Source organism: Mus caroli, unplaced genomic scaffold, assembly GCF_978045245.1.
Source record: "Mus caroli unplaced genomic scaffold, Mus_caroli_1 scaffold_10, whole genome shotgun sequence".
Lineage (NCBI taxonomy): Eukaryota > Metazoa > Chordata > Mammalia > Rodentia > Muridae > Mus > Mus caroli.
In genome coordinates, this window is record NW_028227265.1 from 79,860,093 (window position 1) to 79,932,181 (window position 72,089).

The window sequence follows — 72,089 nt, forward strand, 5'->3', positions numbered from 1 at the left end:
GGTTATTTTGTTTGTTTTGGTGCCATTAGCTATTAGCTGTCATTAGGAATTAATTTTTGCCTTAGTTTTTTTCTCTTTCTGCTAATGAATTAGACATTTTATTGACAAAGCACACAACAGAATGAAGTTTAACTTAAAATTATAAGAAGAAGGGTATGAATGAACCCATTCATTATATCTTCACTCTTGCAAATAAATACTTGTTGGGTCTGGAAGCATTTCATGATGGTAGATGGCCACCAAGTTTCAAACTATAGTATGAATGAGATCCAATCTTGACAAATGTAAGGCTTCTGTGACTTTGGATGACTTATTTAAATCCCAACTACTTAGTTAATGCATTTATGAAATGAGGCTAATAGCATCAACCAGAAAAGACAATGTGCATCTTAAGTGCATATAGGACTGCAGGAAGATCACAGTAATATTCCATCAAGATCATTGTCATTACTGTTGCTGTGGCACCAACACATGTTTTTAGTATGTTTGAGAAAGAAATACCATTGAAATACGTTTAAAACTGTTCTTATTTGGATGCATGAGTCAGATGTTTTCAGCTTTAGAGACTTTGAGGCTATCATTTTGTAAATTGAAAAAAAATTAAGTATAATTTATATGCACAGTTTAAAAATTAAAAGATCTATCGAAAAACATAATTCTTTGGAAAATAATTGCAAACTGAGCAAATTCATCATAATATTGGAGATCAGTTATTAATTATTTAAAGTTATTTAAAATTATTTAAAACCAATATATTTGTTTTTTAAAAAGCAGTGCTCTATTGGGATTACATCATTGTTTTTGATTGAATTAATTCTTTGACAATTTTAGTCTTCTTGACAATGAATTCTGCTTACCCTACCACAGATTTTTTCTTATCTCCTTTCCACCCCTATCAACTCTACTTCCTACATTTCTCTTACCTCCCAGCTTCTCTTACCTCTCTTTTAGTCTCATAATCTCCCTTCCCTAAATGTTTCTTTCCTGGAGTCAGGACTTTAGTTTTGTTGTGTGACATATTTAGTTTAAGTAGGGCTGTATGTGTGACCATCAGGTGGGCACTATTCACTGGGGCCAGGCGTGGTCATCACTGACTACACAGCTGTAGGCCATGCTTTCCCTTTCCTGAATCTATGGTGGGGAGTAGTTTACGAGTGAGGATTTGGGGCTTCCTGATATATGTCTGCCCCACATATGCTTCTATCTTTTTTTAGTTGTTGATGTGCAGAATAAATGATGTCGAGAGCTCATGGTTGCAAATGGGTATTTATTGCCCATGAGATGTCACTTTAAGCTCATCTCCCTATCTTTTGACCCCTATAGTATATTGTTTCCCTCATGAACAATATGCCCCTCAGAATAGATGCTATAAATGTCTTCTTTAAGGTTAAGTATTTAACTGTCAGAACCATGTACAAGTATAAGTCTTTGCTTTATCAAGTTCACTATAAAGAGTGTCCTCTCTGAATATAGCTGAGAGGGAAAAAAGCTTATGTGGGGCAGACATATATGGGGACTAGACACTATGTCAGTTTTGGTAAGCAACAGGAATACCACCTTAAGGGCCTATGATTTCCTCCATGAATTTCTGAGAAGAATCAGAAAATCAACTAAAGGCTTTTTCCTGTTAGATGGCTCTCAAATTACATTATAAAGTAGTTGGTTACCTCCAGAATAGTTATGACACTGATTTACAAGTATGCTTGTATTGTATGGTGGTAGTCAGTTATCTTAGTTTGAAGGACTCATATCTGACTAAGAATGTTGTATTAATCAAGGCTCTGTAGATCAGCAGCACATATCAAATGAATCATATACATATAAATACACACACACATATATGCGCATATATATATTAGAATAATTTATTGGCTATGATCCAACAAATTCATCAATGGCAGGCTATGAACAGAATGTCCAAGAACCCAGAAGTTGCTTGGTTCAGAAGATTGGTTGTCTCAGATGGACTTCAATAGAAACTGGAATTCCAAAGAAGTAGGCTCTAATACGAGTGTAAGAATGGACTTGATAGCAGACAAATACTTTCTTCTTCTGTGTCCTTATATAGGGTTCCAGCAGTAGGTGTGGCTCAGATTAAAGAAGTGTCCTTCTACCTCAAAGGTTGAGACTTGAAGTAGATTCACCCACTTCAAACCAAACAAAGAAAAATCTTTGTGCTGTCACAGGTGTGCCTTCTATTTCTAGGCTATAATTCATTCCAGATGTAGTCAAGTCAACAAGGATAGCAAGCACAATTGTCATTTTCTTTTATCTCTTAGAAGCTTTTGTCAGTATCTCTCAGAACTGAGAAAGGGAACTAGCAAGGGGGAAAGTTCTAGATTTGTTCCAGCTTAATTCTCTTTATTATGCAATGAAGTTGTATGCTATCTTCAGCAAATGGTCTTATGATGCAAAGAAGAGGAATAGCCAAAACATGTATTATTGCAGGTTGCCTACCTCTTTCCTTTCCATTAAGTCAAAAGTAGTTGTACCATACCTGGAACTAGGTTATCAAGGCTAGACGATGGTTATCAAGGCTAGACGATGATTATCAAAACTTCAAACGTATCCGAGATACTTTTACAATATATAAATAATAATTTTTCTTTAGAATTTTTCTGTAATTTTAAGAGGGATAGCATGAGTTTGTATTTTCTAAGACTGTTTCCTAGAAAACTTGGTAAACTGAAATCTGATTTTCTTACATATAGCTGCTACCTGCATGCTTCCAATGTAGCTCTATGAACACCTGTCATGTCAAGTAGAAGAACACTTCAAAAATGCCGCAGTATCTACTTAGAATTAGAGGCCACTTACTTTAGCATTTTCTTTTCCCAATGGCCATTAAGCTGTATGTGTTCTTTATACAATAATCATTATTATATAATCAAGCCAGTTGGTAAATGTACCAGTGGCATGAATCTGATATCAAGTTAGAAGTAACCATTTTGCTTCAGAGACTCAACTAATGTGTGAGACTTTCTTTAAAGCAGTAGTTCTGCATGTATATTCTAGATAACCTGTGGTCCTTCTACATCCATTCAGGGAAGCCTGAAGCTCAAAACTAAATTCACTGAAAATGCAACAGTATATGATGAGTTTGCCTGAAGCTATGATCTAACACCATAATGTAGACGCTGACTTGAGAAATTATAAACTAACTCTGTTCTCTTTCCTTTTGTTTTAAAAATGTATTTTCACAAACATTTATGAGCACATAAATTACCACATAACATTTAGGAAGGAATGTTAACTATATTTATAAATTATTCTTAAATGATATCATTTCAAATTTCCAATTTAATGTATAAAATGATGCACATAACCAGGAATAATTGATATATTCTCTTCCGAAATCTGTGCAAACATTTTATTCTTACAGTGAAGAAACTAAGCTGTGAAATAACTGTCACAATTATTGCAACATCACCCAGCTAGTAAAATCAGCCAAACCCTAGAGATTGTCCTTCAACTTCTGCCTCTCTGACAACATGTGGAGTTCATCTCTTACAAAAATGCTATTTTTAATATCCTGTGATAATCACACTTGAATTCGATTTTATACATCATTAATATATAATTCATTTAGCCAATCCTATTGTACAAGTGTAATATTATATGTTTACTAAAAACAAGTATTCAGTACTGAAGACAATATGCTTTCTTCATTTCAATAGAATGTACTAGTTGTTTATATAGAGGCACTAAGACTACATATTAATAAGAAAAAGCCTTTCTTTGAGAAATTGATATGTTCAGGGAATGGGAAATAGAATGTGTTGTGAGAAACTAAATAAATGTGTACTATGGTCATCACAGGATAGTAGTTCAGGAAGGCTACATGCACATGGGGTATAGAAGACAGAGAAAATTCCATTTCTCATTTCCAAATTTTCACAAGTGTTTTGTCAACCCACTTACCTTTATTTTAGCCACACTTTCCTACAAAACACTGTATGATTTCATGAGGATAGATAAAACACAGAATACAGTATCTGTAAATTATATGCTCAATTTAGATAAATCATAATTCCTAGTTGATGATATATTTTACATGACAGAAGCCACAATTGTTATATAGAAAAATATATCTAGATGATGTTTACATTTTCAGATTCTGATTAAAAATAAAGTTAGTGTGTTGACTAGGCTCCTCATGTAGACCTTTTAAACATGTTAATTGGAAACAAGATTTAAATTAAAAGCAAAGTGCTTTTTCAATACCAGCTTTAGAAGAATTTAGGTTGAGAGAACGGAAAAGGGCAAAGCAAATGATGTTATCATTTAAGACAATATTTTACTTATTATAAAAATGTAGGGGAATTCCACAGGGAGCCTCCCATCCTAGATCAGGCTGAAATGAGACACAGAATAGGACTTTGGTGTGGCTTTGAAGGCTAATGCTCTCTGTAAGTTTTAGCTCTCTAACTACACTGAATGCTTATTATAATTTCTAAAACATCCTAAAAATTGTCTTGCTAATTCTGAGGGTTAAAAGCCACTGTATTAGGCATTTAAGACTTATAGCCTAATAGTGTGGGGTTAACTGATGTAGCCTTTGTTCTATCTCTACAGGAATTGCACTGGGGCTGTAACATTTAGCCTGCAAGTTCAAGGGAAGAAAAGGGGACACTTTGAAAAGTGAATTTAGTGTTTATTTCTAAGTTATTTCTAAGTAAACACTAAGTATTTAGTGTTTGTTAAAAGGTTACCTATAAAAGCCCTCTAAGAAATAGGGGGAAACCAGAATGATCCTAAATGGAACAAGGAGTGCTTAAAAGAGGGGGATAATGAGAATAATGCTAAGAAGAGCTTGGACAAGGAGAATGAGTAAGAGAGAAGGAAGGTGTTCTTCTTTTTGTCCTCAGCACTTATACATCCTTCAGAATGCATGATGACATGGTAAAAAGTTCATCACAAGTTCACACATAAATTCAAATTTAAACGGAATAAGAAGTTTACAATGGAGAATGTTTATATGCATATCCATTAGGAGGAATTATCTTGCTAAACATTCATCACCTGTCACAGCTTCAGTGGTACATAGAGAGTTAAAAACATAACTAGTATTCTCTAATTTCAGGAGATATAATAGATACATACATTTCTATATGAAGGTCTTCTGACTTCACATGAATAAGACATAAATCATCTCTTATAGTAATTTTAACTCAACATAATTTTTGTTCATCAGATTTTATATTTTTACTTATTACAGTACCCTCCATTCATTTCTTTTAGATTCTATGAATAGGATGAAATTTTTCTTTTGTTTAATTGAAAATAAATTCCTTTCTCATACAATACAACCCAACCACATTTTCCCCTCTCTTTCCTCCTCTCAGGTTTTCCTGGTCTCCCCTCCCTGTCCCAGATCTAGTCAACTACTAAATCTCCTCAAATTAGAGAATATTGGATGAAATTATAATCACTGTCAATAATTTCACTAACATTTATCAATTCAAATTATATATGCATTGGCATGTTTTTTTTTTTATTTCTTTGGGAATGTTACAGCCTCAGACATAGGAATGATCAATATTGTATGCTCTCTTTGGTTAGGATACATGATTTTTTTCAAATATATTCATAAAATAAAGATATTTCACTAAAATCATAAAAAACTAAGTTATCAGTGAGATCTCATATAGATAAACCTAGTCAATATTTTATCTTCTGTCCTACAGCTTATAAGAAATTGTTAATTCTATAATATGATCTTTGGTTGATGGTTTACACCCTCTTGGAATGTTTTCTGAGTAGCAGAATGTCTGCTTACTCTCTAAGAGGCAATTATTTCTAGATACATGGGAGTTTGACAGAGTTCTCATTGTAGTTCTGACTATCAGAAAGGACCTAATAGCAGTATCACTATAAAAGAGCTTAATAAGTACTGGTATAATTTTAGGAATTCTAATAGGATCATCATTAAGAATTTAAAAGTCATCTATTTGTCTATATAGCATCACTACAAGACAGTACACCTTTGTTATTCTGCAGAGATTTGCTCAAAAGGGTTGGCTAATACTTAGTGACAGTAATACATGTTTAATAATGACCAGAAAAATATTACTATCAGGAATCTCTCCTAAAATGATTTTCTTCTGGGCCTGGCCTATGAGAACTTCACATAGATTTTTTTTTTTTGTGTGTTTTTTTTTGAGACAGGGTTTCTCTGTGTAGCTCTGGCTGTCCTGGAACTCACTTTGTAGACCAAGCTGGCCTCGAACTCAGAAATCCGCCTGCCTCTGCCTCCCGAGTGCTGGGATTAAAGGCGTGCGCCACCACGCCCGGCTTTAATTTTTTTTTTTTTTTTTTTTTTGTTTCACATAGATTTTTAATCCAAGGTGACATCATCTCATGAAGATCACCTACTACTTATTGGCTTGTCTTATGATTGATCCTGATGGAATTCATATTCTTGTTAGCCATTTTCAAGTAGCATAGTGTATTGTATAAATGTGTTTATGAAAATATTAAAAGGAAAGGGAAACTACCCAATAAGTTCCAAAAGTTCACTTTTATAAAGGAAAACTAACTAAAATTGACTTTTTTTTTAATTTAGACATTTCAAATAACATGTTAACCATAAATGATATGATCTAATATTCTTACCATGGCTTTATATCTATCCAAGTTTAGATAAGAAGATACTTTATAATGTCATGGAAAATTGCAGTTATAAGCAGCACTAACTGGAAAAGTTTATGGTCAGTTATGCAGTCTAGTGTTACCTGGGAAGAGGAATATTCAACTGAAGAATTGCTATAGTCAGGCTAGCAATTGTGGATTTCTTGACTGATGTGTGATGTGGGAGAATCCAGCCCACTATGGGTAGCACTCTCTAGGCAGGTGTGTCTATGCTGCATAAGAAAATGAGCAGGACATGACTCAGTGAGCAAGTCAATAAGTAACAGCCTCCCCTAGTTTTTAATTAGGTCATTCTTGAGTCCCTGCCCTAATTTCACTCAATGATGTACTGTGACATGGATGTATCATCTGAAAAATACAATTTACTTATCTAAGTTTCTTTTACTGATGGTGTTACTCATCCAGCAAAGAAGTAAAATTAGAATAAGCAACTATGTCAGAAAGATTTTCTGTCTCTCTGTCTTTCTCTCTGTCTTTCTCTCTGTCTCTGTCTCTGTCTCTGTCTCTCTGTCTCTCTCTGTCTCTCTCTGTCTCTCTCTCTCTCTCTCTCTCTCTCTCTCTCTCTCTCTCTGTGTCTCTCTCTGTCTCTCTCTGTCTCTCTCTCTCTCTGAGCCAGAACAGAGGGGAGATAGTTCATACAAGGTTTCTTTGTGTAACATTGGCTGTCATGAGACTAGCTCTGTAGGCTGGTCTTGAACTCATATATATCTCTGCCTCCCAAATGTTTGGATTAAAATATGTATGCCAACACCATCAAACTATGTTAGATTCTATGTTAGTGCAGAAGTCAGAATAAATACCTATCTTATATGTTAGCAAGCTTGTACAAAAACACAAGCACTGGAGATTAAGAAAACAGATGAAAGGCTCACTGAGTTGGTTATAGCAATGAATATTACAAAACTCCACTGTAATAACGGAGAAGAAATTAAAAGTTAATCCGCAAAAAAAAAGTTTATAGGAGGTTTCAGAGTAAGGAAAGGAAGAAATGATATAATTATATTTTAATATGAAAAATATAATAAAAATATTACTTGCCATTCTGGGCTTGAGCAGTACCAAACAGTAACACAGATGTATTCACTGTTACTAAAATGTACCAGTTAGTCTACTGTCTACTGAGCTGTGATGCAGAAGTACCAGTGAGTTGTGTGGGCTGGGAGACGAAGAGTAAGGGTTTTCATTCAAAGCAGTATCAGGAAATTAAAAGCTTTTCACTAGGTTGTGAATGGGGTCCTTGTGTAGAAGACTTAAATGTGGTCTCCTGTATATGGTAGCAAAGATTAAAGTCAGCTAGAGGAGTGACTGCCCTGACATGAATGAGTCAATTAGGAGGATGCCTGGAAGATTATCAGCTACCCATTTTCTGCCCATTAAGCATGTATCAGCTGCCCATGAGATTTCAGTCCATTCCTGTACTGCACAACTGTGTGCTGCAATCTAAACTGAGGATATGTCCCCCTGTCATATATGGGGAATAAAATATATACTGATTTGTTGAACATTTACAGCCTCACTCTCAAGCAAGAAGCATATATCTGAAATAAACTAAATGTAATCATTCGTTTCCTTAGCATATAAAGTATTAAATCACTTTTAGGGTCATTAAAGTATGTTTGGAGGGTATACGATGTAGCCATGTCTTACAGAAATAACCAACAGCACTTTTGTTTGTTTGGAGAGGGGAAAGAATGGCAGTTTCTGGCAGTGGGGCTGTAAATAATGGGCTTCACTCTGCTTATCACAGTTGTCTAAGAAAAAAAGTATGGCAAGTAGACCTGTAATAACCTTGGCTTCAGCACATCAAAACACCAGGGTTTACTTTGTGTGGCCAATGTTTAATGATGCTACATATTTATGAGACCTTTTAACCACGGTTATTTTTAACTGTGAAAAAACCTTGAGCAGTTTATGGATAAGAAATATTGATTGGGAATCAAATTTATAGAGAGAAGTATCACCTTTTGGGTTAAAAAATTGACCACTACTAAAATATAATTCCTGGAAATACAGCCTGAAGGCTCTTCACTGGAGGACAATTTTTCAGGATAGTAAGCAAGTTTTCACAAGATTTTGACTCTCTCTCTCTCTCTCTCTGTCTCTCTCTCTCTCTGTCTGTCTCTCTCTCTCTCTCTCGCTTTCTGACACATTTTGTTCTATGTTTGCTTCAACTCCATTAATTCTTAAGATATTTTCTTTAATTCATATAGTCTTGCCATGTGTATGATAAAATGACAATTATTTGTCATAATTTCATAGTAATTAACTTTCAAAACAATATAAATACGTCACATTTAATTTTAAACAGCCATGCTAGTGCCTGCATTCTGCTTTCTGCACAACTTAATGGGTTTCCTAAGTCATCTCAGCTTCTCCTTTTTCTCCTCTCTAAAAGATCCAGCACAGCTGTCAGGTTTGTCTTTCGAACACTGACATTGGCTATGTCAGCCAGCTCAAAAACCTGCAGTGGATTTCTACTGCCTTTTAATAAAGTAGAAGTTTCTTAGGCTGAGATTCAAGGATATGCTTGCATTATCTCAGGATGTAATTGCAAAATAAATTCTCCTTACCTGATACACTAACCTCCCTTTCAGGACAGTATTGGTTATTGGGATTACTTTAATATAGCTGCCCAAAGCATAGTGGACTTGGGTGAAACACAATTATATTCCATATGAAGAACTTATTACAGAGCATTTAAGGTTTTTAATGATCAAGTATTCTTTTTAGAACAGGTCTTTTTTTTTTTTCTTCAGTAAGGGATATGTAACAACTAGAGAGAATTAGATAACAAAGAAAGAGAGGGAAATAAAGGGTTGGAGGGAGATTAGAATAGAGTCAGAGAGAGAGAGAGAGAGAGAGAGAGAGAGAGAGAAGAATGATCACCCCTTTATTTTCTTGATAAGTACTTATGCAGCAAATAAAATTATATATGATGCTTTGGGCGCCATAAACTTAACTCATAATTGTATTGTATATATCTTTTTTCTTTTGTTCCACTTTGGCATACCACCCTATCTGAGTGCTAAATATTAATAATTTTACATATTAATGATGTTACTAAATCTACTATAATGGCCAAAATCCATATACTATGAGGTAATGTAGGTCATATTATCCAATACCTCAAACTCAGTAAAACAAAATAACATGAAAATAATTTTAGCCTCAAGGCAAGCAGGCTCCACACTGCCCTTCCACTATCATCTTGAACATGCTGAACCCTTCACTGTGAGCTAGAGAGTATGACCCGTACATGACTGTGAGTTCAGCCTAAGATGACTTGCAGTGATGTCTTATATTTTGATAATCTCTTACTATTAAGACTGATTTCATGCTCTCATTAACATCTGCCTTACATTTCTTTACCAATGGCATGGTTAAATATCTTTAGTGTTATCTCTAATGCTTGTATTATTCAATTTGACTTTGGTCCACAGGCCAGTGTATTATTGAACTTTGCTTTAGCTTACCTATCTGTATCAATGCCATCATGATATAAACTGTCTTAAACATGGCATAGGGATAAATATGATATAGTTGTTTATTATTATTATTAATCATCTATACCTACGTGGTTAAACATTTGATCCAATATATCTAGATTTCACATTGTATTTCTTTATTTACTTGGCATTTACAACATCCAAAAGTAATAGTTCAAGTCTGGAGATGGAGGTCAGAGAAAGACTGCTTGCTTGGCAAGCACAAAATTTCAATGTCCAGTACTGCAAAAATACATTGATAAGATGTGATATATTTTAAGTGATAAGATTTCAGATTTTAACATCTGAAAACAAAACAGCAATGTCTAGCACTGAAAAAAATGCTAATATATGGTATATGTTGCACAAATCAAGACATTTTCGATTGTTGTAAATTAGGATAAATAGATAGATAGATAGATAGATAGATAGATAGATAGATAGATAGATTGATAGATGATAGATAGATAGGATAGATTTTCTACAACCTGTGTCCATGCTTATTTAAGAATTAAACTCAAACTTCAATAACTTCATTGTTAACCTCCTGGTTCTCATTTATTAGTGTCTTTCCTACCCACCTACTAGCTTAAGTATCTTTGCAGTAAGATCTTAGAGCATGAAAATCATCTCCACCATTGAAGAAATTCTCATTTGTTTTGAGGCTAGATTCTGAATTCCCTAAGGCAATCTTTCAAAAAACTTACTTATGGACCACACAAAAAATTACAATGACAGTGTCATTATAGTTTTGAATCCTCTATTTAAGAACTTTCATGAATATAGACAGTTTGTGCTGTTATTAAACATACATGGGTGTAATGAGGACATATAATCACTGTGTGACAAAACTTTTCCTGGGAGATACAACACACACACACACACACACACACCTATGATACCAGAGAAAAAGGTCACATACCTGTCCAAAATATAGATACCACAAAAGTTAAAATTGGGGAGCCAATGAATATAATTGGAGTTATTTTTTTTAAAGCATACATGAGGTAATAACTGCTGGATCACTGAAATCCACCACAGCATCTTGTGAGCGTCCTACTCGCCAGCAAGAATGATCCTGCAACAGGATCCTTCTGCACACGTTTATTGGGAGAGCTTGATTGCAGAAGCGAAGAGACCCCAAGTCCAGAACTGGTGCCGCTTATATAGGCCTAGGAGAGGCTTTTCTCACACCTGGATTGGTTATGCATGGGTTATGCTTACCACCTCATTTGCATGTCTCACATCTGATTGGTTAACTTGTCTCTCATCTGATTGGTTAATATGTCTCTCATCTGGTTAATTCTCAGAACCTCATCTTGGCAAAAAAAAAAAAAAAAAAAAAAAAAAAAAAAAATTACTGCCTATGTATGCGGTAGCCCGCGCCACCCTGCATTGGCACAGGTGACTTCCCACAACAGCACACATATGTGTCAATATATTTCAGAGCCTGCAGGGCACTCAACAAGTTAGAGAGTGAACTTCTCAAGTGATTCAATAGCTCTAAACCACTTCCATGTGCCTGGCTGTTTTCTGCTTCTTTAAGGCAACTGGTGTGGGCTCAGACCATGCAGCTTGACTTTTCTAAAAGTATTCTTTGTAGCTTGGCTTTTCTGAGAGTGACTCTCAGAAGTCCTTACTTTATATATGCAATTGCACAATGAGGTATCTAGTGAAGCTATTTTGGGTTGTCAAAGGAGGTTCCTTCCAAGATAGAATCTTTCCATCTCAGAGGAAAAAGCTACACAATGATGATAATTAGGAATTAATATAGACAGACACAATATGTTTTATGTGAAAAAATAATGAAAATTTGGATGTAATTTGATTAAGTATGTTTCAACATAAAGCTTTGAGCTCAGTGTATTGACTGCATTCATCATAGCAAAACCTCCAGAGGCCACCATCTCTAGAATTTCTCTATCCTTGTTCTATCTCTTCACAAGCTAAAAAAACATGAGGGGATTGTACAAGCAACTAAATATGACCCCTTTTCCTATACATGTAATCAAAGTAATTTCTTTCATACCCCACATAACTTATTTGATAATAAAATCGTCTAACTCTATTTATTGGCAACTACACTGGTACCTGTCTTCACATATTTTTGCAAAAAAAATTTGCAAATTCAGAAAAAAAATACATTGTTAAATTCTCATTATTTTGTATCTCTCATTTTTTGTTTTTGTTTTTGTTTTTGGAGACAGGGTTTCTCTATGCAGCCCTGGCTGTCCTGGAACTCACTTTGTAGACCAGGCTGGCCTCGATCTCAGAAATCCGCCTGCCTCTGCCTCCCAAGTGCTGGGATTAAAGGCATGCGCCACCACCGCCCAGCTTGTATCTCTTTAAATTTGACTTCTAGTACATCCGTTTTTAATTCTTCTTCTTCTGTTTAGCTCAGAAGCACTAAGTGTTTTTCTGTAGCTGCTCCAAAAAATTTTTTCCTTTTCCCCATCAATGTGATTATTAATTTGGGAAAAGTAATTGATTTTCCAAATACATAGCTTCCTATCTGTAAAATAAGGAAACCAGGATCGTATTGAAGTGAAATTATAAATTAAACAGAACTTGGTGGGTTTTAGCAGGTAGAAAACACTCAGTGTGAGTAATAGCATGTTTATTTAAAATAGAGCATATAGATGCATGTATCAGTGACCATCATGCTGTGGCGATCACACAGATATATGCCTCTCAGGATTCATATCGGCTGAGAAGTGACACCATGTTATGAAAAACAAGTTGTTATTGGTGTTTTTTTTTTCTCATAGAATCACTATGAATGAGTCGAACTATAACTAAGTACAATTCATTCACCTTTGAAATTGTTTCCGAAGTAACTACTTATTTACCCCTTTATGACATTCCTAATTTGTGTTAAATAAAATAAGTAGATATTTTAAACATTTATTTAAAAATATCCAAAGTGAAAATCATCTTAGTTACCTTATATAATGAAGCATATATAATAGTTTATAATTCTTTTATTCTTTCTTGTGTATGTGTGTGTGCACATATTCATGTATGCACAAGTTTTAGTGTGTATATGAATACACTATATAATGGTGCATTTTTACATGTATCCACATGCATGTGGAGGCCCTGGTTTGCTGTAAAAGATAACACCCTCCTCAATTGTTCTACAAGTTTATTCTTTGAGTTGAAGTCCCTCAATCAAACCTAGAGCTCAACAACATGGCTAGTCTAGTTAGTCAGACTTGTTATAGGGATATAAAGTCTTTGATTTCTGAGGCTGGAATTACAGATGAGATGCCACACCCTCATGTCATTCATACAGTTGACAGTTAAGACACCATATCCACTTGGACTCCTATAGGTTGTCTGTTCTGGACTCACTCCTCGTAATGCTCCTTATTGCTAGACAAGGCATTAATCACGTAACCATGTCCACAAGCACTGGTAGTTTATATTTCATGAATTACTACATCTGCACAGCTAAGCTCGTAAAATGTTTAGAATCATCCTCAAATTTTGAGTTTACATCAATTCATGTAGGATTCATTAACTGATTTTCCAAATCTTCTTAATTATCTAAGTGACTAGTATTGCTCATGTTTCTTGAAAGACAGTAGCAAACAAGCAAGACTCTTTCCCAGAGACAGCTTGGCATCTGCAAACAACTTTGAAAAATTTATTTATAGCTTGCCATCAAAAAGTGACAAGGATATTTTGAAGATAACTAGAAAATGACTTATGTTAAAATTTACTTCATGTCTGAACTAGGTAATTTGCAAAATTACTTTCCAAAATTCCTCACAATTCTGTTTATATTCATTCAAAGAAAAGGTTTTAAAAAATCAGAAATCTATATGATTTTCATCCAAAACTTGTGCCATTGTGGTTAAAGTTTGTAGGGTACATTCAAGTAAAGACATTACATTTTTTGCATTAGAAAAAAACATTGATATATTTGCTTTTATTTACGTGCTTGATTTTGATCACTATATTTAGAATTGGAGTTTGATATGGAAATACCCTTAATTTTTTTCCGTCATCCTAGCAATATTGTTCCAATATTGACCTACAGTATGTTATGTCTAATAAAACCTTTTCCTGGATTTAACATAAAAAGATTGAGCTTTAAGTATAAATTTGGGCCATAAATGGGTTCTCATGAATAAAACTGACAATCAAGCTTGGCAGAATTCAGAATGTACGAGTCAAATATTCATAGATGTATGTATAGAAGTAGTAATGACAATCTTGTATAATCTGTGATTCTATTATTTCTGAGTTCTGCAATGCAAACCTGAGAAGTGCTTTGTATGAATGTATGGTAGCTGTTTCTATGATGCATGTTCACAATCTATTTTTTTCAAAATCTATTTTTTTTCTGTCCCCTAGATGCGTAACAATAACCCCTAATCTATGAAGCATATGTGCATTTGAAATAAGTTTCCAAATATTGTGTTTAAAAAAAAACAAGAAACAAGCTGTTATTTGACTTGTTATTGCATTGCTTATAGGATTGCAGGCTTGGTGAAGGAATTTCAAAAGGCATTCATAATTTCTATTTATTTTTCTTAGTTCTAGCCCACTGTGTGTTGAACGTAACAAAAGGCGTTCTCCAAGGCTGAGGCATAGGCCTTTCAAGCAAGAATCTCTCAAATCAGCTTAAGATGTTACTGCACAACCCAGGGTTTTTTTTTTTTTTTCATCCATTTGCATTCCTTGCTGAGCTGCTCACCCGACCAGGTTATTAGGGTCGGCGGCTGCATGGTATAGATAGTGAACCTGCTGTATGTAGGTGTCCTCGTGGAAATCACCTGGGGCTTCGAGTTCTGCTGTCCTCACCTTATCACATCTGGAACACAGATTTGCTCTGCTCGTCATATTTTGGCATCTGTGAATCACCGTCATGTTGTCATATTCACAGTTACAAAGTAGCCGATGGGAAAGTTGCCAACTACTTGAGGCACTTGGAATGAAAAAAAAAAAAGTCTGATTTCAGCATTATTCATTGGAAATGCTATTTGTGAAAGCATTTACTTCAGTTTTTGAGAGGCTGGCAATAACTTTAATAGGCGATGCACAATCCTGCTCTTTATAAGGAATGTTCCTACATATTGAACAGGGAAGGAACCAGTAATTATTGAAAACCATGGGTAAAGTGGACAGCTAGGAACCCAGAAGGGAGTAATTATACATCTTACACTTAGACATTATCAATAGTAACTGCTAATTAAATGGACAATGGGCAAATATGTCAATATAGGTGATTTAGGATAATTATCTCAACCACATTTGGTCGCTTTTAATTTTACTTCATATTTGCTTATATAAGAATATGGATGAGCAGAAATACAAAATTGATTTGAGAGCATATAAAAATAGAAGCTGAGGGACTATCCTAAAATATTAAGGTAGTAATTTCATAAAAATAAAAGACAGAAATTCAAAATAAGTTTAAAGTCTATCATAACTATGCACAGATACTGCTAACAAAATTTTACAATATATTGTGTTTTATTCTTAGTAATTGCTTGTCAGAACACGCTAAATTCTCAACTCTCTGTTAATGCAATTTCAAATAGTCTTGAGTTGAAAGAGTGACTCCTTTTTATAAATTTCAAGGAAATCTGGCAAGTCCTCAACCACACACTAAGGATCTTTCACGTCACTCTACTGATTCTAACTTCATTTAGCTTATGCCATCTCAGCTCAAACCTTTTATTGAATTTATGAATCTCTTCAAGAATAGTCCACTTGTAATTTAATACAAGATTGCTGCCATCACTGAAGGATTGGCTATGGGAAATAAAAAAAAAAGCCATTCCTTTGCAAAGAGTTATGAAGATATTTCCATAGCTTGGATTGTGTTACACATATGAAATATTTGTGAAATATTTCAGTATACAAAATAATTTTCAAATACACTGGACCACAAGCATTTTTAACAAGCAGTACAAGGACAGACAGTTAATTTTGTTTGGGGAATCCACATTCAATGAAGAACATCATTATGGCCCTATAGAGAGGTGAAAGTTGTTTTCTGTAAAAAAGAATGATGTTTTAGGCTTTTATCTAAGTGCCACTGCAATACTTTTCTCCTAATCATGTTTTGAAAACCATCACTTATACCTTTATAATTTAAAACTCCTACCTGTCTTGTTGACATTAATGAACTCTTGTTTTAGAGTTAATTCTCAAATTATTATCAAGCAAGTTTTTGATATTCAGGTTCCTAGGAAGTAGCCCCAGGTTTAAAAAAAATGTATGGGGTTTTAAAGTGTTTAACAAAAATACAAACATAGTATGTAGCATGAACTTTTGTAATATGTTAAAGAGTAATGTTCCTCGTGTAAAGTATTTTGAAAATAAAGCTTTTCTTTCTTTCTCTCTTCTACACACACACATACACACACACACACACACACACACACAACTCACCCCTACAAATGTTTAGAAAATTAGGATATTCCACTACAAAGTTTCCAGTATCCGCAGTGATCAGGGCATGAGGAGCTACTTGTCTACTGTGGATTGGATTCCAGTGTGTAAACATTGCAGTCAACATGTTTTCAATCCAGGCTCACTATTGGCAATGCAGACAGCAGCCGTGCTCCTGTAAGTGTAAGGAGATGAGCATATTGGAATAGTGACCAACCTCAAGGAGACTCTACCACTTTAGAATAATCATATGTGGACAATGGCATCTAGCCTTCTGTAGACTAGCATATAAAGCCAAACCTCAAACACAGCACAACATACATCTAATACTTAAAACTATCTATTGCTAGAATCTTGTTTATGCCAAATGATTGGCTAACATAACATATCATTATAGGGATTTTTATATTTTGACTATTCCATAATTGTTTTTAGTTCAGGTATAATTTGACTGGATCTTGGAGTGGTTTTCTCCTTGTATTTTGCTAATGAGAATCCCATATAAACCACTCATGAATTCTTTCTCCCACTGTCAACAACATATTGCTCATGATTGCAATCCATCAAAATTTCACAAAAATCTCACCTTTTGGTCTTCATGAACTCATTCTCCTTTTCAGTCTCTAAGTTTAGAACCTCTGAAGTGATCCCTTTATTCAGTTTTTTTTTTCTCTTTTCATAGACAGACTTATTTTTGCCCTGATGCTAAACTGTAGTTTTACCTTTAAATATCTAAATATGTAATTCAAGGATTCTCAAATTGAGTTACAGATATATGCCTCTTCCCTCCCCATTCATCATCCTGTGTGCCTGGAAATACTTTTGTTTCCCATGAGTGCATAACTTTGTTCATTAAACCGAAAAAATAAATAGGAAGAAACACCCTACACTGCAGTCATACATACACAAACATCAATAGCACTGGGGTTGAGAAGCAAACCAACTAATTATGGTATTTAGTTGAATAATCTACTCTAACCCTATCTATGCAATAGTAGTGTATGAATTATAAGTGGTCCTCATTCCTGCTTACTCTACAATATAAATCTATAGTCATCTTTCCAAGTATGCTTTTTTCTCCCATTCACACATTGGAAAACACCTACATAATCTGAAATTTAGGAGCTTCATTTAATTGCTCTCTTCTCACCAATCACCAATCTTTGGTAGCTCCTCCATCATTTATTCTGACCTTATCTCCACTGAGGCCACCATGTCTCTCTCAACCCTTCACTCCCATCACCTCTTGCTTTGTTTACTGCAATGGCTTTTTTTCCTCTCCTCCCTCTGTTCCCTTTGATACTTGGTGTCCATTCACACAATACCCAAAAGGATTGCTATAAAAGAAAAAATTTAATTGCATCACTATTCTTTCCATATTTACTGTTAACCATTTGTTCTAAGAAAGTGGTCTCCAGGGTGAAGATTGCTTCCTAGGCTGTCTTTCACATCTCATTTATGTGTCTCTGAATCATATTTCTCCTTGTAGCCTTCAAAATTCCTTTCCTTTAGTCAGGATTTTGCTCTTCTGTTCAATTCATGCTGCAATGCCATGCTGCCAACTTTTCCCAGACACACTGATTCTTTTCATATATATTTTATCCTAGAATAAGTGTCACATATTCTGAGAAAATTTCATGACCATGCGAACTAAAATGGTTTCTGTCACTCTCTGTTGTTGTGATGTGTTGATTTTTTTCTTTAATCTCCTCCACAGTGCTTAGGACAGATTTGTTCTTTCTCTGTCGCCATTCTCAACATGACAAAATTCAGGGCCCATGATGTCTCTTCCTGTACTTGGATGTCACTCATCTGTATTAGTTAAGCTAACTGGACCTTTCAGCAGTAAACTTAATGAGATATGAGGCCCTAGCCATTAAAAAGACAGACATGGTAGCTTATTCCGGAGGGATTGATTGTAAATGTGAACAAAACTGATTTGGAAACAGGCATAGACGAATATATGATAATAGTAAGAGTTATTCTTTGTAGAATTTTGTTTGCATTTGAATTAAAATAACATGATTCTCCAAATCTCACTTGTCTTGTTATCCTTTTATAGAAATAACCTTATATTGAGAATACAGTACTTATCCCTATTTACTTTCTGAATACATTATAAGCCACTGACTGGGACAGAATGGTAACTTTATGCCAGGCACAACATTGTGCTGTAGCATGTCTTTCTATCCAGAATGCCTCTGTGATTCTATATATAATTTGGGATAACTATTTGCCTTTAATATTTTTCATGCTAACTTATTTTCTGCTTATTTCTATGTAATTATTGTGCCATTTCTTCTCTAGAAAATGATAAGGTAACATTTGATATGTATCATTTGATATTTTTGTAACTAAAATAAAATAGTAGACTGGCTTCAAATATTATAAAAACTAATACACATGAGAGAATAATGATGTGCCAATTTTCTAATAATGCCACAAATATAAACTCAGGTATTCTTCCCAGTATCTTTATAAAATAGTTAATTATATTTTCTCTTTTTAAAATTTAAATATAACCAGAAAGAAAAAAATGTTGCTTAATAATGATCAGTAAACTAAGTATTAAGATGTCTTTAGGTTCAGGCAATTTGACTCTCAGGTTAGTATTTGTAATGAAGTCTCTTTAGGTGCATATAATACAATTGATTTTTAAAAGAAATTTACCCTTTTGAAAAGACAAATATTTTATATTGTGGAACCTTTTAGAATTCTACAAGCTATCCTACTGCCATTCACTTTACACATTCAACCACATCTCAACCCTCCACTAACTTCAGTGATAAGTAATATTTCTGCTTTGGGATATGCATGATAAATTCTCTTTTTATCCAATATGAGAATGCAAGACTTTAGATGAATATACTAACATATCTCTGTATACTAGAGTGAAGGAGAATGAAAACCAAGAAAATGGATTATTCTACCAGTGAGTTTGGCAGTATAATGATCCATTTCTAGCAACCAGCAAAATAGACATTACATGGCATGCTCTAATTTCAGATAATCTTTTAAGTTTGGTGATGACTAACAATTCAAATAAACTGATATAAACAAAATTTAAGACAAAAGTAATTTCAAAAATTTTTTAATTGTCCTTTCTACCAAAGGGAGTATACGCGCTGTTTATAACTATGAAAAAAACATGGTAATTTTCAGAAAATGTGGAAGAGTCCTCAGATTCTGCTACAGTGGATTCACATAACAACTGTGAATTTCACAAATAAAAATTTACATTAAAAAATTAGAGGCCAAACTGAAAGAAAGAGAATTGAAAATACAAACTTGGATATAAATGTCTTTCTAGGTAACCAATTCAACTGTAAGAGCCACCTGGCTCATTTTCATGCTTCATATCCGCTGTCCTCTATCTAAATAGACATAGACATGGACATGGTTTTTGGTTCCCTAATTAAGTAAATCAGTGTGGACTTAGAGGGCAGAGCTACATATCCATTTACATTTTGCTTTGTGATGAGTTATTTAGCCACTCCTGATTAATTTTCAAAAGGATTTTACACCAAGGTTAGATAAAATGTTCGTTGATGAGTTTCTCTGTCTTCTTTGCTAAATCTAAAGTGCATAACTATTTTACATAATCAAAAAGATAAATGTCCTTACCAAGTAAGAAATCATAGTTGTAGCTACAAGTGTTCTAAATTACAACATCAGTTCTGTGAGTAATGACATTTAAAACAGAGGAAACAGGAGTACTATCCCTCCTTTATAGTATAGGCACTGTAATATCTTCAAACAAGCACAATATGTTCATGTAAATTTCCTGTATAACAAATTAGGAGAAATTTATTTCATCACTAACTGTCTATTGTCTATCTATCATCTATCTATCTATCTATCTATCTATCTATCTATCTATCTATCTATCATCTATCTATCTATAAATCTATTCTCTTCCTTTCTCCATCTATTAATATATATATAATATTATATTGCATATGATACATTGTATATAGTCATAGCTGACTCACCACATATCTAAATATATCACTGTGTTGTTCCAACTATTGAGAAAGTGATGGACTTTGGAATTCTAATACTTGAACAAGTTGAGCATAAACTTCATTTCCTATCTTTTAATTTTATTCTCCTTTCTATTATAATCCTCATTTGGTAAGTGTCTCATTAGTCTTTCATCCCAAAATTTGGAGATATATTAAAAAATATATTTTGCATATCTCTGTTCTTATGCAGCCAAAATATCTATCAACTATGCCCGGTAATCCCTTAGAACTCCGTTGTTTTATATGCCATTGCCATAATAGTAGTTAAGAATCCTACCATTGCAATTACTGTCTTGTCTCAATATGCCTAAGCAGATCTGCTTTATTTTTCATGTTTTCCATTCTTCATATTTCTGGTATGACTTTGAAATTTGTGAGTTTGTTCTTATACTAAAATGACACTGTATATTTTTCTTTCAATCTGAAATATTTGGAACACCTCGACAGACTGTAATTACCTTGACCTACGACTTTGAATTCCTATCTCTCTGCAAGGGCTTTGACAATTGTGTTCAAAACTGTCTATTTGGCAGTAGTCTAGACTATGAGGTTTCCCTCTGGGCTTGGCCTTCCCCTATTTATTTGCATCTGGCTGAATAAGTTGAAACAATAAATGAAACAGCAGCAAGAATTAGAACAGCAACAATAATAGTTTTTTCAACCCCAAACATTAAAAAGGTAATTTATCTTACACAACCAATAATGGATGTAAAGCATGTGCTCACATACATCACGATAAGTTGGCACCCTAAGCAGAGAACCAAACATCAACAAGGACTAGTGTATCCGTTAGGATCTCTTGCTCTATGAACCATCTCTACAGATTATTCATCTGGAGCCTCAACTTTTGAATACCTTACACTAAAATTTCCCCAGAGGACTTTTCTCTGATCTTACTGCCAAGGAGGTGGAAAGAACCTCTAATTTCTGAGCATCTACTTCTGTTCTATTCTTATATCATCTACTTTTCTACACGTCTCATGCCTGGGTCACCATTGTACATTTAGGTACAATAGTAAATGCTAGCTGCCACAAAATTTAGCTAAGAATCAGCCAATGAAGGTGAGTGTGTTACTGGTGAGAGAATAGTTGGCAAGATGCAGAGAAATATTAGCAAAGGCTTGCCCAGAAAAGATGCTATGATATGATTTGCTTGGTGCTTCTGATTTATGCTATCATCTAACTCTTTATACCAATCTAAATGTATTGCTTGCTGGTCTAATTTTATTTGAGTATGTTGGCCAATTTTATTTGAGGAGTTAATACTCCTCAGCTATTCCTATGAAATACATTTAAGAATTAAATGTAAATTATAAGTTATCTCCAACCGGTAGTTAAGGAAATGCACTGGTTCTTTCAAACAGACCAATCCTGGAACACTTTTTTTTTTGACATCCTGTATCCTTATTTCTTTTGTTATATCTCAAAAGTCTCCTGGTTTGGAGAGTTAAGTTTATGTTTCCTCTGCTAACTCTGAAGCAAACATGAGATCACAAACTGTCTCCTCACTTGAAGAAGGAAGTTAAACATATAATCATGAGTACATGTATGTGGACCCAACTGAGAATTCAATTATGGAGGAAGAGACATTTGAAATCCTGATAGAGGTCAAGAGTTTTTTCGGGTCTTATATTCAGGTCTCTGATCCATTTTGAAATGATCTTTGTGAAGGGACAGAAGAAGAGAGAAGAAAGGAAAGAAGAGGGAGGAAGTGAGGGAGCGATGGCTCACAGGTTTTTCTCATATGTGCAGAGAATATGCAAAACTAGAAGAAAAAGTCTCTGGATAGAATGGGAGCCGAATGTTCAAAGCACATGATGAACATTATGAAAATATCTATGTGGAAATCTTTTATGAGATGAACGCATGCTAATGAAATGGCATGAAATAGTACAGGAAACTTTTGCCCTTCATATTTATCTGAAGATGAGCAGAGACTAGTCTTGTGACTGAAATAGGGAGGCTAGAATTCAGGAAGAGATAAAAGGACAGTGTCTCTCCACTATTTAAGTACATTAAACTATAGAACTCATGGGGTTGTAGCTCCTGAACAGCAAATCTGGGAATCCTGTCAAGCATTTTCACATCCATTTTATGATGAGAAAAAGGATAGGATTGTGGCTCCTTATATATGTTTTCTTTTATTTTCAAATTAAATTTTATTTTATTTTCACTTTATATCCTACTCACATCCCCCTTCCCTGTCCTCCCTCCCACATCTCTTCCCCCAATACCCTGCCTTCTCCTCTGAGCAGGTGAGGGCCCCTGAGCGCCCCCCCCCCAATCCTAGCATTTCATGTTTGTGTGAGGCTAGGCACTTCCTCTCCCACTGAGGCCAGACAAGGCAGCCCAGTTAGAAGGACATGTTCCATGGGCTGTGTACTGGCTGGTTTTGTGTGTCAACTTGACACAGCTGGAGTTATCACAGAGAAAGGAGCTTCAGTTGAGGAAATGCCTCCATGAGATCCAGCTGTAAGGCATTTTCTCAATTAGTGATCAAGGGGGAAAGGCCCCTTGTGGGTGGGACCATCTCTGGGCTGGTAGTCTTGGTTCTATAAGAGAGCAGGCTGAGCTAGTCAGGGGAGGCAAGCCAGTAAAGAACATCCCTCCATGGCCTCTGCATCAGCTCCTGCTTTCTGACCTGCTTGAGTTCCAGTCCTGACTTCCTTGGTGATGAACAGCAGTATGGAAGTGTAAGCTGAATAAACCCTTTCCTCCCCAACTTGCTTCTTGGTCATGATGTTTGTGCAGGAATAGAAACCCTGACTAAGACAGGCTGGTAACTGCTTTTGGGATTGCCCCAGTTCCAGCTGTTCAGGAACCACATGAAGGTCAAGCTGCACATGAGCTGTGAGGCCTAGGTCCAGCCCAGATATGTTCTTTGGTTGGTGTTTCAGACTCTGAGAGGTCCAAGGGTCCATGTTACTTGACTCTGTAGCCTGATAGGACCCCACGTGGAGTGGTATGAATACCCCACCCACAAAATTTTCAACCCCAAATTTATCCTGTCTGCAAGAAATGCAGGCACAGGGTATAAAACAGAGATTGAGGAAATAGCCAATCAATAACTGGCCCAAATTGAGACCCATTCCATGGACAAGCACCAATCCCTAACACTCTTGATGATACTCTCTAATGCTTGAAAACAAGGGCATATTGTCCACTGATAGGCTCCACACAGCAGCTGACTCAGATACAGACACGCACAGCCAAACAGTGGATGAATGTTTTGGGCTCTTATGTAAGAATATATGCTTCCTTTCAAGAGAAAGCAATATACTTGTATCTATGGGGAGATTACAACTAGTAAAGCCACATGAGGAAGGAGAAAATTGAGAAAACCCCTTAGCTTGCTAAAGTGACAATCATGATTGGATATGGTAGAAAGTTCACAGTAACAGGATAACAGGTACAGCGAAATTGTTGTTTATCTATTTGTTAAGCAAGTTCTTTCCCAGGAATTGTCATTTTGTGTTCTTCTGATTGTATATATTCATACCAGAGAAGACATGTAAAGAAGTCATCTCTACAGACAGGCAAGCATTCACATTTATTGTTTTATTGACTCTTAGCCAGTACTAAGCCAAGATGCTTCAGAGAAAGCATAGATTGAGGGTATCCCAGGACAAGCTCATGACCCTACTCAGGGACCCTTAGAGGAAAAGCTCTGTCCAGCAGTAAGAATCCATTGAGATATGCCAGACGGCTTCTCCAGATCCACTGGGTACCCCCTCCCTTTCTCGATCTTATTAGCCAGTCAATCTAGGAGGAGATTGAGAAGCAATTTTGTTGCCCTGACAATTTAACACTCAAGTGAACGCAGATGAGTTTCCCACCGGAACTTCCTCTGTTTACAAATTAGTATCTGAAAGCTATCAATCTTCTAAGGATTTCGATTCTATTCTCACGATAACAACCAAAATTTTTATATGGGCACATAGATAATAACAACTCAAACTAGATGAAGCATCCATGCCAGAAATCATGATGAACACAGTGGAAAACTTGCGCATGTGAAGTTTTACACAGACCAACAAGCAATGTTCCTGGAGGAACCGCAGTTCATAATCTCTCCACTTTGAGATGACATTTCATGTGCTATTGAAAATAAAGGGCCATTAAAAGCGCTTCCGCGGCAACTGTTTTTTTTTTTTTTTTTTTTTTTTTTCTGTTCCCAGGAAGTCACTTCCTTGCCTCCGATAAGGACTAAGTGCCATATTGATCCAGTGCAATTTGTTCCACATACTTGATTTGCTGCATAGAACATATGCTTCTGCCTATTGTATCTCAGTGATAATCGGGAAGCTTCATAAATAAAACTCTCTCAAGCGTTAATGATGTTCAGTGACACTGAGAACTTATATGAGAAATTTAAATAACTAATGAAATGATTAAAAAAGTGTGTTTTATGTTAATTGTGTCTTTCTGGTGATGCTTATTTTTATTTGATAAAAGTCAAGTTGTCCACTGCACGTAACCCTTTAACTTTCTTGTGGAGATGTTAATTCTCATGCTTCTCATTATATTCACTGAGTGGAATATGTTCTAGTCTATACCCATGACCTGGATAATATGCATGGTAATTTCTGGTTTTGCTCTCAGACATGAAACTCATTAGCTTTTGTGGTTTTGGTGCACATGCACTGATCAGAGAAGCATTTCATTATTACAACCAAGGAGGTTATTTTCATTTCGCAGAGAAAAGAAAGTAAATGAGATTAGAAAAAGTTTTGCAAAGTTGCCCTGCAATGGTGCCAAGTATAAAAATAACATTTTTATGTAATTTACTGACTACCAATAAATAATGTGTTTTATTTTAACAGGTGAATTGCTACCAGGAGCCAGTTTTCCTTTAAAACGTAAGTGCCTTTTAAGAAACATTGTATAATAGTATCATAATTTCTGATTTATAGTCTAGAAGACCGTATTAATTTTAAAGCACCATGGCTGACAGCTGTGTTGTTCAAAGGCAAGGATATATAGCATTAATTATCTTAAGTTCTAGATTATAGTGCATGATGCTGACATTATATAACAAGGACAGACAGGCACATTTTCTATCTTCATGAGAAATATTAATTAACTTGGCAAGCTTCAGAAAGAAATACCTCTTGAAATACAAAGAAATATGGCTCCGGTTGATCACATTTGTTTCAGTTCTTATTGGATTTATATAATTTTCATGGAAATTACTCGTAACTTGAGTCATGTCCATGTGTTTTGCACTATTTTTTCCTTATTGCGTGGTTGGGTTTTATCCACTCTGAATGCTAAAAATGGTTGTGTGCTCAAGTTATTGCTGAAGCAAGACTATATTTTCTTTACTTGAATACATATAATGTTAAATTTAGTAATGGATTGATTATATTCAACTCTTACTTAAGTCATAAAACAGATTCAATTGTGTCAGTTTATTTCCAAGAACCCTAGAGATTAACAAGTAAATAGGACATTTATGTTGAAGATGCTATTGTGATGATTATTTATTATGGACAGAGTAATGACCAGATCATGGGGTTATTTCTTGCCCAGCTACTCCCCAAAAGCAATTAAAACTTTATAAAGGCATTAACATATGTAGTCTATGAGTAAAGCTGGCTTCTTTGAAACGTGTTTGGTGCCTTCAACAGGCTGGTGAAGAACTTTCAGGGTGAACATGTCTTTCTCTTGATATTAATTATAACTTACTACACTTTGTTGGTGTGGCATGATTCTCATTTATGTCTTACATTTATACGTTTTATTCCAAAGCTGCTTCTTTGCAGTATTTGAGGCCCATTTCTAATTATAATGGTTGAATTTTTCTGTATTTAACTTTGTTAAAGAGTTAAGATCAGCAAACTAATGCACTCTGACTCGTCATCTGCCTAATCATTTTGTGCTTATGTGTTGTTGTTGCCAACACCAGGCAATGGCAGGATATCAGCCTGGTGCTCAGCATACTAACTGTTGTGTCAAATTTTAAATGTGCTTAGCAAACAAATGCATTTTTTACCTATGCTTTACAACTCCAAAACACTCCTCTCTGCTGCTTTAAAAGCCCTTATACGACTTTGTTCTGAGCTCATAAAACTGTTGAGTAACTGACCAATAATTTAAATTTAAAAGTCCAATCGCAAAATTCTGACACTTGGTGGACATTGGATGTACTAAAAGTGCAGGGGACTTCTTTGCATGAGTTTAGTGTTAAAGGTTGTGAGTATATATGGTCAGGAGTTGAAGCAAGTGTTCCAGGTAGATTATGCAACAAAGGTAAAACAGGCAGAAACTTCCACGTTGCATGCAGATTTAAGGATTTTGTGCTTAATTGTTAAACTGTAGACCAAGCTGCCATGTTTCATAGCTCTGAAACCTTGAATATGTTCCCTGAGATCTCTGAGATATTTTAAGCAGTTGTCAAACTAGGTGTATAACAGAATCTGTTGTCCAAGATGACTTTAAAGATGCTGAAAATGATGTTTCTAATTTTTCTTCTATATTCAATGAGAACCTTTTGTTCTGTGTGGACAATAACAGACAAAGTCCATAGTGGTTCACATGATTAATGTTTATATTTATGAAAGGTTCCTTTATTTTCTGTTATGTAGATCAGCTTTTTCTTGAGTGTACTTACTTACTAGTATCCAAAAAAAAAAAAAAAAGGTAGTATAATGATCCATTCTATACAATGTAGCTACATTCTTTTGCGGATGTCTATATACAAAGTGAATAGACTTACAGACCTTTAGTGAATACTTCTAACTCTCAGTATCTTAACTATTTATTACATTACTGAGATGGGCACAATCAAAATTAAAATCAAAATTAACAGCATGTCTTTCCATATAAATAATGTGTATTTAGATGGCTGTGGTTCCAGGATCAGGTAGCATTAACCCATTTGCCAGATGTTTGTTTTGGCAACTATCATATAAAATTATGGAAACAGAAAAGAAATGATCATGTACTCTGCATACAATTCTTCCAGTTCTTATCAATCAATATCTCTACTTAGGATATCCTGAAAGCTAATGTTCTATGTAACACACTGAAGCTTGGAACCAGCCTTCTCAGAATTGCATCTCTTCTAATTGCAGTAGTTTTTTTCCTCAAACTCATCTGGGTAACATCATAGTGGAATAGATGAAAAATGCTGAAAAAGTCAGCTATACATTGATACCTTACCTTCTAATCACATTATATCTTTTAACTCTCCTGCCTGGTATTTTCCAGTTCATTTTATCTTCCTAATTCCCACCAAAACTTTAAGGAGAATCTGTACTTGAATATTGTTAGGCTTGTCATTTGTTTTGCATACTAGCCCACATTTTTCTACAATGGAAGAAATTGTTGCTACAAGTTTCATCAGAAAACTGGAAAACTGAGAAAGATGTTGCTTGGCCAAAGTCAGAAGGGAAAACCTGGGGTTAATTCTGGGTGCCTGACACTCAATATACTATGAAGATGCCAATAGCATTCTGTCAGCTAAAGGGAAATTAGTATGTCATTTTCCTTCTATGGATGTATTCATGCATATGGAAAAATGAGAGAGGAAAACATAAAAATGTGGTAATGATTCAATATGCCAGACTCCCACCAGGCTGCTTGCCAGGATAAACTCAGCATTGACAGGGAGTTTTAATTTTTTTAAAGCAAAACTGAAAATTGTTTACAAATTGTGAGATATTCAGTGTAAAAATAGACTTAGGCTTGATTAATGCTATGTCTACATGGTTCTTACAAAGTACCTAAGAAAGTGGAAACTTTATGCATCTCATTTTTCTGGACATAGATATTTAATTCTGGTGACTGGGGAAAAAAATGTATCCTCTTGAGAGTATTCTGAATTGACATGGAAAAGTCTTCCTAAGTGCTTCCAGAATGAAGAATTGAAAAGTATTGATATTTGTTCATTTTTATCCTGAAGCTTTAGTGTTGATCTATTTTCTGTTATTATTGAAATTGTGTTACTGAAAACAGCTGTCAGAACATTATTTTAGTCTGACCATCAATATTAAAAGGTCTAATGCTCTGCCTCATTCTTCTTGATCTAAACTTACTAATTATATCCATCATAAAACTATTTATTTACAAGATAAATGGATGGTTTGTTTTGGTTTTTATTTACTTGATTGCTTTAACAGTTCTGTTAAGTCCTGTATTGATAAAAATCACATAGTTATATCAAAATGATCAGAAGCATAGGATTATCCTTGTAGTGACAGCCCCACAATAAATTTAGCTACGTTTATAGGTTTAAAGTTGGGTACAAAATCCTTTATGAAGATTGTTATAGTGGGAGAATAGCCTTAACCTTAGGATTTCTTAATCTGTCTTACTTTTGATAACTCCAGTACTTTCTTAAGTGTACGTTTAACATGTCCTTTCTCACATACAGTCTTCAAAACCAAGAATATGCGTTATTAGTTTTCATGTTATATGCAAAGGTCCTTCTCCATATCCTGCTGATTTTTAAATCTCTCCAAATCAGCAACCAAACAGACAATGTAAAAGAATATTTCACTAAATTGCCCTGGGTCATCACACTTCTTTTTCATTTGTGAATACATTTTACTTTTTATACGTTCAAAGACAAGATAAGCTCCCAAGCTACTTTGTATTGTAATAAACTTATGACAACTAAATTTATAATACCTCTTAAGATAAATATTTGAAGCACAAAATGTCAGTTATACTGTTGTGGGTTTTATAAGTCTTTGAACATTTCATATGAGCTATCTTAATCATATTCATTTTATTCTTTGCCCAATCTACCTTCACTCTACTGCCCTGCACATTTTGGCATCTCCATCCACCACCACTATGTTTCTCACTTCTTTTACAAGATTACCTTGCAGTAGACATGCTAAGCCTCTGTCTACTTGTCTGTTCGCATTCTCTTCTGTGATATTGCCTTTATTAAGATTTGCGTTTTATAGGAAATGAAACTAAACCTTTTTATTCTTTCTTACTCTATGTTGTATCACACAGTTATTCTACAAATGACTGTTATTTAACATAATTTAATATGCTGATAATATTTTAGAAGAGTGCATATGATACCTTTTTCTTTCCAGGTCCTAATATTTCTTATTATTTTTAAATAGCAATAATATATAAACACACACATATATTATAGTGTAGAATTTTCTACAATGTATTTTATAGAAGAATTTTAATCCTGCAACATGGCTCCTCTGGCCACAAATCACATCTAAAGATATGATCGAGCAGCAATACAGACAGGCTCTTAGTATACAGTTTTGACCCCAAGCAATGGCATCTAATTGAAGGGCAGGCGAAGTGATGAATCAGAGAAATATTTGACAGAATGAATCAGAGATAGGATATCCATAACTCTCATGAGAACAGAAGGAAAGAGGGGCTACTTAAAGAGCATTGAGGGAAAGAGAATAAAATGGAATTGAGTTCAGTGGTGTTCAGTTCAGTTTGGTGCAGTTTAGTTCCATGCAGTTCAGTTGAATGCAACTGAACTCAGTTCAGAGTAGAGCAGTTGAGATCATGACATCCAGAACCTGTCTTTCGAAGCAGAGCAATTCAATCAGAAATAGAGAGAAGTCAATTGGAATCAGTCAGGGTGGAAGAGTTTAAGCCATAACAGCTCAAATGAACCAGCCAGCCAGAGTTCTGGAAGAGATAAAGTCATTCAGCAGTCGTTCTCAATGGTTGAAATATGTAGGCCTAGGTTACAGATGGAGGCTGGAAGTAGAAGCCCTCAATGTCCATAACTGAAGATTTTATGGAGGATATGGAGGATAAAAGTTTGCAGGTTTAGGCCTAGGGATAGTTAAAAATACAATGGGACATATTTTTGTAAATATTAGGTATGGCTCTCTTCTCTTAAATTTCAATATTTTGATCACGTTAATCTCTTTCAATTTCTTCCATATACCTAATCCCCAAACTGTCTTCCAGTTTGTATGTTCTCTCTGAACAAACAAATTTTAAAAATCATAGTAGTCTAGTTTATGCTTGTCAATTAGTCATGGTGTAGGTATTTCCCTGGAGTGTGGTAGATATAGAAGTACTTTTCTACTGGGGAAAATAATAAACAAATACTTTCCCCCACTCAGCAATGGAATGCCATTCACTCTTTAGGTATAGGAAGTCCAACCAATCTTCACTCTTTTATCTGGGATTTTTGTCTGGATTGAGAATAAAGAAGTCTTATACTTGCTGTCTCTGTGAGTTCACATGTGCATTGGCCCTGCTGAGTCTGGAAAACATGTTTTCGTGAAGTCATTCACTCTCTGTAGTTCTCATAATCTTTCTGATACATTTTCTAAAAGTATTAAAAATATAATCAATTTAGGGTTGAGTATTTTAAAGATTCTTACTCTCTATCTAGTGGCTGGGTGCATATGACAGAGAGGGGGAGGGGCAGGGAGAGGGGAAGGGAGAGGGAGAGAGAGAAGGAGAGAGAGAGAGAGTACTGAGTAGTTCATATCAAAATGGAGTATTTAGAATGCCTAATTTTTTAATTTTAGAATATTTAAATATACATGATAAAATATGTTAGGAGAAATGTTTTTGAATATTTAAACATAAATAGTAAAATATTTTAGGAAGAGTTCCACACCTAAAATATTTATTTATATGTTGTGTATTCTGTGTGTGTCCATGTGTATGTGTATATGCATACCCCCATGTGCACATGTGCACACACACACATACACAGAGACAGATACGGAGATAAGAAAGATACAGAGATAGACAAAGAGACAGAAACACAGAGAGAAACAGTGATAGTATGATGTCAATTTTATACAGTCTTTTTCTGAGGAGGTCATGTGTCAAACTTAATACCTGTAGCATCATGTTAACACTGAATGATTTATGATGTTACATCACTATGTTTCAGATTATTGGATTAAAAACATTTTTGCTATACTTGGTAATATGAATTTATTACTTTTTTAAAATTTTGCTTTACAATATGGCTTCAATTTCCTTGCCTGTGGTTCAGTATAATGTTATCACATTCTACATTTAATGCTATACATGTACCAGAACTGAACAATTACCTTGTTTTCTATTTTTCTCTATTAGTGGTAATGCCATAATGAGCACCTTTGTAGATATTCACATCCTCTATTATTCCCTTTGGATGAATTCCCAGAAGTGAACTAATAGAATTAGTTTCTAAATGGTATTTTATTATTTGTTCTGCAGACTTTGTTTTCTTCCCCCTTCTTATGAGATAGCCTCAATATATAGCCTGGAACTCTGTGTGGACCAGGATGCCCTTAATTTCATAGAGATTCACCTGCCATTGCCACCTTTATGCTGAAACTACCAATGTTAGCCATGGTGCAAGTAAAGTTGTAAATGCATAATACTAGAAATACTCTCTATTATGCTTGGGTAGGGTCATGTTCATATCTATCAAGTTTCTCAGTAGTCCCTTAAGAGACTATTGAAAGAAGGATTGTGGATCTTCAGAATCCATCATTTTCTTTTTTTTTTTTTACTATGACATATTGATTTATTTATACTTATTATTCTCTTACAGTATCTGACTCTTTTTTTTAAATTTTTAATATTTTTATTACATATTTTCCTCAGTTACATATATATGTACTGTATATTTATCAGGTCATGTGGTCATGTACCTATTTTTCTTCATTAACAAACTAGAAGCTCCTTTGTGCCTAAAGAACAGGTTTTATTAAGATAATCTCAGAAGATCCCCATTACTATTATTTGAACCTTGATCCCTTATACTTTAAAGTGCTTTTCCTATTCAGGAAGCAAAGACAATTTCAATTGTCCTCCTACTCTTTCTTTTGTCCAGCTATAGAGTAAGAAAAATAGATTCTCTTTTGAACGTCCAAGATCAAAAGCTCCATCTTTTGTTAATCCCCTTTTTGCACCTCTTCTTGGTATCAGTATCTTCCCATGTTTTATACCCTAGACACCAAGATCTTTTATGTATACTGCCTGGCAGGGACATGCATCCAAAAGGTATGAAGAAGAGACCTTATATGTAACATCAAAAGAGCTTTGGTAATTCAGTATACATGGCAGCATCCAGAGATACAGTTCTGAATACATCTATTTCTCCATACTATAGTCTCAATGATTGCAGTGAATAAAATAATAGAAAAGAAAGCAAAGATTTAGGAATTTACTCTCTTTCTCTCAAATGGAAATACAAACTTCATATAATTCTAACATTCCATTCATAGGTACAATAATGACCTAGGAGAAACTAACATTGCCAGAACAGTCATAGTTATGTGTCTACACACCTTGGCAAACTGCCTAGAGAGAAAAGATACATAGAATGAAAATCTGAATTGTTTTATAAATATTGTAGATCTCTTCTATCTAATGGAAATATGTGTATGGAGGCAACATTCTTTACAAGAAAAATGTTAATTTTTCATATGACTCACTTTACAAAAATATGTCCTTTATCCTTTTTACATTTGATTAACCAAAAGAAAATTAATTGCCATCTGGAATAAAAAAAATTCCAACCAAACAAAAACCATTGACTATAATGCCTCTATGATTTTTCAGTGTTGAAATTTATCTAATGTAATTTCTCCAGTAACTAGGACACTTTAGACCTATGTTCAAGGACTTTGACTTTTCTGTAAAGAAAGTGTATCTATGAGATGAATTATACAATTATCTTCAAAAGTGTTGATGCCAGGGCTAAAATCTTAGGCCTCTGTGCTCTTTTTACACTGGCACTATGGACTTCAACTCAGGCCGTCAGGAGATCTGAATAACTGCTCATATCCATTGAGCTTCATATATATATGTATATACATATATACATATATATGTATGTATATATATACATACATATATATATGTGTGTGTGTGTACATACATACATACATACATACATATATATATGTGTGTGTGTGTACATACATACATACATATATATATTTTAAAAATGTATTTATTTTATTGGGTTTTTTTTATTTATTTACATTTCAAATGTTGTCTGCCTTCCTGGTTTCTCTTCTGCAATCCCCTATCCCATTTGCCTATGTGAGGGTGCTCCCTCCCTCACCCACCCACCCACTTCTGATTCACTGCTCTAGCATTGATGTCAGATAAAGCAAACCTCTGCTATATATGTATCTGGAGCCATGGGTCCCTTCATGTATAGTCTTTGGTTATTTATTTAGTCCCTGGGAGCTCTTGGTGGTCTGGGTAGTTGATATTGCTACTCTTCTATGAGGTTTCCTTCCCCTTCAGCTCCTTCAGTCTTTCCCCTTACCCTTTCATTGAGGTCTGCTTGGTCCAATGGTTGTCTGTGAGTATCTACATCTGTATTGGTCAAATTCTGGCAGAGCCTCTCAGGGAACAGCTATACCATTCTTCTGTCAGCAAGCACTTCTTGGCATCAGCAATAGTGTCTGGCATTGGTGTCTGCAAAAGGAATGGATCCCTATGTATGGGGTGATCTCTAGATGGCCTTTCCTTCCTTCTCTGGTCCAGTTTCTGTCCCTGCATTTCCTTTAGACAGGAACAATTCTGGGTTAAAATTTTTGAGATAGATGGGTGGTCCTGTCCCTCAACCCTCGGCCATGCCTACCCAATGGATATGGTCTCTACAGGTTCTATCTCCCTTTTGTTGGGAATTTTGGCTAGAGTCATCCTTGTTGGGTCCTGGGAGCCTCTCACTTCCCAGGCATCTGGGAATTTCTAGTGGCTATTCCCAGTTTTCCATATCCCACTGCTATATATTTCTGTTCAATTTCTTGACCCTCTGTCAGTAGGATTTGCTGAAGCCAAATCCTAGGTAGAGCCAGGAGAATCAGGAGTTTGAGTCCAACCTGATCTATACATATTTTTAAGAAGACAATACATGTATTGAATATTTCTTATACAAAATAAAGTTTTATTAGTATGCTCAAGCAAACGATGCCTTTGTGTATATTGAAAAATAACTCGTATTGAAATCCTCATGTATTATTCTACATAATAAAATGGAAATATAATTTCTGGAATTACATGCAGACAAAACCCATGTGTATTACTTGAAATAGATAGTATGAACCATTGGGTGGAAACAGATTTGTGGTCCAATCAATGAGTCAGTCAAGGTAGGGTATTATCTTGGATGGTACTGCCAAAGAAAAGTTTGCAGAAGGATACAGTTGTGTCCTAGAATGTCACACTTCAAAAAATAACTTTGTGGCTTTAAAGTGTACTAGCTAGTACTGAAGAACAGCATGTGCATTCTGGGGTGTTCATTAAGTGTGCTCCACTTTTCAGTCAGCTTCCAGATCCCCTCTCATTAACATCCATGAATTGAGGGACCAAAGAGATTTTATTACTAAATTCCTGTCGTATTCATCGAGAATAACTATGGTCATAAAACAAGAAAAAACAAAATAAAATGTGGGTGGAACTAATTCAGAAGTCTGAGATTGTCAGTATAAGATTATGTTTCGAGTACAAAATTTCAAGAAAGCATTTAGGAATTAATTTTCAAATAGCTTTGTAATCAAATCATCCACATAGAAGTATTCTAGGGAATACTGGCCTTTATAATTAGAGTTAGTCCTACACAATTTAAAGCTTCATCAACAACTTTAAACTCAACTATGGACTAATTAGCATATATTTATTTGTTTTGACACGCTGAAGACTGTTTCAATTCATCTAGTCAAAAAATGCACATTCTTAATTGTGTTATCTGTTCTTCAGAAAGATCCAAATATGAAAGGGTAATTTCATTAGGCTCTGACCTTTGGCATGCACTACTAAACAACATCCTTATTAGTAAAATGTGTTGGGAGTGCCTTTAGGGAAGAACAATGAATATTTATTTAGAAACTGGCTTTTGGCCAACTGTCTGTAGCCTAAAGTAGTAAAATTACATACCAAAGCATTTCAATTTTCACATACTTATGACTTTCCCTGCACATTCATGATGGGCAGAAGTGTCTATGTTATATTCTCTGCAACCCATTTTTCAAAAGGCTCATTTGCCACTGGAATGTATAGTTCGCATTGCTGTTCAATCATAAGATGTTAAATAGGTATGAACTCTGGTTAACTATCACAAGCAAACTAGCTGAGATGCAGAGGAAAGCAGGCTAATTTTCTTTGTCTCTTAAATTTTCAGCAAGCTGCTTGTAAGTAATAGGGAAGAAGTGGTTCAGATGAAAATAATGTTTATTGCTGATGGTAGTCTTTGAAACTGTTGAAAGCTGGCTAGAAATTTTTAAAATGAACATTCTCTGTTTTCTGCATCATCATTATGTTTCCCTGTGTTTGCCACATCTCTGACTAAAATGACTCTAACTGAATGAACAGGTAAGTTGAATTATGCATATAAAATCCCATCCTCCCATAGGGAACCAGAGCCCTACCATTTCCTTGAACAGAATATTAGGCATGCAACAATGCAGCAGAATTCCAATTCTATACAATTTTACATGTCTTCTGACTATACTGGGATACGTATAGGAATCATCTCTCCCCCTTATTTATACACAACAAAGGACAGTACATACCATACTACATTTTCACGATGTTCACTGCCCCACTAATATTTTATAGCTTACTTCGTTCTTATATGGAATACAACTCCTTGTTTAAATGTTTATGCCATCATTTATGTCGGGAACTGAACCCTAACTGGCAGAGTCAGGTGGATCGCTGAGGCAAAGTGGTCAGCCAACCTAGAAGAATTGATGATCTCTGGGTTTGCTGAGATACTCTGGATCAAAAAGTAAATTGGAGCGAGTGTATTAGTGAGAGATATCTGATATCAAACTCTGGGCTCTACTTAAACTTACATGCACGCATACTCAGCTGCAAAAATATGTGCACACACTCATGAGCACAATCATATATACTAGAGAAATGCCATGCATAACATCACACACAAAAATTGTCACATGTAATTTAAAACTTCATAAACTTTTGTAATTGATATTAAGCTTATTAGTATAAAATGAAATTTGCTTTCTTAATTGAAACTTACAGATCTATTTATAGTGTCCTTTATGAGATTTAGTTAATTATTTTCGGTATTATAGTTAATTTGGAAAAATCTTTTCCTTTAATATATGTCAATGATTGAACATCCTACCACTAGCTTCCTTCCATATTATTCTCAAAAACTCAATAAGACTTGTTTGAATGGGAAAATATATATCTGCACAGGATTTTTCTATAACATAAATTATAAGCCAGTCATACTTTAGCAATGTAGATAAACATTTCAGAAAGGCTGGTTATAAGCTGTGCATAAAATAAAGAAAGAAAGCATAGATACTGTTAAGAAGCAATTACCTGCTTCAGAAAATGTAAATCACAAATAGGGGATTGGCAATTTAGGAAAAAAACAAGAGCCAAAATATCTTCATGGGACATTGGGCACTATTTAATGAAAAGTGAAAAAAATTCTACCCCAGACATAGAAGAGGATGCCTAATTCCAGAAAGAGTTGCCTGATAAGTAGGAAGTCAGATTGAGAGAAAACCATCAACCAATATAGATTGACTGTCTACTGTGCTGGGTGCAGTGAGAAGGAGAGGACAGATAAATTTTTAAGATTAGAGAGGACAGCCATAACACTTTGGGAATATAAAATTGATGGAGAAAGGCAAGATAGAAGAAAACCCAACAAGGCTTGTGAAACATATAGCACTGGAAAGTCGCTGTTGAGAGATTTGGATAATAGAATTCCCAGGAAGCCAGAGGCTTGCAAGCAGTACATTACGTGAGATAATGGCCATGAAAATGCTTTGTAAACTGCAAGGTGCTATAGAGCAGGGAGATACAATCATTATGTGGTTCGCTTTCTAAAGAAGTCTATGATTTTTTTTTCTCTCTCTCAAGCTGGTTGGAAATGATTTATGAGTTTCCCTGGGAGAAAGAGGTTATAGACCCCACCCACAGTTGGACAATATCAGGTTAAGCTGATCTGAGATAACAGGACATAGATATTGTTAGAAAGAATGTACATGTACTTGATTGGCTAGCCACCAAACTCAGTGCCTAATCTTACACTGGCCAATAGTAATAGCTTCCATGCATTTTATAACAAATCAATGGAACAATTGCATGACATTTTCTCAAAAAACAACCAAACAGTCAATACTAAACATAAATTAGACTTCTATTTATATCTACCAAACATAGTTATAAGAACATTAAAATTAAGATACTATAAAGTTCATCATACATATCACAAAGAAGCATTTCCTTACTGTTATATATGTAGAGAAAAGGACTAGTTTGCATACTGTACTCTGATGTTCATGGAGTTCACGTAAAGTCCTGACGATATCCCTCTGATGAATATTGGTTTATACTGTCATTTGCCAGAATGAGGCCATGCGCATCAGAACACCTGCATGTTTTTCCTGCCTGACATGTCTAACAGATAACTTTTAATGTTATATTTGACAATCACAGACTCTTTTCCATAAACATTCTCATCAGTTGGTGACACCATGGAGATTTCTCCAACTTTTAGCCAACCATGTGGTTCAGAAGCCCTTCAGCAAAATAGAGGTTGTTGGTAAACAATTGGAGAATAGTCAGGTCAGTTTAGATTTTAAATATAAACAGGAAGTAGATAACCATGTATCATACCCTTAGTTGAATTAAGTAAGCATAACTTGTAACTAACTAACTGAAGTCAAGGATTTAATTTACACAGACAAGATCTCAGCACAATATTTAGTCCTAATCCTGTTTAGATTTTATACTAGAGCAGATGAAAAAAAAATTTTTTTGATTGATATAGATTTTTTTTTCTTTTTTAAAATTTAGATATTTTCTTTATATACATTTCAAATTTCAAATGCTATCCTGAAAGTTCCCTATAGCCCCTCCCTGCCCTGCTCCCCTACCCACCCACTCCTGCTTCTTGGCCCTGGCATTCCCCTGAACTGGGACATATAAAGTTTGTAATACCAAGAGGCCTCTCTTCCCAGTGATGGCTGCTAGGCCATCTTCTGCTACATATGCAGCTAGAGACACGAGCTCTGGGGGTACTGAGTAGTTCATATTGTTGTTGCACCTATAGGGTTGCAGATCCCTTCAGCTCCTTGGGTGCTTTCTCTAGCTTCTCCATTGGGGGCCCTGTGTTCCATCTTATAGCTGACTGTGAGCATCCACTTCTGTATTTGCCAGGCACTGACATAGCCTCATATGAGACAGCTATACCAGGGTCCCTTCATCAAAATCTTGCTGGCATATGGAATAGTGTCTGGGTTTGGTGGCTGATTATGGGATGGATCCCTGGGTGGGACAGTCTCTGGATAGTCCATCCACTCCTTCTTGGGAAACAACCTTATACGAATTGGTTTTTACATTTTTGTGTGAATTGTCCTGCCTTGAAGCAGAGTTGTTTGACACTGTTTGTTGGCTTCTAATTTGTGCTTCTGAAGGTGTTCTAGATTCAAACCGTGATTCAACATGTAGAAATGTTGTTGATGTACTAGTGAGCTAAGACATGTCTGCTCAAATGCCATTACTGGTTACATATCTCTATTCAAGTTTACCCATGAATGCTTCCTAGAGAACATAATTTGAAAATTAGAAACATATTTAAAAGTTAAAGAAATTACAATAATGATAAACAGGACTGCCAGATAATCAGACTTCTTGATTTGGAGCCTGAAGGCCAAGAGAGTGCCAATAATATTTTCTATGAGAGAGTCCTTTAAAAATGGATGGCAACTGAAGGCAGACAACAAAGACACATGGAATAAGCCCTAGATGCAAGAATCTAAACAAAATAGCCGGTGTTACAGAAAAAAATGTTCACCTAAGAACACTTGACCTTGCCAGAGGACACAATATATCCATTTCTTTATAGATCCAGTTATATTCTTTGGGATTGTGGGACACTGAGAAAGAACATGGTGTTAGATCTTAGTCTTGATGGAGAGGTAATGATCAAATTACTGGAAATCTCTGACTTGGTGATTATGCTGTAGATAATGAACATTATTAAGTTGGACCTACATCTATATTTCTGTTAGAGATCTCCATACCTATAGAAACCATTGGGCTTCCCATGAGATTTGAGGTCTTCAGCTGAGAGAACATGTCTGAGGATCTGGACCTTGCACCATGTGCAGCGCCAGCACCATCACTTCCCAGGGTATTTCCTTATTCCCACACTGACCTAGTAGCAGCTTGTTCCTTCATACCTTACTTTTGGCATCTATTTTAGCACCTGATGATTTGGTAACAGACAGACTATATTAAAAGTCTCTTAGAGACTCACCCAAAATTTCATCAGCTAACGTATTTACCCACGCTTCTTTGTTATCTTGTTTTATAAGCAAAGGTTCTTTTCCAGATCCACAATGTTAACCTGTTTCACTGGCTCCCTTTAAAATGCATGCTCATAACACATACAAGCAAACAAACAAAATACTAAAGAAAAACTCATGGTATTGTTCACAAGCTTCTGTAAATAAGTCTTCCTGCTTGAAGTATATATTTGACAAGAAACAAATGGAAATAAATTAAACTGTGTTTCAGACCTTAACTTTTGTCAGTCATAGAACTTTACTATGAGAATCAAATGAATCAATAGTGACCATCATCCTATGCATTAAATAAGTAACCTTAGAACACACAAATTACAGCATGGGGGAAACACCATGGAAGCAATACATACATGTTTTATAGTCTGTCAGTTAATGCCTTAGACACAGTATGCCCTCAGTTAGGTTGTTACTTTGCTCTAGTAACCATTAAGCCAATGGAATATTTATTGGTTGACAAATGTGATGATCCCATCCCAGTGATTCAAGGAGACATGACTACAGTCTATCATAAGGAACATTTATTTTTTACCGACTTGAAAAGTCATTGGTATGGTTTCAGTGAGAGCCTCATAGCATATGGCAAATAGAATGAGTAAACAAAGGATTCGGAGGAGGCGTGACTCAAGAGTCATGTCCAGGAAAATGGTGGATTTGCAGTGTGAGAAACTTGTCACAGAGAACAAGAAGAACCTCTACCAATATAATGTGTGAATTAAAGCAAGTTTTCCCTGTCACTTATTTAGTGATAACTTATTCAACTTTCTTCGGGGGCTGGTGAGATGGCTCAGTGGGTAAGAGCACCCGACTGCTCTTCCGAAGGTCCAGAGTTCAGGTCCCGGCAACCACATGGTGGCTCAACTTTCTTCGGTGAAAGAATATCAATAAATATAGGCCTCCACAAATTATACACAAATTCACTCTAAGCCAGTTGCACAGTCTCCTGAGCAATTTTCTATCTGGATCTTCAAGAAGCTAGGATTGTACAGTCTGCATATTCTGTGACAGGTACTCTCAGATACATCAAGAGACAGTGACTGTCATTCTTTGTTGAGATCCATGATAGCAATGCCCTGGTGACCCAACACTCGGACTGGGTGGGTTCATTTTTTTTCTCTCTTGGCATTCAATATACACACACCAAACACCCTGTATGTGCCAAATATATGATCAACAGGAAGTCATGCAAATGTTCTTCTCATACTACTATGAACCCTCCTCAGCCCATCTTCAGAAAATCTGCTTTTGCTTCCCTAGTAATACTTCCTGTGTCTGTTCTACAAAACCATTATGGAGGCTGGAGTTTGCATGTGCCTTGTGAAAATGTCTGCATCAGAAAGTCCGGGATTAATTTAGAGAATATTTATATGAGTTTTGGTTGAATTTGAGACATAGAAAAGATAATCTGTCTTTTGGAATTTTCCTTTACTTACCAAAATTAAAAAAAAAAAATGTCAGGCATTTTCCGACTGCTGTGAGATTTATCATCCCACCCTAAAAATTTACAAGATTAACTTTTCCCCTAAGGTACAAGAATGTCACATGTTATTTGGTCAACAAGATTAATTTAATTCTTTTCTAATAATATTGGTATGTCATCAAAGTAATGCACACAGATTAAACTCACTTCTCTTCTTAAAACCCTGAAAGCATCTCTATGGTTACTGAGCTATGCCAGCATCACCAAGACATAAAGCCAATTACAGTAAATAACGAGATATCATTGTGCACACATAACTGTGCTGCAGTACATCAATTGAATGCCTTTCTAAAAACTCAGGCATTTGAGTTGGGTTGAAACCCAAGCTTATTTGCCCTATATAAAGCACCATAACTCCACTGTGAAAAACATATTATTCAAGCCTATATTAAAAATATACTGTATTCTTTGCAAGAAAATATTTTCCTTAAGGATACTTTTAAATGATTTATAAAATGTCATAAAATTACCTACAAATATAGAATTTTGGTAGATTATAATAAATGATTTAGAAATTGCCGGTATTATTGAAGAACTAATAAATATATATGTGTGTATTATTAAGTATATAATGTTAAACCAGTTTGCTTACAAAACCCCATTTATTTTTATTAAAGATCTAATTGCTTGTGCTATAATTTGGAAGAAGTTTATCATATAGAAACTGTGTAAAGGATGTCCTAAATTTAAAGAATCAAATTACATCATACAGTAATGTGTTTAAGTTTATAGTAATTTATTATGTATGTGTATAATAGCTTAGTAATATCTTATACATATTCATTCAAACAAACAATAACCTATTTTTGTCTTAGGGTCTAGGGCCAACAAGGAAAAAAATCTCTCCAAGAAGTTTTACTAACCTTCTTTGCAGTCCATTTCAACTGTCCACTTGATAATTTGGCCTTTTTAAATGATTTTTTTCTACATTGTACATAGGTTCCATTGTAGTGTGGCAGATGTTTTGTTAAAGTTCCTTCATCTTTCTTCATACTGTCTTCTTCAGTCTCCATGTCTTGAGTCAAGTGTAGAACTGTGTGGGGAAACTGTTGATGGATTATGGTCCTGTGACCTTATCTGGAAGCTGATATAGGAAATTATTCTATGAATTGTTCCCAGATAGTTCAGGTTGAGAAACAAGGGTGGTTTGAATATAGTAAGGATTTTAATAGCCAAAGGAACTAACAAACATTAATCTGACTTTCATTCCAATTTGATAAGATTAGGAGGCTTTTATAGTGTTAGTTTAAATATAACAATAATCATCTATCGATGAAGCTCTCTTTAGAAGAATGTATTTCAAGATATGCATACATCTTAAATGCCAAACTTTTCTTTAGCACTGAAATATGGTCATATTATCCTGGAAATAATCTCTAATGAACTACTATATAATTTCAATGAGGCGAGAGACCAAATAATAACCCTACCCAAACTTTTCAGTTTCTTTATTGTGCAGCCTTACTGAGAACTAGAACTCCACTGCACTCAGCCTGTTCTGTCACAACAATGTACTCTCTAGATCAACAAAACATCCACTGTATACTTTCAAGAGTAAATATTGAAAGCATTTATACCAAGATGAAAAAGGACCAAGATGGAGTAGAGTTACATAATATGCTATACATTATTAATGCAGTCTCAAGTGGGAGGCTTAAACATGGCTACAGTTCAAATACTTAAGCTCTATTGAAAACTGACTTCCTATGTCCTGAAATACCTTTAACAACTGTATAGGAGAAATGCTTATGTCCAATGATGTATTTGTTCTTCCGTTTCTTCCCAGTTATATACCAGAGTAGTACACAGTCACACAGACCTACACTCTACTCAGTAGTAAATATGTTGTCTTTAATATAAGACCTTTATACATAAGAATAAATGTTAATACATTGGAGACAGTCTGGATTAAGGCGGGCCTTGTTTTCATTTTGCAAACTAAATTTAAAAAGTTTAATTTAGGTGTTATACTAATATTTGCTTTTTAATGTGAATGTTTCAATCATTTCAAAAAATTGCAAACGTGAATAAGATGAGATGGATCAGAGAACAAAGATGCTTTCTGTTGCCATTGAGGGTGTGAACTCAGTCATTCAAGATCATCTGGTAGAAGGTAAGAGCCAACTCCCAGCAGCTGTCCTCTGAATTGTACATGTGTGTTAAAGTATATCTCAACAAACAAATGCAAAATGAATGCATTAAATACAATACCAATTTCAAAATACAGGGTAATAATAAATGCTAAGGAGATTCTAGATACAATTGAATAAATTAGAATAAATATATCATTAGAAAATTTTAAGATGTGAGCGTGATAGATACTCTGGACTGGAGGTGTTCCGATAGATTTGCATGTCCCCTCTACTTTATCTTACACAAAGTGTATGAAGTCATGTAATGCACACTTACTATCCCTCCTCCTTTGCAAATTACATGCTGGAGAGAGCAATTGAAAATGCAGACACATCTGCTAAAAAGAACACATTCCTATCATATGGAGAAAAAGGCATCAAAAACACATAATTTTAGAAGTCAAAATAAAATTCAAAAAGGTTATTTCTAACTAATAATGATCTTGAGATTCAGATGTCAACTATAAAAAGTGATCTGTACCTGTCCCCATCTTTCAAGACTTCACAGATACCTGAAGAAAATGAAGGGAGGCAGAAGAATGGGAGATGGAAATGTGTTGAATTAAGATTCTGTGATCAAACAGAATTTCTAAACAGAGCATTGTAGTATAGATTTTGATATTTCCACAGTACTAAAACAGTTGTTCTAAAATTTTAATATGAATCAAAGTTCCTGGAAGGCTTGATGAGAGATAGATCATTTCTTAACGATCCAAGTTTTTTTTTCCCACTGTCTCACAGTAAAACTAAAAAGTGTGCATTTCTAACAAGTTCGGAGTAACATGATTGTTGCTCACATGGAGACCACTTTCTGAAATAAATATTCAAAATGATTTTCAACTAAAAAGAAGTAATTCTTGAGTTGCATTTAGAAACATAATCATTTCATTCAGTTAATGAATTTATTTCTTTGTCTGTAAAGTTTAAGGGTTTCTTTTCTGTATGTGCAACGTATATTCAAATTCCTGTGTATGAATGAGGCTCAAGCATGTCACCATGGAGGTCAGAGGATAACCTTCTATGTCATTGCTGACCAAGGACTCTGCTGCTCACCACTGCATGGGTCAGTAGATCTGCCCCACGGGCTTCTGGAAGTTCTCTGTGTCTGTGTTTTCCATTTCATATGATGGACACTGGAAACACAAACCAGTCACTAGGCTTAACTGGATCCCAGAGATTTGAACTGAGGACCTCATGCTTGCACAACCAGTGCTTCACATATTGAACTATCTCCCTAGTTTTTAAAGGATTTGTTTTGTTTGTTTTAATCTTGATTACTTAGCAAAATACACACATATACTAAACTGTTACAATCTATTTTTCATTATCTTCAAAATAGAATCTGATAGTATTCATTGTTATAGGCATACCATATGTGATTTAAGAACCATAATTCACTCTTTTATGTTCCCTGTGTATTAGTTATAAGCTCCATATTGATATAATTGTCCTTATGTACATTTGATTGTGAGATGCTAATTAATGATTTTATCCTACAAAGAGAAAATAATACAATCTTATAGAGGAAAAGCAGACAGATGAAACTTTTATAACTCTGTTTGGAACATTTTAAAGTAGAAACATATTCAAAGCTGCTACTTTGGTTTTAAGATGACGGCTCTGAGAGATGACTCAAAGGTGGAAAGTACTGTTACAGAGCTCTTCAGTTCTGTTCACAGCACCACTAGTAGTCCAAATTTGCCTGTTAATCACGAATCTGGTGTCTTCTTCTAACCTCGACAGGCACCAGGAGTATATCTATTGCACATATAAACAATCAGGCAAAATACACATAAAATAAAGAACATAAATCTACAAAGAGTGTAGAGTTGGTAGTAAAAGCCTCAATTATGTTTTTTTTAAGCATATTCCTCTGGTTCTTCTCACTGTTCGGAAATCAATGTCCTATAAAGTTGACAGAAAAGGATAATTGCCATTCTCACAAGAAAGGGACCAGAATTAATAATCATGATGATTTGCTGTTGATTTTTAAAGGGGCTAGTCTGTAGAAGCAGTACTTAGGCATAATCTATATGATGTACATTATTCTAACAGTGTTTCCAGCTGGTGGTCTGTTCTTCCTTAACTGTAAGCACTTTGTGGTTCACTGAGGCTGCAGAGAATAGTCCACAGTCTACGTGAGAGAAAATTGTGACCAGCACTTACCAGGGCACTACTGAACACAGGCAGTATCTTATAAAGTTAAATAGGGACAGGAACAGCCCAAAGGGCATAGTGACACTATTCATGTCAAAACCACAGATCCTTCAAAAGGGCACATAGTGGAGTTGTTCCCAAATGTAATTAGAATACTTGGGACCAAAAGGAACAAAACAAAATAAACCACAAAAAATATGAGTAAAATTTTGGATTAAAATCTATCTCTAGAGCAAGCAGAGTGAAATGGATGCGTTTCAGAACTATAAGAAATTAAAATGAGGGCTAAGGGGTTTTCTGACGTTAAAATTCTTGAGATTATCTCTATCAGTAAGTGATGTTGCACTAAAAATCCTCATTCACATCCATATATGCAATAACACGATTTAAATATGGTCCATGAGTTTGAAATTGAGCAAGAAAGGATATATGTTGGGTTTGGGAGGAGGAAAATAAGGAGGACAATGATGTAATTGTGTTAATATAAAAAAAATGAAAAGATAAGCTTTCCAAAAATCCTCTTTAGGATTGCTGTGTTGGAGATTTTGGTTTTAAAGAGCAAATCTTACTGTAAATCTTTTGACATTTGACGTGATACAACATTCATAATGTTGGCCGTGAAGATTAATTTCCACTCCAAATCTTGTTGGTAGTTTTTAATGCAAAAAATTAAAAAAAAATCTAAAGTCTAACGAGTTTCAATGTCTCACAGAGAGAAATGATGAGTTTATTTTTAAAAGGTGTTGAGGAAAGAAAAAAACAAGACAGATCATGAATAATGATAAGGAACTACACAAAAGATTGTTTTCAAATGTCTTCTACCCTGAGAATTTTGTAGCAGTTTTCTTTCTTTTCTTAATCAGAGGGCAAATCAGCTAGCCATGGAGCCTGGGTGGGTGGAAATTGGAACAGAGCTCCGGGGTTGACAATACTGTGCCTGCTTTGTGCTCAGAAGTGAAGGTCAATACACAAACTTAAACTAATGGAAACAACTCTCTGCTGATCCCCTTAGTGTTATCCAAAGTCTCTTGACTTTGTGTGACACATCAGTTGGTGATGATTGTGCTTACTATTTGTTCTCCAAATGACATCTTTTAACATGACTATTTGAGTGAAAATAATTACCAAAATGGAATTTATATTTGACTCTTTTCTCATGTTGCTGTTCAAAGGAAATTTCGCCATCTCTTAAACTACTTTAGAGATGCCAATAACATAAGTGAGTAATACTCTCTCTACTCCTGAATAATTTTCTAATTAACTCTGTATTTAAAAAAAAATTACCTGCTTTCTTTTCTCTACTCCAACAGTTTAAACGGATGTCTTCTTCTCACATAATAATCTGCATGAGTCAAAAAGCCACAGAGAGTGCCAGCCATGAAGAGAAACACCAATTAGAAAGAAGTGACGTTCATGTTTTGAAGAAAGAAACACATTAGCTGAGGGAGTTAGGACTTCACTGCTCAGCTCTTCTGCAAAAGAAAAGAATCTGAAGTGAGTTCTTATATTTCAAAGTGTTCAAAAGTCAGAATTAACTGCCAGAAATATTAAAAAAATTGAGTCTTTTTCATCACTAGGTGTACAGGGTCAATTTAATCCCTGTTGCTGTGCTTAAGTAATATGTAAACAACTGTGGGAGCAAGAGTCTAACTGACTCTTTCATGGAAAGAATAAGAGACTTCAGAAAGCACAGTCAATTTGTAAGCAATATTGATTAAACCTAGCCTGAAACTGTGAAACACTGCCATTGGAGAGAGAGAGACAGAGAGAGAGAGAGAGAGAGGTGGGTGGGTAGATGCATGGATGAGTGGATTGGTGAAGAGATGGAAGAATAGACAGACAGACACACAGACACAGACAGGCGGTTTTGCTCTCAAGATATCACAGATTAGAAAAAAATGAATTTTGGAGTTGTACCTGAAGCTCCTGGGGTCCTGTATCAAAGATCTGTCTCCATCTCTTCCAAATCCGCTTGTTTTAAAACATAAAAAACACTGTCATTTAAGCCTAGTGTGCTGAGATTAATTTCACCTTATCCGTCTGATTGTTTCTCAGCAAAGCCAAGTTCATTGCTACAGTCCAGCTACTTTAATCTACTTGAAGAAACTTCCCTGAACAAATACTGAACACTGAAATTTTCTTACTGAGGAGTGTTAGTCATTCAGAAATTCCACTGGGAAACAGAGTACTTTTAGTTTGTATCAGCTGCATAGTTATTTATCGATCCTAGTCACATGACCCCTGACCTCATACACATATGCTTTAGCATATGTATTCAAAATGCTAGAAGAAAACAGTCAGCGTGACTTCTCAGCCAAAAAAACAAATAAATAAAAGGTAATTCTTCCCACTGAGAATTGAAACTAACAGAGTATATATATTTTTATATAACAGTGTGTGTGTGTCTGTGTATAGATATATATGCATACATATACATATATATATGTATATATATATATATATATATATATATATATATATATTCACCTGCTCTGAGAGCAGAAGCTAGATATCACACAGGATTTCACAAATTTATAAATGATGAAAATTCTTCAATTTAAGAGATTCACATTTCTTCCTGACATCCAAAGACGATGATGTATATAAGAATTTTCATTGTTTATTCCTGTATCTGCTGCAGGGCTTGAATTAGTCCTTTAAACCCCCAATTCTGATTGGGTTCTTATCTTATAAATGGATGAAGTGATAATTGATATTAGGAGGAGTTTAAAATCATACTGTATAGTACAGAGGTACCCTGCTGTAATTTGGCTGGCTAGAAACCCCAAATTATAAAAATATTCCACTCCCAAGTCAATCTGTTTCTAATCTTGTTTTCCCTAGTGCTGTCTGGCTTAAAGACATGAGCCACATCAGTGGTTCTGAACATTCATAAGTTAATAAATAGTCAGTTACATTTTAAAATATATTATTTAAAATTGTAACATTAGTTATAAATTCAGAACTTTTCCTACATCATTATCACTTATATTTTAAACAAAAAGGTTTTTGAACACCTTAATGAAATGCAGATTACAGCCTGGTAAAAATACCCTCCTATATAACATTTACATACTCATGGAGTTATAAATATTTGTGTCTAAATATAGGATATACTTTTAAAAGCAATTTCTCCACTTGTAAAACTTTAGAGATTGTATGATATGAAACTTTTGTTTAATTAGATGAGAAACCAAAGTGATTTCTTTGTTGTCCTTGTTGCTGTTGCTAATTTTATTTATTTATTTATTTATTTATTTATTTATTTATTTTATTTATATTCATTCATTCATTTATTTTACATCACAACTGCAGTTTCCCCTTCCTCCTCTCTTCCCCATCCCTGCCCACAACATCTCTTCTTCTCTCTCCTCCCCAGTCCACTCTTCCTCTGTTTCTCTTCAGACAAGAGCAGGTCTCCCATGAATATCAGTCAACCAAGGCATATCAATTTGGAGTAAAGCTAGATATGTCCTCTTCTATTAAGTCTAGGCAATACAACCCAGTAGAATAAAAGGGTCCCAAAAGCAGGCAACAGAGTCAGAGACAGCCCTGCTACCATAGTTAGGAGAATTAAAAACAAACAAACAAACAAACAAACAAACAAAAAAACCCTATATTTCAACAAACCAAATAATTCAATTAAAAATGGGGTATAGAGAACTCTCAACAGAGGGATCTCAAATGGCTGAGAAGTGCTTTAAAAATGTTCAGCATCCTTAGCCATCAGGGAAATGCAAATTAAAATGACTCTGAGATTCCATTTTACACCTGTCAGAATGTCTTTGATCAAAAACAGAAGTGACAGTTCATGTTGGTGAGGATGCAGAGTAAGGAAAACACTCCTTCATGCTGGTGGGAGTGCAAACTTGTATAGCCACTTCAAAAATCTATATGACAGTGTCTTAGAAAATTAGCAAGCTTTTTTTGTTCATATATATTGACTTACTATACCTTTTTTGGGTGTCCTGGTTAGGACAATGTTTTAGACCTGTAAATATTCCTTGAGGCTATGGTTAGCTCGGTGACACATTACTTGTCTTACAAGTAGGAGGACCAGAGTTCAGATTTGCAGAATCCATCTAAATTACCAAGCTGCCTAGTAATTATCTGTATGAAGAACATCTGGAAGCATAGGCTACATGCAAGATAGTAAACTGTAGAATTTGTCAGTTCTGGCTTCAGTGAGGGACCTTTCCTCAATGAATAAGGTGAGGAAAAATGGACATAAATGTCAATGTCAACACAAGCACACCCACCCCACCCTACCCCCCACACACACTTTGTTAACCCATAGAAGTGTTTACTCACTGATTAAAATTAAGTTTGCTGCTTAGTAATAAAATGGAATGCCCATCTTTGTGTGTTTAAAGGTTAAAGGCTTTATTCTTCATGCACTTTGACACATTAAGAGTAAACTGAATGTTTTCATGCTTTACATATAACCAAAGAGTGATTTGTACAATGGTGTTTTGAATTCTCCCTATCTCCGAGAGGAAAATCATATAAGTAAGGCTTGAGCCATTTTGAACAATTCTATGTCTAAAAGAAGCCCATGAAACAGGCAGGTGCAAATGCATTTAAATGAAAAAGGAAACCATATAGCTTTAAATACTCAAAAAGATATTTGTGCAGGTGATTGTAAAATGGCAAATTTGGGCAATATTTATCTCAAGGTGATGACTCCACTTTAAAAACAAATACAGAGTGCTGAGTGAAAAGCATTTATTCTAAATAGCATTAATTCCCATTTCAACTAGAAAAGAATAAATTTAAAGGACACTCCAAGGCTTCATGCAAGGGTCCTCTTGTAGTATATATATATAAAAAAAAAGCTGGGTGTGGTAGCGCATGCTTAATCCCAGCACTCAGGAAGCAGAGGCAGGCGGGTTTCTGAGTTCGAGGCCAACATGGTCTACAGAGTGAGTTCCAGGACAGCCAGGGCTACACAGAAAAACCCGGCCTCGAAAAACAACAAAACAAAACAAAACAAAACAAAACAAAACAAAAAAATTAAACTCTGTGGACATATTTAATATAGACTCTTAATGATTTATTTGGAGAATGTAGCACTAAATAGAGACTTCTTTTATCTTTTTAAATAAAATTTAATATTAAGTTTACTGTAATTGTTCTGAAAATGTTTGACCTACTGGACATAGAAGAATAGTTGAATGTATCATTTTCTTAGAAAAAAACAAAACCAAAAATTCAAATTAGAAATACCTTCACAGGTGTACCTGATAGGAGTAAAATTAAGATTTCCAAATACATAAACACAGACTACTTAGCAATATGTCAGAAAAAGTTTGAAATTGTCATTAGTAGAAATAAACGCTGACCTTCTCTCATGAGTTATCTTATACAATATCACACTTAATAAACTAAGTTTATGTTTAGAAATTGAATGAAAAATTGAATGTACAGATTTATAGTGATGGTACAAGATTTGGGTCATACCACGTCATTTCAATGTATTGATTTGGTAGAGCAAGAGTTTCCTCTTCCGTGAGCCTTGTGAGGCATCCCTAGGCATATCTATCAATTTATATATGCTGGAGCAGGCCATCATTGTCCATTCAAGATGAAGATCGGCTGGAACTCAAAGGCCTCCTCAGTTCTCCTCAGCTTATGTAAGAGTGCACTATATTATTTCTTTCAGTTTGTCTCTCTATTGTGCTGGTGTTGTTGTTTTGTTTTGTTTTATTTTGTTTTTATTTTTGACCACAATCACACCGAGTTCCACTTAAACTATAATTCCCTAACTTAGTTTAACTCTTTTATGTTTATTTGTATATTTGTGTGTGGGAGGCGGCAGGGGCGTGTTGCTGTTTGTCTGCTAAGCACAAGTGTGGAGATCATAGGACACCTTGGGGAAAATGGCCTTCTCCCTCCACCATGTGGTTTCTGGAACTGAGGTTGTCAAGCTTGGTTTCTTGGCAGCAGGGGCGTTTCCTCTCAGAGACATCTCACAGGCCTTGAGTACTAAAAGCTCGATCACTCCCACTGTGGCCACCCACACTGCCATAATTTAATGTCCTCCAAACTTTCCTATTCTCTTCCTCAACAACTCCACAGCCGCCGTGACTCCGCGTAGGCCCTTCACTTGCATCGTATGCTGCTTCATTTCTCACAATCACTGGGAAATCTGCCAAACTAGGGAGAGCTTTCCGCCTTTGCTGCACTACCAAACTTTACATTTTTCAGTTTATGGATTCTAGTTCATTCACAGCAGCCTCTGTCATTTGAAATCAGGTGGTGTTTGCTGTTCTGTGGGGTCACTATCTGGCTTATTCTAGAAGCAGATAACTTTTGGAAGAAACCACATCAGATAGACATAATCTGATCACCAATGAGTGTGTGTGTGTGTGTGTGTGTGTGTGTTATGTGCACGCACAATCGCGCACATGTACCTTCACACGCTTGCAGGTATGGTCTGTGTGTGCATCTTGTATGTGTGGTTTGTGTGTGCTCTTGTATGAGTGGTGTGTGTGCATGTATGTGGTGTGTGTGTGTGTGTGTGTGTGTGTGTGCACAGGACTTTCACTGGTTAATCAATGCATTGTTTAAGGATGCTAAGGCAATGCATAACGTGTAGCAGGCAAGAAGTCCGGTACTTTCTAGATTTTTTTTTTTAAGAGATACATCCAGAGAATGAGGCAGGTCTCTCTGGAGAAGCAGAGAGAGCTATCATGCCTTCCTAACAGACTTTACTCTAACAGCTGTGCATCTTGAAATGGGAATTGCAATAGTTAGGGCATGCTATTCTGGATGCGGAAAGTACAGCCTGCAAAATGACTCAAATAGCGTGTGCATGAAACCATGGAGAGCTGATCCTAGTCACAGCCCCTCACTGTGGCCTTATTTCCATTTCCTTTGATGAGAATCTGTCCGAGAGGCACTAAAAGTGGGTGTGCTGTGGACAGCTATTTCCATGCCTCAAGCAATAAAACAGTGGGGCTGGCAAATGTGGACAGAAGTAATGTAAAAACAAACAAACAAAAAAACCAAAAAACCAAAAACCAAAACACTTCGGCCTGAGCTGTTTCTTCATGATTGGAATGACTTTACATGTAACTTAGATGACTTCAGAAAGGTTTACATCCATCTCAAGTTAAAAAAAAAATACATTGGCAGCGATCAATCATGTGTAATCAACACTCTGCTTGGCCCCAGGTAAACTGTCATCAATTCAAATCTACAGCAATTAAAGAGAGAGAGAGAGAGAGAGAGAGAGAGAGAGAGAGAGAGAGAGAGAGAGAGAGAGCTCACAAATCTTTAAACGTGCTTCTGCAACAATATGAACTAACCAGTATCCCCAGAACTCCCAGGGACTAAACCACCAACCAAAGAAAACACATAGTGGAACTTGTGGCTCCAGCTGCATATGTAGCAGAGGACTAGTCAGTCATCAATGTGAGGAGAGGCCCTTTGTCCTCTGAAGTTTCTATGCCCCAGTATAGGGGAATACCAGGAACAGGAAGCAGGAGTGGGTGGGTTGTAGAGCAGGGGAGGTGGGAGGGGATAGGGGTTTTAGGAGGGGAAACCAGGAAAGGCGATAACATTTGAAATGTAAATAAAGAAAACATCTAATAAAACAATAAATAGAAGTGCTTCTGAAAGGTGGTATTGTCTATACTACACGGTGTGTGCTCAGATATGTATTATGTTCATGTAGACTTTGCAAATTTTAAAGGTTTCTATATTTTCACACGTTTTAATGTATCAGTATATTTAACAGGTACAATTGAAAACTATATTTTATTATCTTGCTCTTTTTTTTCCTCAACCTATTACAAATCGATAAGCAAAAACTTTCCATGGTCAGGCTCATGATAATTCTGAATACATAAATAGAAGGAAATGCCTTCCCTGCCTTTGTTTATGCCTTTTTAAAATTGGATACTTTATTTATTTACATTACAAAGGTTAGGCTCTTCAGAAGCCCCCTATCCCGTGCCCCCTCCCCCTGCTCCCATGAGTGTGCTCCTCCATGCACCCACCCACTCCCACCTAACCTAGATGGCTTCCCTGCCTTTGACCCCCACAGCCTGCTCACCTTCCTTGACTCTCTGCCAATTCCTTTCCTTAGGTTGACGTGGAGGTAGCTATCTTTTATTATAAGACAATTGATGGAATGGCTACCGGGCTAAGGAAAATGCTGTATTTTATACTTCAGCAACTTCAGAACAGGGCACTCACATGGGTGCCATTAGGCAGATTTCTCTCCTGTAAGAGAATGTGGTTGGGCTCTGAGGTAGAGAACAGACAGTCCTCAGAAGGGTGATTTCCCTATGTGCTCACCGAGGCTCAGATTCCCAGCTGTAACTGACCTAAGTCAGAGGTTCATAAAAGCTAGTACTCAGGCCTCTGTGAAGACAGGCCACGGATGAGAGTGAACAGAGAAGGATGGTTATAAGATCAAATAACTTTGTGGATACTCTTCAAAGGTTAGTACTTAGTATATTCTATTACAAAGATTATCAATATATAACATGAGGACAACAGTCAGAAATAAGACATCCCTCTATGTTTAATTTTAAAAATTGAGTATGTATGCATATGCATGTGTGTGCACAAGCTTGTTATGTAAATTGCATCGGGTAAGCTTGGGTGCCATTTCTTGGCAACCACTCATCTATCCGTTGAGGTGAGATCTCTTCAATCTCTCTGTCTCTGTTCCTCTGTTTCTCTCTTGTAGCCCCCCTTGCTGCCTCCTCCTCCCCCCTCCTCTCTCTCTCTCTCTCTCTCTCTCTCTCTCTCTCTCTCTCTCTCTCTCTCTCCTGGAAATCAGCCAGTTAGCTCCAGGTTCTGCCTGTTTCTGCTCACCAGCTCAGGGAATAGAATAACTCTCCATGATTCCAGGCTTTTAAAATGTGACCTATGAGGATCAAATTCTAGTCCTTATGCTTGTATGTAAGCCAGGTTACCAAATAAGTCATTCCTCACCTCTAACTGTGGTTTTTAAATGACTTCACTGTCTTTCTTTCTTTCTTTTTCTTTTTTTTTTTTTGGTTTTTCGAGGCAGGGTTTCTCTGTGTAGCCCTGGCTGTCCTTGAACTCACTTTGTAGACCAGGCTGGCCTTGAACTCAGAAATCCGCCTGTCTCTGCCTCCTCAGTGCTAGAATTAAAGCTATGTGCCACCATGCCCGGCTTCATTGTCTTTCTAACACATGAGCATTGTCTATTTTTAATCTTTATTGTGCTGTAATTGTACTACATATCACAATACAAAGTGCTGTTAGCTCTGACTGTGTGATGTGCATGGTTTATTTATAAAATACTTTTCTACCATTCTGTCTAAGACCTTCAGTTCACATCACCCCACATGTTTATATTAAATGAGTTTAAATGGGAGACTTTAACCTTTCCAGACAAAACTGACTTCTGCATAACTCCCACATTTCCTTGTCTCTCTATTAAAATAAGGAACATGCATTCTCTAATTTAGTTAGATCTTTATGAGGTAGTTTCAGTTTCAAATATGGGAGAGAAGGTGGCCATCTAATGCTCTGCTCTATAAATCATTAGAAGCACTGCAGGAAAGGAGGCCCATAGCTGACTTGGGTAAGCAACCTGTTGTTTGCTCCCCAAATTAATCTCTCTGACACTAAAAAGGAATAGCAAACCTATGAAGGCCATTCTTACCTCCATCCCCAAATCTAAATGGGCATGAAACCATGTCTGTTTATAATCTGTATCACATTGTCCTGTGCAAGTGCATATGACATTCGCTTTCTCTATGAGGTGGAAAGAGTCATATGCTAAGTCCCTCTGCCCACCTTTCAGTGACTCAGTATACTGGCTGGTTTTGTGTGTCAACTTGACCAAGCTGGAGTTATCACAGGGAAATGAGCTTCAGTTGAAAAAATGTCTCCATGAGATCCAGCTGTAAAGCATTTTGCCAATTAGTGATCAAGTGGGGAGGGCCCATTGTGAGTGGTACTATCTCTGGGCTGGAAGTCTTGGATTTTATAAGAAAGCAAGCTGACAAGCCAGGGGAAGCAAGCCACTAACATCCCTCCATGGCCTCTGCATCAGCTCCTGCTTCCTGACCTGCTTGAGTTCCAGTCCTGACTTCATTTGGTGATGAACAGCACTGTGGAAGTATAAGCTGAATAAACCCTTTCCTCCCCAACTTGCTTCTTGGTCATGGTGTTTGTGCAGGAATAGAAACCCTGCCTAAAACTCCTTGTCTAGCAGCATATGAAATACAATACTTTTTCTTCATGATTTTGTTTTCAGAGCCTGCCCTGTGAATTTTGTGAGTTCACAGAATTCCTTTTATTATTTGCATTGCCTCAGTACTTGGCATAGACCTTGGTGGGATATTTTATTGGGGTCATGCACATGTAGAAATAATTTGGAATGCTTTAGGTTTTTCTAGCTCTCTCAGCACTTGAGCTCCAAAGCACTCTGAGGTTCCAGGGTCTAATTCACATGCTTATGGAATCAGTTTACTTACTATATTTTATAAAGAAGACTATACTGTCTTTTATAACTAAATGCAGACTGCTTACACACACACACATACACACACACACACACACACACAGGAGAGAGAGACAGAGACAGAGACAGAGAGACAGAGAGACTGAAGTTTTATTAATGCAGAACATTTATCGAAGTATATAGTCAAATATGTTGGACTTTGCTATAGGGAAATGTTGAAAGATTGTATCTAATTAAAATTTTCCATTCAGAAATCATTAGAACTATCAGGTAATTTGATAGATTTGACTTGAAGAGAATTTTCAGATTGCAATACTCAAAATCAAAATAAAAGAAAATTTTGAGTTTGGTATTTTTTAGTACCTATTGAAATGTATTCTTTGAACAATATCTATTTATATAAATTCTTTCCAAATGCTATCATTCAGAAGTCATGTTCTTGACAAGTACATTTTCCCAAACCATAGTATTTCCTGAGATCTGAATGAAAAAGATAATGCTTTTTATGAAAGCAATGCCTAGTAGTTGGTAAAAAGAAACCAGGTGACAGATATTTGTCATTAATAACAACGGCTCATGGTTCAATGTGACATAAATATGTGCTGAAGAGGACCAATATAGAAGCATAATGAAGAACAAAGCCTGGCACAATCCTAGATGTTTTTGTAAACATCTAATTAGCACAGTCATTATAAAACAGTAAAGGAAATTGAAAATTCATATTTTAATAACTATTATATGCCATGGCTGGTATTTACACATCATAGTTTTACCTTTTAAATTATAAGACACTTCCAAATAGACGATTCTCTTCCAAAGAAACTAAAGCTCAGAGACTTCATTTTCCTTTCCAAGAAAGTAGCAAAAGGATATATGTAATGCCAGGTTTTGTAAAACTCTACCACTTTGTTGGGTTCTGAGGAATAAATGCAATCTTCAAAATTGAGGCAAAGTTATGATTTAAGAGAAACATTTTAAAAGAATAAAAATCATCATGCCATAAGTAGCAAGTGTAAATTCAAATCCACGATGCTGACAAATGTGGAACAGGAAACACGTTTGTGTAAACCGTATAGCTAAGTACCAAACCCTACAGACTGAAGGCCGTATGGGAACGGATTCATGAACCTGACTCGTAGAGAGATCTCTGAATCCTCGATGATTCTAAGAAGGCAGTGTTTATTCAGCAGCTTGTGTATTTATCCCAGGGCATGTAGTGTTAGGAGCTAAAAGCTCAGGGTATTCTGGACACTGAGCTGTGAAACATCAGTACCAATTCAGAATGAGGAAATAAATTCAGCTGAAAATGTGCCCAAAACATCCAGGTAAAAGTCCAAAATCCACTTACCTACAGTTGTCTTGATTCCACTTATAGGAACTTTAGTTCCAAATGAAATGTTTTTTTAACAATTTCAACTTTGTCTCTTTATGTTGTTGTTAGATAATAAGATGCAAGAGAAAGGCAATCTCAGTGGTGGTAACTGTTTCTGGAAGAAATAAGAAGGTCATGCAAGACAGGAGAAGTGTGGCTTGGTTTTGTGATGGCTACAGAATGGGGGTAAAAATGAAAAAAGAGGTTGAAAGGTTGATGTCTAGAGGCTAAAAGTTGCCCCTGGAGACAGGAAGCAAGGACCTAACTCACCTTCACGTCCTTATCCCTCTCTCCTTACTGCCAGGGAGAGAGCCTTTACTGCAGCCATGCATGGCTTGGCTGACCCTGTCACTGCCACTATGCCAGGCAGAAATAGTCATCACCTCTACCCATTAACATCAGTTTTTGCTACTTGAGGTCTCCATAGCCTCTGCCGCAGCTGGTGGAGAAACTGCGCCCTGCTTCACAGAATGTGAACAAAAAGCACAGAGGCAGAAATCATTAAATTAGAACCCTCTCTCTTCCCACTGGATCACAAACGAAGAGCATTTTCTCACCTCACAGATTTGAGTCTTAATCTTGTGATTGTTCCGTGAGTAGATTCACAGAACCAGACCAGAGCCATACCCACTTTGACCTAAGAGAAGCATTTATTTCTTCTTGCCACATGGATTCTGTATTTCATGTCCAAGAAAAGTTGTGGGCCAGAGCACCAACTTTTTGATGAGATCAAACAGATCAGATTTCTGCAGATTCTCTCTCAGAATGGAGTGACTCTCTAATTCAGTGCCTCTCAAACTTTACTGTGTCCATGGCTCATGCAGAAAACATATACAGTTGTGTTTACAAAATGTGGGAGAAGTGTCTGATATTTGCATTTATAACAGGCTTGCAAATGATAGCCAATGTGCTTCTTTTTAGAGAAGAGTTTTATTTTTAAGGTGTGAGAGTCTGACTTTACTGCCTTTGTGTCAGTTGGTAGTCCATGTCCCCTGAAGTTGCCCCATGGAACAGCCTGCCCCAGTTCTTTCTCAGCTTTCTTTATAGCTCAGCATCTTGAGTGTACACTACTTAACCAGAACTGATTTTCACATACAACCCCAGCTTGCTCTGTTCAGTAGGGTAACATGGCATCTTTCTAATGATTGGAGATGGAATATTTACTGCATGGAAATCAGCAAATGCTCCTCATTTAACTTAGAGGGGAGATGGAGTCCTTACTTATCCTATAATGAATATTTCTTCTAATTAACTAAGAATTCAAGAAACTTTCCCAGTACACTTAATTTCTGCACCATGGTGTTAATTTTCATTTGCAAGATAAAAATCTCCAAGTTGTCTAGTGGAATGTATATTCTAAAGCACCTGAAGTCTATCCTAAGGGGTGTGCTGTCACTCTGGAATATAACCTGGGTTATTTACACTCATAATGTAAGTAAGCACATAGTGAACCATTAGGAATGAAGCAGAATTCTGGACCTCAACTAGAGTCGGACCCAGTGTACTCATGTATCATTTATTTTTACACTATACAGTGAGGGCATTTGCCACATTCAACTTATTATCCCAAAGATGGATACAGTGGTCATACTGGCAGAACATAGAATTTCAACAAGAAAAGACGTATCAAGCTAAACAAGAAATTTAAAAAGATATATAGGATTTCAACTCATTTAGCATGTTGAGATATGTTATGTGACCCGGCTCGAGCTTTAGTGTTGGCTTATGGTTTGGCAATCTGCCAAGTTGCACAGAGTTTAGCATAAAATGAATACATGGTGTTTAGCTATGCAAAGAGAGAAGAGAAGAAAGCAAAAGCAAAGGGAGATGATCACTAGGAAAAGAGATGGGATGAAGATTTGCTGAATCTAACTTAAAACTAAATGGGATCATAGTTGACACCAAGGAACTAGGAGACACTACAGCCAAGGAACTTAGGGACACTACATCCAAGGATCTGGGGACACTGCAGTGAACTGGGGAACACTGTAGCCAAGGAACTGGGGGACACTGCAGCCAAGAAATGGGGGACACTGCAGTCAAAGACCTAGGAGCACTGCAGCCATGAACATGGGGGTCACTGCAGCTAAGGAACTAGGGACACTGCAGCCAAGGAACTGGGAGACACTGCAGTCTAGGAACTGAGAAATACTGCAATCCCAGATAGAGAGCAAAACTACAAAAATCCACTGAATGGTGTAGAAATGGGTTTGGAGTGGAGTAGTGAACTTTAACGAATGTTTCTTTAACCCTTATCCTCTAACTCCTTGAATAAATGTTCTTATGTGCAGTAAAAGTACTCCAAGACAGACAACGGGACCATAGAGATGAAAATGAAGACCACTGTTAATTAATAATTAAGTACTGTACTCTGAAATTTGACTGCGCATTTGAGATATGTGTGAGTAAAAAAATAGCAAGACTAATAAATTTACATGGTGTTACACTAAATCTCTTCTGAAAAAAAGGACCTGACTCTATTATTATAATTAGTTCCTTATTATTCACCTTATCCAAAAGGCTAAATAACATTCAGTTTGCATACTATTAATAGAAGATTGAGTAGGATTTTGAAATCCTATTTTGAGTTAACTAAGTCATCTCAGTGTATATTTGGAATTCTATCCATAATAATAATTCATAAAGCTCTTTGCAAGTTTCAATAGGGAAAATATATAAACATCATGCAAAAATCCCCTAAGCACCCACATATATATTGAACATTATAGTGTTGGGAATTGCTGTTGTTTGGTTTTTCTTTCACATGCATCTAGGAACACATACAGTTTCCTCACCTAACCTACAGCATCTTAACATGTAAAATAGAGGCATCTCTACTAAAAGATCATTATGAATCTAAAATATTCCAACATAGCTTTTAGTATATATATATATATATATATATATATATATATATATATATATATACACTTCTACAGCCAGTGCAACACTACTCTGAGGTTATCCACAAAGCTGATGCTGTAACCTCTAACTCCACTTTCCACCATCTCTGGGTCATATAGAATGTCAACCCTTGTAGTATAGAAATGTCAACCCTTGTAGTATAGGAATGACAGGAAGAACAATCATGACAGCTTGGAATCTGCATCAACTATCTCCCTGAAAATAAAGAGATAGGAGATATAATGATTAGTTGTCTATTCATAGACTTTTTCAAAAAAGAAGTTCACTTTATGCTGAAAAAAACAGACATGTCAAACTGAAGTTCACATCCTCAGTTCTCAGTGTCTGAAACAGAAATTTACTTTGACAATGAAGCTAAAATCTTGTATTCCCATTGCTATTATAAATTAATGAAAGATGCCAATAAAATACTACTATATGATTTGGATCATTCATTTTCAATGAGAGAAGGGAATTTTGCCTCATTAGGGGTATTTTAAAACAGTGGTGACATTTTTGGGTTTCACCTATGGGTGGGAAGGTGGTACTGGTACGTGGTAGCTGCTTGTCCTAGTGTGGTTAAAGCACTATAGAGCATAAGATATAGTCCTGCTATGAAGATTTATCATTTTCAAAATATCAATAATGTCAATGCTGAGAGACCCTGAATTAGCAATGTTTCCCAAAAGTCACCTTTCCCAAAGTGACACTTCACAGGACAGAACTCTTGTTAATTCTGCATCCCAGGAAGGGCACTGCTATAAGATTCAGTGTTAAAGTGAGAAGGAGATGAATGAAGTGACATCTGAAAACTCCTTTCTGTGTTGCCAATTGTGTTTTGCCCTGAGGTTCACAATAACATGGCAGAAAAGGAAAGAGACTAGAATCCAATGTGATGGTTTAGAAAAACAAACGCAGAAAGCAGTACTCTATCCAACGCTCAGCCATTGAATCGGGGAAATAGAATTTTTCTTAGGATGGGGAGTCAAGTTTCTGCATTTAGAAAAACACATGCAAGTATAATTCACAAAAACGTGTTCAAAAACAACTGACTTCAAAACGATTTGGCCCTGATACAATTACAGGATCAATAAATATCTAGAGGAGAAGGAGAGGTACCAAGATCTTCTCTAATTAAGGTCCTTACAGAAGTTTTAAGAATAAGAATTGAAAAGTAGGGATCCTGTGACCTAATTATTTAGTAATCTAAAACAATTTGTATTTGCAAGATGCATATTAACTCAGTAGCTCTGGGGGCTGTGTTTTAAGTAGATCAAGAATTAAAAGGGAAAAAGAATCAAACATACAAACAAAACAAAAACCAACCAACCAAAAAAAAAAAAAACCATTATACTTTATTTAAGAAAATTCATGGAATTCAGGACTTTAAATCTCTATATCAGTCTGTAATATTGCAAAAATCTGATAAGAAACCTGATTATGAAATCAAAACAAAACAAAACAAAAGCAAAACAAACAAAAAAAAACCTTTGGGAGCTATTATTTTAAAGTAGGCAATTTTAATAATTTCCAACTTTATCCCTTGGTCTTTGTGATGGCTTACATATACTCGACCCAAGGAGGGGCACCACTAGAAGGTGTGGCCCTGTTGGAGTAGGTGTGGCCTTGTTAGAGTCGTCTTGTCACTGTGGGTGTGGGCTTAAATACCCTAAACCTAGCTGCCTGGAAGCCAGTATTCTGCTAGCAACCTTCAGATGAAGATGTAGAACTCTTAGCTCCCTGCATCATGCCTCCTGGATGCTGCCATGTTCCTGCCTTGGTGATAATGGACTGAGCCTCTGAACCTGTAAGCCAGCCCCAATAAAATGTTGTCCTTATAAGAGTTGCCTTGGTCATGGTGTCTGTTCACAGCAGCAAAACCCTAACTAAGACAGTCCTATAAATAAAGTAGTAAACCCATCAGAATATTGCTTGAAAATTTAAAAAGAAGTCAAATGTTGGGATTAAATTAAGGACCAAAGTATTGGTTTTTGTCCATGTTGCCACTTATGCCACTTAACCACTTTCAAGGGACATTGGAGAATGGCCCAAGTTCACACCTAGAGTTTGAGGTCATGGAGGGGTAAAGATCTTCCACACCACCCAGAACACAGTGTAGTTGGAAGACTATATGTTATTCTCATAGCATCCTTATGTTTGCTTTTTACATCTGATAAATGGAAACGGTGCTAAAACAAACAGTGCAGTGCACTTGCTGAGAGCATGGACCCTTCAACACATGAGCACATTTTCTTTATCCTGCAAGTCTTACTTTTCAGTGTTTATAGACTCCAGCTTATTCACTTTTTCCAAGAACACTAATAACTAACAATGTATGTATTATAAAATCAACATAAAATGAGTGGGAGAGAAACTCAGATGGTCCAATCGCCTAATAATTACCCTGTTTGTAACCAAGGCAACAGTGGCTTTTTTTTTAACATTTAATCTTATAACACAGAAGAGAAAAAGAATCTTTTCATCCTTAGGCAGACATTAAAATGCATACATTTTAGTTATACAAATACTTAGTCACCTGTATTACCTGAATTCCATCAAAAAAATAGCACTGAAAACCTTATAAAAATGCAACCACTATTGTTAAACTATAGACATATTAAATAAAATTTAAAGCAAGAGGAAATTATATTCATGATATATTTACTTTCAGAAAAGCCATTTGAGGATTACTTAAAACGGAGGACAGATTAAAAGACCAAAGAGAGCCATGTGCTGCCACGGTGGCTTCGATGTATTCTCTTGTAGAAGATGATGCTTGGGGAACAGTGGTTCTCCTGACTCAAGTGTGCAGCAGAATCATCTAGGGAGCTTTCACCAAATATTCCTCAATCAAGATTCCTTTCTCGATTCTGATTTGACTGGTGTGTGGTAGACCCTAGGCGAGTGGTATTTTCGAAAAACCCTCCAGGTGATTGTAAAGTAAGGCTGGGATTGAAAGATAGTCATGTACAGAAACTGTAGAGCAAGCATATATATACTGCAGTATCCTGAAGCACGTAATGGAATGTAAGCATTTGCTTTATTAATGATCTTCTGCCAGCCATTCAGGCCAAATGATAATGGGGGAGGGGCTCTGCTTTAGTAGATAAATCCCAGCTTGGAAAGCACCATCATTAGTTAGATCCTCAACGTTTCCTATTTTCCTGAGAAACAGGCAAGAAAGAGAGAGAGTATGAGTGACCCTTGAGTTTGAGTGACTAGAAATTCATGGGTTAAAACCACAGCTACCTTTACCTGTGGGTCAATGTTTTGGTAGGGGGTAAACAACATTAAGGAAGGATTTACAAATAAAGTTTGTTGAAGGAAGTGGTTTATGTCCTCCTTCTCCTGAATGTCATCTAGGTGCAGTTTAAACCATTTTAAACCCCTTTCCAATGAGCAATGTCTTAGTGGCAGGATTTCTGGTCCCACTGTAAAATGCAGTCCCAGTTGAAACAGATGTACAATGGACAATCTTTGCTGCTCTCATTAATAATAAACTATATTTGACAAAAAAAGTTCAGCAGACAAAACATAGCAAAGCTCTAAGAATTTTTTAGAAGATCTACAATTTATATAACCTCAAAAGCATCCTGGACACACATAGACACACACAGAGTTTGTGTTTATGCATACATATCCCTATGTACATACACTGATTTATAAATCTATTATTTATATTACAAACATATTGGTTTATTCTTTATTAGCAAATTGTTTATTTTTACTACTCTAATGAGAATAATTATTTTTGGTCTAAAGAGAATAATATAGATGCAAAGAGCTCAACTTTAGAAGTGTCAGTGGTGTTCGCGTGACAGGTAATGAGGCAATTTGGCAGAACATCAGAAACTAATTGAGCTCAGCTCACATCAATGAGGCTTGTTCAGCTGAGGCTGTGCTTCCTAAAAAGAACAGCAGAATTAAATGAGACAATGTGACATGTACAATTTTAATTGGAAGCTCTAATTTAAAATATTTAAAAGCATGTTTAAAATAATTTGTGAATCCATACAGATGCTTCCTTCCCCAACTAATTAAGAATATTCACTGGGTCATATAATGTCTGAATGTCAAAAATATGAATTATTGAAGTCCCTGCACATATAAGTATACTCACACCTTTAGGCAAGATCACATTTAGTTTAACACAGAGAAATGGGAAAGGAACACCTCTCAAGACAGCAGAGTGGTAGGTGATTTTTAACATGATAATTTTTAAACAATTAAAATACCACTCTTTAGAACATTAGTGTTTTTAAAGATAAAACTATATTTTTAGTACCTTTGGAAATGTACTAAAATCTGGAAAGTCAGCCAGATACACTAAGAATGTAAATTGGTTGGGAAATCGCTATTCTGATATGTTTGTGATGTTATTCTTTATTTGTATAATTTGTTTTTTTTTTAATCTTTGTTGTAAGATGTATTTTAAGACAGCACATGTCCAACCCTAAAATTCTGAGGTTCTAACATTGTTTAAACTGTGGATTCGATAGGAATGCCTGTGATGATTGATAAGTAAATAGTTATTGATTCTAATGCTCAACTATTCATTATTAGGCAATAGATCACTCATAGGATGGAATCTTCTAAAATCTGATAACCTGCCACCTAAAGCCTACATGTGTAATTTGTATATATTAATGACTTAGAATGACACAAGAAATTCATTAAGCTTTAAGGACATATCTAAAAGCTACTCCAGTTGCTTTATGTGATCCTTTAGGCATAATATTACAAATTGAAAGGTTTAGTCACATTTTAATGCATCAGTAAATAATATATGCAATGGATTATTAGAATATAAGGTATTTTACCATTGTTTTGTTATTTCCCTTTTTGTTAAAAAAGGAGGTATACAACTCTTAACAAATGGAAGAGTCACTCTCAGAAAGCAGAAAAAAGGAAGTTTATTCAAAAGGAGAAATGCTTAATGTGATAAATGGAAAAGATCCAGAGTAGGTAATATGTAAGGTGCCATCTAAGAAGCAGAAATATAACAAATGAGAAAAGATTGCAGAACAAGGCAAGGACCCGAAGCCACTCAATTCTAATTGGGGTCTAGAAAACTGAGTTAAGGAGAATAGAACATACTGGAAGAAAAATAGGACCTAATAACTAGAAAATAGGGCATTTTAAATGAAACATTTATCTCAAAGCTTGTATCTCTTGCTCTAGAAACACAACAATTTCTTATGTTATTTTGTACTTGTTACCCAGAGCTTTTATTTTATCTTGTATATTTACAGAGAAATGGAAAACCTTAGGAAAGTACCTCACAAAATAAAACAGAACAGAAAACAAAACAAAAATAAATAAATAAATAAAACAGGCTTATAACTATAATCAGTAAGTATGCTTGCAGAAAAATCTGAAAATTCTTAAGATTGCTATTTGTGTATGTCTGTGTGTGCACAGGTAGGGTGCATCTATTTGCACTGTAAATGTGTATATGATATGCCTATTTCGATGGAAAATAACTAAAACTATCCAAAAATTCCAAAAGTAGGTTTACTGATTTTGTTCTTTGAACGTCTGTCCTGGCTCTATATTTAACAAAAATCTCTCTCTGTAACTCAGTCATTATTCTTAAGATAGATGGAGAGACTATTGTTAGGTGCAAACCCTCTAGCTCTTTGCATGAATGAATATGGAAACTAGCTATTTTGTATCTTCATGAAATGCCCCCTAATGCTGCTTCCCTGTCAAGATGTTAGACTGTTTCTGCAGGTGACATGAAGATTAGGCAGCATCCTTCGCTGCATGACTTAAAAGATAACCCCATATTTATAATTAGGTGAGAGTCACATAATTTTGGAGACAAATTGTTTGAAACTTAGGAACAAACGAAGGTAAAGGTGTACACATTTACATTTACCGTTCTAATCAGAGTTCAAGTGTTTCCCAAATCGTCTGAATTTGATCAAGGATGTATTATGACTGTGAAACAGGTATATTTCAGCCTGTTGTAAAAATAAGCATAATGCGAGCTCCTCACTAAGGAGCTTCTAGTGTTCTCCACTCATCCTTTACAAGTCCTTGTTATTATATATACACCAGTGATTGCTATTACATATACAAGTGATTGTTAGTATATATACCAGTGATTGTTATTATATATCCCTTAAAACAATTTATCCATCAATGGTATGCCTTGCACCAAGCAGGGAGAAGATAAATAGATACAAATTGTAGACCATAAGCATATTGTTGTGAATTCTAACAGGAAATCCAAATCATTAAGCATATCAATATATAATTAATTACTCCACACATTCTTAGTAACTATTGTCTAACGCTGCTGATAATAACTGTTCACATATGTCTTTGCAGACTTCCTATTGAAGAAATGTTTATTTCTTACTTTTTAAAAAGCATCTCTATAGGTAAAACAATTAGCTCTTTGGGTTTTGTGTACCAAAGTGGTCCAAGGTAGTGAAGTAAAATGGGTTACAATGTTACTTTCTTTGGAGTTTTTGGCTATAAATTTGCAATATAACTTATCTGTGAAATGTGCTTTAAATATAGATAGATATAACTATTTGCTAGGTTTAAAGGTATGGAAGTTGAGTGAACAAAAAAAGTCATAGTTGTTTCTTGCTTTTTTTTTCTTTGTGTAATTCTATTTTCACAAGCTTACAAACTTTAAAGGTATCACACTAACTAGGGTATCAGTGGAATTTCCTTCAAATAATTATATTTCTATAAGTATCATGTTTCACATTTCCTATAAAATTATAGAGAAAAGTATTTTAATACATATAAGTGCTCTTAAAAGTGAAGTTTCCTGTGGCTGAATATTTCAAGTCTCTGCAGCTCCTAAAAACACATTTTACTTTCTTCCTTATGAATGATATTGCCAATTAAATCATACACTCCATGGCATTGCTTTCATTGTTTTCCTAATAATGCTCACATAGTTAATTGATTATTCACAAGCTTATTAATATATTCACAGCAAATTAGATACTAAAGAGAAAACAGATGATCAAAAACCTTCTATTTGGATGTTAACTAACATGCAGAGTAAAGGGTTTCATTATTGCAGTTTTAAAAGTACTCCATTCTAAATTACACATTTGTGTTTTCCTATCAATTTAAATTAAGAATATGATGATGTGTTTTGATATGCTGCAATTTTAAAAACTCTTCCAAATACACACGTTTCCTCAGTTTTACAATTTATAGTAGCAAATTTCAAATTTTAAGACAAATGTACAATTTTCAATGAGCCATTAAACCTATGATAGACTTTAGCCAAAACTTTCTTTGTAACCAGAAGCAAACAAGAATAGCTATACCAATTATACATAGAGTACACTGCTTAAGACTGATTTGATTTAGAAATATAATTAAGGCATTTTAAGTTTTATCAGTCTTATTTTTGTTGTAAGTTCTGAAAACCTTTTGATTCCATGCTTCCAATTCATAACAATACATAAATGGAGCTCTAGTTTGGAAAACACTAACTTTTTTGGCCAAGTCAACTTGTGTTAGAGGCTATAACATGCATCCAGTGAAAGATGATTTGTGTCAGTTGAAGCTGTAGCCTGGGGCTATACTTGGTTTGTTATTGCTTTAATCTGGTTTTTGTAGTCTTGTAGTGTATCTTTGAAAGGCTAAAAACACATCTAGATCATTAAGAATGTCTAGGAATAACAAGAATGAATTCCCAGAGTATTCATTTTGATAAATATTTGAAAATAGGTTGAAATCTTTCTGTAGAATTAATATTATCTACTATGATGTAAAGGTAAAGATTAGTACAGTGGAATAGAAACTTTTGTCATCAAGCCATTGAGAATTTAAGCTAAGATATGCATTTAGAAGGTCAGCTACAAAGGCTAAATTTTACATCAAAGCCATTGAGAAGCAAAAAGGAAAACAAAAACCAAAAACCAAAACAAAACACTAGTTGAACAGACCTTATCAATAATAAAACTACTTTAAACAATGCTTTAACCTGCACAGAATTATTAAAATGTTCATAGAAAATACACTCACATAAAAATTAAGACAAATTATAGGTATTAGATCACAGTATTTGAATATAAAGCAATTATTCGACAATATGATCTTATAAAAGAAGGTCAATATTATTAAAATACACTTTAAGTTTTCTGGTTTTGCCAATAGAAGGAAATAAAAGCTTATTTCATTGTCATATAACATTCATTGAAGATATATTTCATCAATTTAGACTAATCTTTTTGAGTAAAAATGGTCTAACTCTTAATTTATGTTACAGTTTATGTTCAATTTTTTATTAAATTGTTTTAAATTTTATTTTATGAAAATCAGTCATACTAGAAGGAGAGAGCCTGTAATTGGAATGTAAAGAGAATAAATAAATAAATAAATGGAAAAATTATACTAGATATTTAGATTCTATAACACTTTGTTTTATTACTCATGCCTAAAAAAGAAATGTTAATTTGATATAACTCATCAAAATTTCCTTAAAATTAATTTACACATATATTTAATTGTATTATTTTATTATATTAATAATAATTTTAGATAAAATATTCTGTGTTATTAAGGAAATTGAACATTAGCTATATAAGTTAGAAATAAAATGTGTTATTTATCAGTATTAAAGTTTACAGAAAAAATGATTGAGTCTAATACAATTAATATTTCGAATAGTATTAATCCAAAATTATGAACTGATGGTATTTAATGTCATATGAATATAGGAATTGTGGTTCTGAAGATATATTGTGATTATAAGCCTAATATAAAAAATTAAGCTAACAATAATATTTTATATGCATCAAATCAAAGAACATACTAATAACTTAAGCTCACAATGAATCTTTCATATATGAAAATAAATATCTCCCTTCTAGTTTAGGAACTAAAGAAAATTTATTTAGAGCTCTTATTAATATTTTCAAACATTTTCTTATAAAATATTCAACATCTGCATGTAATTTACTAGGAATTCTGAACAGTACTACCTATATTATAAGTGATTTGGCACTAGTTATTTAAAAAAAATAAAAATAAACTCAGATAGAAAAGATGGTTCTGCTTATAAAAGCATTTGTCCTGCAAGCCTGATGATCTGTGTTGGAATGATGAACCCAAGGTAAAAGATGAAAAGGACAAAGGGAACTCTTGAACCTTGTCATATGCCCTTCATGTGCACATGCCTGTCTCACATACATCATGCATCACCAACACCACACACAGAGAGAGAGAGAGAGAGAGAGAGAGAGAGAGAGAGAAATGAATTTAAAGAAAAAAAAACTTTTCTTTTCTCAAAAATTCTAGCATAGCTTATACTCTTTCAAAAATAATAGCACCTATAAAATAATATTCTAATTTATTTCTGCATATTCAAAGTACTAATTATTACATGAATATTCTTAAGAAGCTAAAAGAAAAAATATTTTTATTTGAAAACTAACACATGGTATATTTTTGTTTTATTGCTATATTTAGTAGAGAGAGTGAACTGTATATTCAGTTAGATTAAGGAGGAAAAATCTTTGCAGTAATAAATATGCTCATGAAGAATAAGTTGACAGAACAATCTTGTGTATCACAGCCTACACAATTTCAGCTAACTTTTTCTCATTTCCCCTATTATCATGATGAATAAAATCTTTAAAAGCCTACCTATCCAGCTCCTCCTCGTGAAGGGTTCATTGCCTATTTGGCATCCCGTTATTCCCTACTGTACCCTTAGCAAGGATTCTATGAGGTACTCTAACCTGAGGGGAGACACCTGGTGGGTTTAATTAGATTGCATCTGGCAATAATTAGAAGCAAAAGATAAAGGTAGTAGCAGCTGCAGTCACCCAGGTAAGTTCAATTTTTGTATGAGTCAGACCAGAAGGAAAACTTCCTGACCTTGAAAGGCCATGGAGACACCATAGATAGGCTCTGAGGGCAGAGGGCAGAAGAAAGAAGGAAGGAAGGAAGGAAGGAAGGAAGGAAGGAAGGAAGGAAGGAAGGAAGGAAGGAAGGAAGGAAGGAAGGAAGGAAATAATAAAGACCTTCAAACCATAACTTTTCCACCCCAGTTAGGTTTCTGCAGTATGAGGCAAGTACTCCCCTATTCATAGGGTGCATATTGTCTTGGATACATGGTGTTTTATTTAATGATAGTTTGCATGAGGAAAGTGAGCATTTAGTTTCAAAACCTGTGCCTGAATTGTTGTCTTCAGCCCCGCAGAATTTCCTAATTTAACTAATTCAGCCCGGCCAAAATAGAAACTTAACAATGTCTAATTCACCTGAGAGCTCATTACTGTTAGTCTTGGCAGGTGTGAGTCACTGTCCTGTGGCAGCCCAGGTGGACACAGGACAGAACCATATGCAAACAACCTTTAATGACAGGGCACATGTGGAGTATATATTCTGTAAAGACACATTTGCATGAAGAGCATCACAGCAAAGTTCAATGTGAAGTGCAGAGATTTATGTATGATTTTGCTTCTTAAACAGACCGCTGTCTTTATATCTTGAATAATTATAAAGTGCCCTAAATTGTTCTTTGCATCATCTCTGATAACTGTTAATTTGTATTTAGATGCACAATTGGTCCAATCAAATGAAACTGTTGATATGCACATTGTATCGTAGAACAATTGAAATGAGGCTAATGTAAGTGAAAAACTGAACTTGGGGGATTATCTAATTTGAAACAACTAGATTTTAGGCAGCATCATGTGTCCACAATTATCATAACAGCAAGGAATTTAAAATTATAAAGTAGGGTCTAAGTCAAATACCTTTGAAGCCAACTCAGAAGAGAGGTAGGACTATTTTCTATTTCATATCTGTATATTCTCTTATGTATTTGCATTCTCAGCTCCTTGAAAACAGGAAGAGGGCTTTTTTGTTTCATTTTTCATTCAATACATATTTTCTATGTTGAAATTAAACAGCTGAATTTAAAAAAAAAAAGAGTGTATCAAGAACAAAATGCATTTGCTGAAGATAATGAATGTGGGGAGAAGACAATGAGGAAATAGAGTAATTCAAAGCAATAAGGATAAAGGTGTGCCAGGCCAGAGATTTATTCAGAATTGTTTCATTATCAGAAAGATAACCCACATCCACCCTATATCCTTGAAGTACAAGTAAAGAGGAAAATCGCCAGATAGGAGGTTTGAGTTTGGGATCCATGTTGACCACAGCAACAAACCATAGTTTGTGCTGGGTAATTCAGAGCATAGTACTTCCAGTCATCACAATGTTTTCCTGGGGCAGGGGCAGAGGCAGAGTCAGCACACACCTATAAAAACTGACATTCTACTCTAGCTTTGGAAATTTAGCCCAAGTCTAAGCCAACAAAGATCAATCTTTGATGGAGAAAAAGGGTACCATAGCTTGCATAATGAGGCTGTAGCCATGGAAGTGGTAATAGTAGTGATCTCACTAGATGCAAAGCTAAGGACCCTGCTTTATTGTGTTTTAAGAAAATTAATAAAGAAAACAAAACCCTGCTCTATGCATCTTTTATGACCTGTCAGTTATTGTGCTTAATGGTATTTAAGAATTTTTTTCTTATCATAATCACACAGGCACATGCACAAGCACATTACACAACAGGGAGAGAAAGAGAGAGAGGGAGGCACAGAGGGCAGGAGAGAGACAGAGAGAAAGAGAGGCAGAGACAGAGAGACAGAGATAACAGTGGTATTCATGAGTTTGAAATAATCTGATCTAGAAATGAGCACCTATGTTCACACAGTCATTTACCAGCCTCTTCTGGTTCTCAGAAGCCTA

General features: G+C 35.4%; 1 long non-coding RNA gene across 1 annotated transcript; it reads left to right on the top strand.

Moving 5' to 3' along the window:
* Positions 1 to 25,392: 25,392 nt before the first annotated feature.
* LOC115031763 (uncharacterized) lies at positions 25,393 to 44,458 on the top strand. The gene is made up of 3 exons (XR_003837424.1): positions 25,393 to 25,428; positions 43,356 to 43,436; positions 44,378 to 44,458. It is a non-coding gene; the product is annotated as an uncharacterized LOC115031763 (long non-coding RNA).
* The last annotated feature ends 27,631 nt before the right edge of the window (positions 44,459 to 72,089 follow it).